Here is a 55,168-nt window from a genome sequence, read left to right as displayed (position 1 = left end):
CTACAAATTTGGTGACTGATCCCACTTCATGTAGACCTTCCTTCTTTGCCATATAGCCCTTATTTGAGCTTGATGTAGTTGGTGGTATAGTAAACCGACTAGAGCTACATGAAAAGGGCAAGGCCATCATGTGCCTCTCAAGTAGATGACCAAGTGAAGCTATTTCATGTGTATCATATAAAGGACTCCCACAGTCCCATATGCTAGCAGCTTCTTCTTCCTCTCTTTTCTTCATTTTTTTGCATTACCCAAATCATCTTTTAAGCTTTATTATATATAGAGAGATTGAGTAATCATTTTGTTTTTTTTCTTTTCTGACGTATATTTGTTGGAGAAAAATGAATTGACATCACCAAAAACTGTCTTACATGACTATATCTACTTCATTGAACTAAAACATATAAGACGTTTGTACAATGTTATTGGGCTTGCAAAGTTGTTGCAGTTGGAGTTGTTGAATTACAATATAACTTGTTTCTTTAAGTTTTAGGAAAAAAATTATTTGCCCACATTAGACGACAAGGAGGCCACCTACCATTGGCCAGAACAGTGTTTCTAATATTAGGAGTTCACACATCAAAATTTTCGTGTCCCACTTATGCGACAAAAGAATAGGATGGAGCCGCATATCTAAACCTTTTTATCTCTAGTTGATTCCCATGATCTCATCATGATAACATTGATTTTCACTAACAAAAAGATTGCATTACTCCATTGGATGGTCGGCTTTTATGTCTTTTTGTGGTGGCCTCTCAAATCTCAGTCATTTGTATTTGATCTCCCTGATTTGTTTTCAGTGTTCGTTTGTATTTGTTCATTGTTTGATGGCCATTAACTATTAAAGATTGGATTAAATGAGAAAATTCACAATAGGTTTAAGTTTTTGGTATATGTATTAATTTATCATGGTAACAAATAATTTGGATATTATCTCCGCTCTGTTAGTTGATCTTGAATTGAACCCACATGTGAGCATAATGCAATTCAAATAATGATTAAATTTACTATATTCTAATAGTTTAAATTTTTTTAGATAAGTAGTTCTTAAAAAAAAAAAAAAAAAAAAAAAAAAAAAAAAGATAAGTATAATATAGACTAAAGTGCACATTTAGATAAGTATAATACAGATTAAAATTGTTTTCAATTTAATCCTTTACCTTTTAGAATTTTCATTTTAACCCTTCATATTTGATCTCATTTTCATATTTGCTCTATCATTCATTTCTATTAATAATTATCAGATAAGTGACATTTATTTAACTATATTACTCATATAATATCATATTACTAAAAATAGATTGTATAATCAATATAAAAACAACTTGAGGTGAAAACTTTACATAATAAAGAGCCAAAACAAAAGTGATTCCAAATTTTAATCAAAATTCAGAAGTATACTTCAATCTAGAATTCATAGGCGTTAGCATGACGATCCCATTCCCAATAAGCTAATATGAACTCGTGGACTAGTTCAAGTGGGGCTCTAAAGATTCTGTAAATAGGCCCAACTAAGCCGAGCATGTGGGTTGGACAAGTTAACAAATTTGGATTGGGCTCGTCAGATATCATGTCATGGCCAACCATTCGAGCCAGAATATTCAAGGCAAAGAAAGTCTTCAACGTGGCATTGATTAGAGAAAACGTTCTGTCCGGAGCTGGCAAAAAAGGGGTTATTTACGCCACCAATCAGGAGCTGCCACGTCATATTTTCAATGAGGCTCAGTACACTCTATCACACAGGATTGTAGCTCAAACTAAAAGCAGAATCACCAAACAGAACGTGTTGAGAAGCCTTTGCCTGGAGAAAACAGCACCAGCACCAGCACCAACGCCTCCTCTCCTCTAACCAGCAGAGCTCCTCTCCGCCTCTTCTTAGCACCGAATCTCTACGCCTCCACCGAACTCTGTGCTGGAATGGAAAATGCGCCGGAGCCGCCGTGATCGTGGTGTCGCAACCTCAAGTTTGTTTTTTCGTGATTTGTTCTTTTACCCAATCTGGATTTCGAAATATTGATGGTTTTGGGTTAGGTTTTTTGGACATTAATCACTTGCTTTGGTATGGGTTTTGCTGTATTTTGGTACCTTGGGGCGTTTTGATTGGATTCCAAAGTGGTTAAGTTCAACCCTAAACAAATCTGATTTGTCTATTATGAGAATCTTGTTAGTATTTCAAGTTCTTACATGAATAAATTATATATTATGAATAAATAAATTGATGAATTTCTGAATCTGGAGATGTATTCCTGGTCTTTAGTTCATTACTTGAAATCAGTTTAATTCACATAATATGATTTTTTGATAAATTATTATTTATCATTTTATAAAGTCTGTTATACACCATTTAGTGATTGTAGTTTCCAACCTATCACTTTTGGAAGCAGAGTAGAGGGACTCCTATGGCTCATGCCTGTGACGATGTTGTTTGAGTTGTGTCAGAAGCAAGGGAAGCAAGTTGACATTAAGTAGGGGTGGCAAATGGGCGGGTTTGGGGTGGGTATAATTGGGTTGGGTATATAAATCATTTACCCATTTAAAACCCATTTAACTAATTCCTTATAACCCAAATCCAACCCAACCCAATTATTATGGGTAAACCCCAACCCACCCAATTACCCAATTATCAAAATTACCAAAATGCCACTAAAGTGAAAATGACCAAAGTACTCTAAAATCTTCAAAAATGACCAAAATGCCCCCAAACCTGAAAATTACCAAAATACCCCAAAACCCAAAAAAATGACCAAAATACCTCCAAAATCCAGAAAATGACCAAAATACCCAAAAACCCAAAAATGACCAAAATAACCCTGAAAGCCAAAAATTACCAAAATACCCCTAGAACCTAAAAAATGACCAAAATATCCAAAAACCTTAAAATTACCAAATACCTCCAAACCTAAAAAATGACCAAAATACCCTGAAACCTAGAAAATGACCAAATACCTCCAAAACCCAAAAAATGACCAAAATACCCCAAAACCCAAAAATGACCAAAATACCCCCAAGAACCTAAAAAATGACCAAAATACCCCTAGAACCCAAAAAATGACAAAATACTCCTGAAACCTAAAATTACCAAAATACCCCTAAAACCCATAAAATTACCAAATATCCCCAAAACCAAAAAATGATGAAAATACCTCCGAAACCTAAAAATTACCAAATATCCCTAGAACCCAAAAAATGACCAAAATACCCCTAAAACCTAAAAATGATCAAAATACCCCCAAAACCATAAAAAGACCAAAATACCCTGAAACCCAAAAAAGACCAAAATACCCATGGCAAAGAAGGAAGGTCTACATGAAGTGGGATCAGTCACCAAATTTGTAGTGAGTAAATTGTGGAAGAGGAAGATATCTGGGGAAAGTAAAGAGAAGGCCAAAAAGCTTAGGATCGGATTTCATGGTATCTGTAGAAGGGTTGGTTTATGCAAGAAAAAATATTAGAAAAACGAAAAATGAAGACTAATGGTGGCTACAAATTGCTCACTGCAAGGGATAACATAGTAGTTGATCAATGGTGGCTACAAATTGTGCAGAGCAGAAGGCAAGTGATACAAACATATTGTGCAGATGAGTGAGAGTGAAGGGCCTACTGATTAAAGGAACTTGTACAGATGGCTGGAGGTTCTACATGCATGTATGTAACATTCATCAAGTAAGATTTCTGTTTTTTTTTTTTTTTTTTAATTACAATTTTTAGTCAGTGCGTGGTATTTGAGCCATTGATTTATAGTCAAGGTTTCAGCTTGCAGTCCATTTTATCGGTTTTTGTTTTTTTTTGGTGGGGTGCCGAACCAATAAAGAAAAGATATTGGATTGATATTATGACAGTATAATTTCTGTTTTTAAGAAATCGTGTACCTGTTGGAAAATTATAAGATACTCTCTCAAGCATGGTGATACGATTTTTCATTTTCTCACATTCATAATGAATTTTACCATGAATTTAAACAGTAAAATCTATCATAAATGTAATTAAAGAGAACATCAAATCACCGTACTCTAGAGTACTTAATCATTTTTAGGTTAAATGGTTTTTTTAGTATTATTATAAATAGTAATCATAATAAAATAAATGTCATAGATTTTGAATCTATCTAGCTACCTATCCATGCCAAAACAAAGAAACAAAAACGAAAGCACAAAGTTCAGAAATTCAATATAGGAAGTTCCAAAGAGTATGATGATTGAAATTGGTATTGCATACATATAAAATAAAAATAGTTAGTTTAAAAATATCTGTGCTCGATTTTCTTGTACAAGTTAAATTTGTAAAAAAGAAGAAAGGGAAATACAGAATATCATGAACTTTTATGGTATTTTGCTAGACATTAAAAGTGTTAATTTATTGGATGAAAGAGTGCAATAAATTAGTTCGGAAAGGTTAGAAACAGTGTTAGGTCTTAGGACAACGGAACATAACACTCAAAGTTTTTTATTTAAATTAGATATTTTTTATACAAATTTTCTAATTTATATTTATTAATACTTACTAGTTAAATATGTATCAATATTAATCATAAAAAATATAATATTTATCAAGTTAAATTATATTTATTATCAAGGATGCTTATTAGGTAAGGTGAGGCGTCTTTAGAGCCTCGATGAGTGTTCAAGTGTCTTAAACAAACTGTAAGGTACTTGAGACGAAAACCTCAATAAAATATAATTGAAAAAAAGATAGTCTCATTATTAGGCAAAAATGGTGGTTATAGTACTTTAGTTTAAGTTAGCGGTTCTCTTTCTCTGACTCTCTTATCTATAATTCTATACCCCTTCTCTTCATTTTTGCAACAAAATATAAATACTTTTTAAGATTAGATTCAATAAGAACCTATTGTAAGAATTACATTTTATACCCCTTAGTAATATTGTGCTACCTCATGCCAAAACAAAGAAACAAAAACGAAAGCACAAAGTTCAGAAATTCAATATAGGAAGTTCCAAAGAGTATGATGATTGAAATTGGTATTGCATACATATAAAATAAAAATAGTTAGTTTAAAAATATCTGTGCTCGATTTTCTTGTACAAGTTAAATTTGTAAAAAAGAAGAAAGGGAAATACAGAATATCATGAACTTTTATGGTATTTTGCTAGACATTAAAAGTGTTAATTTATTGGATGAAAGAGTGCAATAAATTAGTTCGGAAAGGTTAGAAACAGTGTTAGGTCTTAGGACAAAGGAACATAACACTCAAAGTTTTTTATTTAAATTAGATATTTTTTATACAAATTTTCTAATTTAGATTTATTAATACTTACTAGTTAAATATGTATCAATATTAATCATAAAAAATATAATATTTATCAAGTTAAATTATATTTATTATCAAGGATGCTTATTAGGTAAGGTGAGGCGTCTTTAGAGCCTCGATGAGTGTTCAAGTGTCTTAAACAAACTGTAAGGTACTTGAGACGAAAACCTCAATAAAATATAATTGAAAAAAAGATAGTCTCATTATTAGGCAAAAATGGTGGTTATAGTACTTTAGTTTAAGTTAGCGGTTCTCTTTCTCTGACTCTCTTATCTATAATTCTATACCCCTTCTCTTCATTTTTGCAACAAAATATAAATACTTTTTAAGATTAGATTCAATAAGAACCTATTGTAAGAATTACATTTTATACCCCTTAGTAATATTGTGCTACCTCACATTTTTGCAAATAAAAGATTAGGAGCTACTTCACAAAATCACACTCTAAGTAAGACACTATTACCCAATACAATAAAGACAACCCCAAACAAAGCTAGCACATGCCACTAGGCAGGGACGAAGCCAGGACTTGGAGTTAGGGGGGGCAACTCTCTGCTAGCTGTGTGCGGCGGCTCCAGCCTTTGAGTCTATTGCTTTATTACTAAGAATTTTTGTTAAAATTTTTTTAAATGGCCAAGTTGTTTGTTCTTGGTAAAATAGATTGATTGGGCTTAATTTTTGTAATTTTATTATTAGTAATTTTTGTCGTTGGGCTAATTTTTGTGGGCTTGCATATTTTATTTTAGATTTAATCTATTAATTTTTTATGTCCTTTAAAAGATGAAAAATGCTAAAATTACAAATTTTTACAAATTGCTAATGTAGTGAGTGATTATTGATAAGTATAAAGTGATACAAACGTACGAATCAATAAAAATTTGCTACCTCAATAGTTTGTATAAATGTTGTAAAAATATTTGTGGCTATAACATTACTCTCAAAAAAATTGATGGCATTATTAATGAGGACAAAGTGTAATTTTATTGAACAAAATTGCTAAAATTAGTACTATTAATATAATAATATTTAGAAAAAAAAATGTTAGGAGGGGGGAGCATCGCCCACCTAGGCCAATAACAGCTCCGTCCATGCCACTAGGCCAAGAAAAAAAAAATAGTACATGGCAGTAAGCCAAAAAGTCATAAAAAAATGTTGCTAAGCCAAGAAGCCTCCAGCGTGTTGCCGCCGGAGTTTGCAAAAGCCATCATGGATGTGGTGATCTAAGCAAAATTTTCAAGCTTACTTACAAAAATCCTTGACTCTTCAAAAATCCTTCCTCCCTCTTGTATTTTCAATAAAACAAAAAAAATTAGACATAAATTTAAATATTGACCCCTAGATTTTTACTTAAAACATGTAATGCATTTATATAGTTGACTAATGCATTTATTATTCCCTCTAATTACTCTTGTGTCATACATAGCTCATTAAATTAAAGTGTAACTGTTGGGTCATGGGCCCAGATCATACAACTGGATTTTGGGCTTAAGGCCCAAGCCAAGGATAATGGGCCATCCGAATATGGGTAAGTATAGCCAAGGAAACCCATGCTAGTGGGTAAGGAAGACAATATTGAACATAATGGCCTAGGAGTTTTTGCCGAGGATGAATATGTCCTCGGCTAGCCAAGGCCAAGGTCCGTAAAGGATGCTTGCCATCTAGAGGTGCGATCCATGAAATTCTGAAAATATGGATAAGCATTGCAGGAACAAAAGACAAAAGAATCCTAAAATATCTTGGGAAAAACTGCTGTCACTGCATTGAATGCACCCCAGCTAACTCCCTGGCCGCATTAATGAGGAAGTGACCTCTGCGCAGTATTATTGCAACCTTACAACCACCCTAGAAGACTTCTAGAGGAGGCTAATGGGACAAGTATCAGTATAAACCATTAACTGTCCGCGTGTTAGGTAAATGTGAAGGAATAGATGTAGTATAAATAAGGGGAGAGACTTAGAGAAAGGGGGGCCGGCAATTGAGAGAGAAAGCACTGTAGCAATCTCAAGAACTCTTGTAACCATTCTCATCTAATATTTACCAGAACAAAGCCCCTTTGATTATGCCGAGGAAAAACTTTCTTTGATAAACTCAGTTCATCTCTGTTTGATTGTCATGAACACCATATTAACTGTTATCCATGCACTTAAGCCTAGCTCTTTGACCCACTCTTTACAAATTCATTGTACTAAGCTCACTAGGCCAAGATCACATATATTTTAGGGCCTGGTCTGAAAATCGTGTCCCTACAATTGGCGCCGTCTGTGGAAAGAGCTTGTGTGTTAGTGAGTGCAACGGTTAATCATGGTAAGATCAAACTCCCATCAGCAAGAGTCCCTGGAAAAGGCAATTTTGGCAGTGATGCAGGCTACAGGAAAGCTTCCCCATTATTTCCAAGAGCACACACGGTTGTTGTCATAACTCAGCTTTCGCTCAGGTCTACACTTCAAAGTGTTGATTACATGGGAAGGATTGCTATATGGGACATAGTTCTAGGGGCTCTTAACATCAACTATATGCCTCGTACCTCTGTTAAGGGGCTAGTTCTCGCGAATCTAATGGCCGAGTTTGCTGAACCTCCATGAGAGGAAGTGGCAGCAACACAGAGCAAATCCAGGGGGCTCCGCAGCGAGGTTATTTCCATGAAAACTTTCTCAAGTATTTAAAATTAAACTCAATCATGCCTGTAATCCTCGGACCAAATGATATGAGTTGGTTAACACTCAGTGGCAACTTTCTCAAGTGTTTAAACTTAAACTCAATCATACTTGTAGTCCTTGGACTAGATGATATGGGTTGGTTAACACTCAGTGGCAATTTTCTCAAGTGTTTAAACTTAAACTCAATCATGTCTGTAGCCCTCGGACTAGATGACATGGGTTGGTTAACACTCAGTGGCAACTTTCTCAAGTGTTTAAACTTAAACTCAATCATGCCTCTAGTCCTCGGACCAGATGATATGGGTTGGTTAACACTCAGTGGCATCTTTCTCAAGTGTTTAAACTCAAACTCAATCATGCTTGTAGTCCTCGGACCAGATGATATGAGTTGGTTAACACTCAGTGGCATCTTTCTCAAGTGTTTAAACTTAAACTCAGTCATACTTATAGTCATCGGACCAAATGATATGGGTTGGTTAATACTCAGTGGCATCTTTCTCAAGTGTTTAAACTTAAACTCAATCATGCCTGTAGTCATCGAACCAGATGATATGAGTTGGTTAACACTTAGTGGCAACTTTCTCAAGTGTTTAAACTTAAACTCAATCATGCCTGTAGTTCTCGGACCAGATGATATGGGTTGGTTAACACTCAGTGGCATCTTTCTCAAGTGTTTAAACTTAAACTTAACCATACTTGTAGTCCTCGGACCAAATGATATGGGTTGGTTAACACTCAATGGTAACTTTCTCAAGTGTTTAAACTTAAACTCAATCATGTCTGTAGTCCTCGGACCAGATGATATGAGTTGGTTAACACTCAGTGGCAACTTTCTCAAGTGTTTAAACTTAAACTCAATCATGCTTGTAGTCCTCGGACCAGATAATATGAGTTGGTTAACACTCAGTGGCATCTTTCTCAAGTGTTTAAACTTAAACTCAATCATGCCTGTAGTCCTCGGACCAGATGATATGGGTTGGTTAAGACTCAGTGGCATCTTTCTCAAGTGTTTAAACTTAAACTCAATCATGCCTGTAGTCCTCAGACTAGATGATATGAGTTAATTAACACTCAGTGGCATCTTTGCACTCAAGGCCGAGCCTTTTAAGGCACTCGAGAGTAGTGCTTAAACAGAGCCTTAGCTATGTCGGGTCCCTCAGACCTCCTGCTAAGAACCTTAGCCATGCATAGGTCCTCGGACCACATGCTTTGGGAAAATTAACACACATGACATCTTTCTATAAGCGTCAAGACAGACCCAAAATTATAACCAATCCCTCAGATTGGTAGCTCTGAAAGGAGCAATTTATAGTACAAATATGGGGCGCGTGAAACGGCATTCCCCCGGGTGTAAATCAAAAGATCAAAGCAGAATTAACTCTTAAAAATTCAAAACTCCACCTTTTTCCTCAGATGAGAGGAAAAAATCAGAGTTTCGAGGGGCTATTGTAGGGTCATGGGACCAAATTATACAACTGGATTTTGGGCTTAAGGCCCAAGCCGAGGATAAGGGGCCGTCCGAGGATGGGTAAGTATAGCCAATGAAACCCATGCTAGTGGGTAAGGAAGACAATATTGAACATAATGGCCTAGGAGTTTTTGCCAAGGATGAATTTGTCCTCGGCTAGCCAAGGCTGAGGTCCGTAAAGGATGCTTGCCATCTAGAGGTGCGATCCATGAAGTTTTGAAAATATGGATAAGCATTGCAGGAACAAAAGATAGAAGAATCCCAAAATCTCTTGGGAAAAACTGTTATCACCACATTGAATGCACCCCAGCTAACTCCCTAGCCGCATTAACGAGGAAGTGACCTCTGCGCAATATTATTACAGTCTTACAACCACCCCAGAAGACTTCTAGAGGGGGCTGATGGGACAAGTATCAGTATAAACCATCAACTGTCCGCGTGTTGGGTAAAGGTGAAGGAATAGATGTAGTATAAATAAGGGGAGAGACTTAGAAAAAGGGGGGGCCAGCAATTGAGAGAGAAAACACTGTAGCAATCTCAAAAACTCTTGTAACCATTCTCATCCAATATTTACTAGAACAAAGCCCCTTTAATTGTGCCGAGGACAAACTTTCTTTGATAAACTCAGTTCATCTCTGTTTGATTGTCATGAACACCATATTAACTGTTATCCATGCACTAAAACCTAGCTCTTGGACCCACTCTCTACAAATTCATTGTACTAAGCTCACTAGGCCAAGATCCCATACATTTTGGAGCCTGGTCTGAAAATCGTGTCCCTACAGTAACCATACGTAATTTAATTATGTTTTATTTTTATTAATTGACTTGTATATTTTTAACACTTTTGAGTGTTATGTTCCTTTGTGATCCTAAGACTTAGGCTAAAAGCTGAATCACGTAAATCTTTGTGTTTTCAGTATAATTATTTGTTCTGTTTTCTATTTCTATTTTGCATAAACCCGCTATTATTTGGCTACACACAACAAATAGATATTTATGCTTCTGCTATTCTCAACATATTGGTATCAAAGCTTCCGCTCTTACAACAAAAGACTAGACCACCACACCTATGGAGGATTCGACAACTTTTACAGACTGATTATTGAAATTTTTCTCTCACAATAGTTGTCATAATCTCTATTATAGGTTTAAGAATCATATCTCTCAACATAGTTTGCTTCGCTTTCAAGTTCCAAATGTTTAAAATCAAACAAACATTCATTATTTTCCCAACTCAATTATGGATGTTAATAGGGTAGAGTGAGGTCAGATTATGGATACAGTGGCGTCTCCAAGAATATTTTTTAGGATGGTCACTAAGAAACTTAAATTATACAAAATTTAATAAAGAGATAACTTGAATATATTGACGTCACCAAAAAAAAAAAAGTATTACAAGTTTTTTCTACTAACAAAGAGAAAAAGAAAAAATGGACTTACAAAAGATAAAATGGGAATTGAGAATACTGAGATGAGCGTAATAAAGTAAGAGAATTGAAATGATATTAGAGAAGAGAAAGAAAAACTGATGATATTTGCTGTAACTATGAGCTAAGTTATTAAGGAAAACAAAATTATTGCAATTGTAAAGCCAAAAAAAGCATAATTGCCGATACTGCCAAGAAAAATTCGTGAACAACAATACTATTCTTGAGTCCCTTTTTCAAGGAAAAATGAAATTAGAGATTATTTTTATGTAATAAGTTGAAAGAGTTATAAATTTGAATAATTTTTTTCTTTTTCTTTTTGAATAGGTTTTTTGTTGAATAATTTGTTAACTCATTTTTGTTTGGTCTAGTCTTGTTTCCCCCACCCCCCCCCCTCGGGTTATTTTTGTTGTTATTTACTTATTTGTGCTTTTTTTTTTTTTTTGTTATTTAAGGTTTTTTTTTTTTTTTATGGTGTTTAAGGTGTTAAGGATTATGTTTGTGGGACAGAATTATTTTTAGAATAATGCTACATTTATAACATTTTAAAAACAAATCTTATGCAATAATTTGTGATTAGTGGGTTAAAAACTAATATCAATATTGAGCCAAAATTAGAATTAGTAACCGCTTTCCACTTATTACATAAGATTTGTTGTGAAATTATTGTAAAACTGTTGTGAATGTAGAACCACTTTTATTTTTATTGAATCAACATTCTTATAATTTTCAAGTCAGGGTCATGAATATTTTTATTAGGGTGGTCTAAATAGGTTAATTTAGTGTGTGTGTGTGTATACATTTTTTGGTAAGTCATGGTAATCTTGTGACCACCCTGAGTTACAAGTAGTGCTGCCCCTCCATGGATACCCTATTCTTGCTTTTGGACCGGGATAACCTTGTGGAACAAGAGCAAGACAAGGCAAGGTAGAGGTATTTTGATATCCTTGGTCGTGATACACTCAAGGCTGGCTCAACAAATTTGGGGGCCCTAGGTGAAAGCTTTAAACGGGACCTTTTATTATATTTAATTACAAATTCATATTTTTTTTTCAACAAATTAAGCTTTCAACAAATCAATTAATTTTATATCAATAGTTTTCCATTGACCTGGATCAAAAATATTTGTAGGAATATAATTAGGTTGATCATTAATATTTTCACTCTCCTCTAAATTATTTTGAGCTTCATTATCAAGAATGGTGACATAACACGTTTGAACATTATCATGCCCACCTTGGTTATTATCATTTTGTTGTATATTTCATTATTTTCTACTCTTTTTGATGAATTTGTTATTTATTTATGAAACCTTCACTCAAATTTTCTAAAAGATTTTGTTTTTTACTAGTAATAAATTTGTCTATAGCTCCTTTTTGAGATTCAATTAGTTCTTCTCTTTGTCTTTTTTTTTTTTTTTTTTTTTTTATAGTTTTCATATCCAGATGGATGTTTTCTAGTAGACATTTTTAATTAAAAATATTTATTAATAAATGAAACACAATCTATAATAAAAAAAAAATTACAATTTAACTAGAATAATATAAATTTAATGTATAAAACAATAGAACCTGGTTTATCAAAAGCACAATTGCAGCTTTACTTAATATTATCACTTTACACTTTAAACTTGCGCAAAAAAATTAATATTAATATTAATACAAAGTAAACTATTCTAAATTTAAAATTTTATTATCAATACTCTTTTTTTGTATAGCAGTAAACCTTTTTTTTTTTAGCAATATGTGTAGGACTCAACTTGATTGAATCCACTAAGACCAGCCGGTCCAGCCCACTAGCAAAATGTGTAGGACTCAAGTCACTCAACTTGATCCACTAAGACTAAGACCAGCCCACTATCCTTCATGGTTCCATCCCACTAAATCTAATTTCTTTCTTTTTTTAAACAAAAAAACAAAACAAAACGTGTAAGACTAGAAGTCTAGAATCAATACTTTAACTCTTTAAGTGGGTCTATTCGGACCATTCCATAGCCTTCTAGAGAAATCTAAAGAAATCAAAATTTAAGAGTGATGAGTCCTTTGAAATCAGTGGGCTGAAAGGTCTTCGGGTGTTGATGATCTTGAAGGGCGAGTCCTGAAATACCAAAGAAGATCAGAGAAGACCGGTGGAGCCCGGTCTTGAATCCTCCGATGGTAAAGTTAGTGGATTGAAGTAGAAAAGAAAACACTTCAAAGACTTCACCAATTTTTCTCAAGACTAAAAAAGTGTCCCCCTTACCTCTGCGTAGAAGGGTCTTTATATAGTGTTAGCCTAACAGTTATTTTTCCTAGCGTCGTAGAGTTTGGAGGATTCAGAGGTAACTTCCATAACTGTCATGGAAGTTACCTCATTGGGACTTGTGTTCAACAGTTAACAGAAGGCTTGGTTCGCAACAACGTGACTCTTAGCTTTCGGAAGAGTGCCATGACTCTTGGCTTTTGGAAGAGTGCCAAACTGATGATAAACCCCGTCCATCCATCATTAAAGACGGACGATGTTCGCTGCTAGTACGTCCCCCAATAAACGAGTGAATGAAGGACGAGTGGAAAAGGACGGTAAGAGAGGGACGAGCGTAAGAGCCACTCATTCTCTACCTTATACGTTGTCATGGACAGCCATATGGACGAGAAATCAGCTAAGCACTTTCCTTACACCATCAAAGAGAACAAACAAAAAAGAGTAAAGAGTACAACTAATTCAGCCGGCACTGCAACTAAACCAAAATTCAGCCAAAAAGAAGAATAAAAACCCAGCAGCAAACTCCTCTTCAAAAAAAAAAAAAAAACCAAACACCCAACAGCAAACCATGAAGAAGACGAAAGAGGCAAAGGAAGAGAAAACAAAAAACGAACTTGAAATGAAGATTTGTGAGCACACCAAGTCTATTGTCAATACTAATTGATGAGTAAGCTAATTAAAAAAAGTGTTTTTTTAAGAATCAAGATGAAGAGAGTCAGAGAGTGAGTGCTTTTTTTTCTTCTTTCTTTTTTCTGCCTTTTCTTATTTGTCTCTTTTTTCATTTTTCGGCCTTTTGTAATATTTTCTTCTGCAAGCTAAAGATTTGGTGATGTGAGTAGCCTTTTATAATCTTTTCTTCTACAAGCTAAAGATTTGGTGATGAGAGTAGCCTTCATGTTACTTCAGCCTTTTGCCGGCACTCATACACTAATACTAATGACACAGAGACGAGAGAAATGCGAGAAGTGCTAAAAAAGGAGTATTTTGGAATGATAATATAATATATATTACAAATTAAATTTTATATATATATATATACACACACACATACGTCTACCTTGAATATTTGTACGAAATGCTGGCACTAAAACATAAGGAATATCCTCTTGTACCAAACACCTGAAGAATGTAGCTTTTAAACTCTGTGAGAGGGCAAAGATGAAAAAGAAAGAGCAGTCTTGTTGGGCTGGCAATCGCTTTGCTTCCATTTTTATGCCAAACAATAAGCCTAATTTCATGTGGGTATGGGCCCAAAACATGTCCGATGGGTTTGAGCAGAATTAGCCATATTGGAACCCATGACATGTTATAAAGGACAGTGATTTGCTCCCAAAAAAAAAAAAGTTATAAAGGACAGGGATAAAAAAATTAAAAATTAGTCTACTCACCACTCAACAGAGTTCAAAAGCAGATTCGGCAAGGCCCAAATAAACTAAAAATTGATTACCAAAAAAAAAACTAAAAATACAGTCCGTCATGAAGAAAAAAACATTAGAAGCCAGAGTAATAGAAAGTAGGTTTTTTTAAAAACAAAATAAAATAAAAAATATTTTAGAAAGTAATAGCAAGTAGTTTTAAGGGATATTCTGTATATTCTTTTCTTCTTTTAGGAAATTAGTAGGAATCAATGGAATAACCTTAAAAGAATGTTTATTGTATTCCATTCCCTTTCTTGGCATATCTCTAAAAAATGGAGGAACACTCCTTTCTTTAGTTAAATGAAGATGAAATAACAATTTTATCCATGGTGATATTATACATTTCTTAGTTTTAATTCATTTTTTATATAACTCCTAATCACATTATTAGGATTATTTCACTTAATCAGAAGCCTTAACTTAGTTGACACTTTTTTATGTTTCAAAGAGAGATATGGTCAGGTTCAAATCCCCATTTCCCCTAACTATTGAACTATCCCAAAAAAAGAAGAAGAATTAAATCATCTTCACTAAGTTAATTTTTGTAATTTATTCATTATATTTCATTCTTTTTTCATAAACCTCAAACACAGAAACTGACAGTCTCTTGCCCTTTTTTAATATTTTTTTTAGAGAAAATATTTTGCCATATTATAGCATAAAATATTATTACACAAGGAAATATTTTGTACACACACACACAAAAAAAAAAAAAAAAAAAAAAAAAAAATGAAGAAGAATTAAATCATCTTCACTAAGTTAATTTTTGTAATTTATTCATTATATTTCATTCTTTTTTCATAAACCTCAAACACAGAAACTGACAGTCTCTTGCCCTTTTTTAATATTTTTTTTAGAGAAAATATTTTGCCATATTATAGCATAAAATATTATTACACAAGGAAATATTTTGTACACACACACACACAAAAAAAAAAAAAAAAAAGCATCCGTTAATCCGATGATGTCTACCAAAATTAATATGGCACAGGATTATTTCAACCAAACTCTTCCAATTATTGGTATGAATTAATTACTTATATTGGTACTCTGATATTGTTTTAGGGAGATGATATTTTCACATTAAAAATAATTTTATTTCACATCATCTCTTCTTGGTTTTTATAGGGCAAAGTTCATAATGAGGTCCATCCATCTGATTGTGTTTGGATGAAGAATTTTAAAAGTTATATTTATGAGTTATCCGAGGTCGTTGATTTAAACTTTCATTTTCTGGATGAGTATCTTTAAATTTAAGGAATTAAAATATTATAATAGTTACGAAGATAATATATAATAATGATTCATTGCTGTTGGATGATATGGTATCGCGATTGTTGGTGATATTAGTCGTAGTGACCGTGATAATTACCGTAATTGTTGCATTGCTAGTGACAGTAGAGCTTGGCTGCAACAGTGGTGATATTAATGGCAATATTGAAGTGAATAGTGATAGTGGAGAATATAAAAGCCTAATATTTAAGAATGATATTATTTGTAAAGTTGAAAAACAACTCCATACAAATTCGTGTCGGTTTAGAAACATCTTATCTAACTTTTACTTAAAATTTTTTATTAAAAATGTGTTAAAGTATACTTATATCTTGAAAAATATTTGAAAACGTGAGAAAAATCAAGGAAAAATGAGGTTTTAAAAAACTGTACATAAAAACTAAAATCTAAAAGTTAAGCTTATAAGCTGATATCAAACAGACACGAAATTTGAACATGAAATTTAGATACTTAATATTTAGATGTTCAAACTACTGTGTAGTTGTTATAGACTTACAAATATCATTTTTAGAATTTTATGTAAATGTCAATTTAAACTTATAAATATCATTTTAGAATTTGGTATAAATGTTAATTTAGTTATTGAATCTTCAATTTGAACAATTTGTTGGGAAATTTAGACCTCAGTTGATAGAATTAACAAGTTTTAAACCCAAGTTGTTAATTAGATTAATTATAAATAAACCTTGTTAAAACAAACAAACATCAATATCATATCAAAATCATGTAGCGGAAAAAATAAATAAGACAAGATATGATGACCTAGGAAAACCAATGAAACCAACCAGTTTCACAGTAAAAAATTTGAGGGGAAACCTTCCTGAAAAGCAATCCACTATAGTAAAGAGAAGTTTCAGATCTAGTACAAAATTTTTTGTCCCTAGACTCTACAATTCTTGTAGATGAACTCACAGCAAAAACCTTCTACTGCTTCAGAACCTTTGAACTCTTCAATATATGAACGCCACATTTTGATGTTGCACGAATCCCAGTACGTGACTAACCAATTGCATGAATCCCAGTACGCGACTTAATCACCAACTAGAAGAAGATTGTTGGCTGCAAAGTTATTCACTTCATCAACAATGAAGATCAAGAAGCATTTGGTTACAAAATCCTAAGGCGCAAAGACGCAGTAACTTCTTTCAGAGAAAATAAGGCATCGATCACATTTTGCATATGTTCTCATTGTATTCTCTTATGTGACGGCGTCTAAAATAAGCCTTATATAGGTCTAGGGTTGTGAGAAAATAAACCCTATACAAATACAAAAGCCTGGCCCAAAAATCAGATCTGAAAATTATGATTTCTGTAACCTCGATAAATACCTTGATAGATAGTATCTGTCGAGCCTCATTAACCTCGATAGAGAACTAGGTGTCGAGAAGTTATCGAGGAGACAGAAGCTTTCTCGATCGATCTATCAGCTGTCGATAAGGTATCAAGATTGCGATAACAATCAACTGAAGAGCTCGATAGATAGCTAGCTGTCGAGAGGTGTCAAGCAGCTGTCGAGCTATCCATCCGCAGGTGTCGAGCTATCTGTCCAGCTTTATTGAACACATTTTCTTCACTTGTTTCTTGGTCTAATCTTCATGGCTTTAATACTAGACTTGAACAACATGTTTCTTCAAGTATTAAATATATCCTAGATCTACCAAAATACAAGTAAAGTACGTTTTGTCAAAGGATTAGCCAACTACATAAAAGGATGACATATGTTCTTAACATGTGAACCACATATGTCCTAACACAATTAATCCCTAGATATTAAGTTTTTAACAAATCAAACATTCTGTTAAGAATATGTTTTATTTGTAATAAATGTAATATATAGGAATCATTTTTTTATACAATATAGAAATTCTATTTTAATACAATCTAAGTGTATATGTGCGTGAAGTTCTTCCCTAGAAACTTGAACTCCGGCTTTTACCCTCCACACCCCATAAGCACTTATACTTGTGGAGTGACTATTGTACCAAATGTGTGCGGTGGTTAGAAATCAATTGTTAAATTCACAGTGTAATGAGCAAATTGACACTTGCATAAAAGTTTATTATTGTAAAAACTCTCCTAAATATTAAAATAACTATCTTACTATCTCAAGTCCAATTTTTTTTAACTTTGAAATTAGAACTCATAAAATTAACGTATGCTCTTAGGGCATAAATTAGTCATCAATTTTAAGAAACTTTTATGAAAAATGACTAACTTTTTGAACAATTTTTTAAATTTCTAATAAAGTTTTTTTAAAAATAAATAACTAGTATATGCCCTAAGGGTTAGCACATACATTAACTAGACCGAACTCATAATACTAAAAAGAAGTTAACTTGAAACAATCAAGACAGACATTGTAATAAGTTTTGCTTTTTCCTTTTCTTCTGGGTATGTTTTTAGTTTTCACTACTAAGTTCTGGCTGTCAGGTACAAGTAAAGAATATGCACCTTGTTTAAGATTTTTTTTTTTTTTTTTTTTTTAGTTTAAGAAGTATATATAGCATTCGCCATTCATTGCAAGGTCGGCAATTTCATAATTCCGTGCCCCAACTTCGAAATTGGACTAAATATTTGCAGAGTAAAACTGTGCCGCGTGGCGACTTGTCAACACGTGTATTGACTTCTAGCTAACAAGCTGTTTCTGACAGGGATGGAAATGGAATAACAAAGAAAGTCTAACAAGAATATTATTCAGTATTCACAATTTTTTTTAATCGGTTTGTGGTATGTTAGTAATAGATTTTATTTACTCCAATTACATCTTATTAATCACAAGTTGTAACCAAAATTGTAAAAATAATTGTGTTCTTAACATTACCCATCTACTCATGCTAATAATATTTGCATTTATACATGTTCTCAACTTCTCATATTGGCTTAGAGGATTTTTTTTTTTTCTAATTCTAAAAAAGAGTATTTTATTTATTTATGATAATTTAATAGTTTACAACAGCTAGAGAGAATGATATCAATCTTAGACGTTTTCATTGAAAATACCAAAAGGTATAAGTTAAATTACAAATTCTTAGCCACAATATAATAATTATTAGATAATATAATTGACATGATACTATAAACTTAAGGAAAAGTTAACAAATACCTTAAAGATATTGATTTAAAAAATGTTTTTAGAATTTTAAAAAAAAAAATTATTTTAGTAACAATTTTTTATATTTTTCATGAAAGTGAAGTAAAAATTTCTTAAAATAGCTCATTAACAAAAGCCTTAACAGCATCCATTAGCATAATAACACATTATATTTAATAAAATAATGACATAAACTCAAAAAGTCATAGTAAAAAATCTTGTAACTCAATTTTTTTGATACATCTTGGAAACATCCAATGTTTAAATTCTTCTTTCCTCAACTATAGAATTATATATCTCTAAAAAAATATATCAAATTTTATATATAAAATAAAAAATCATATGAAAAAGTAAAATTTTATTATATTTGATGTTTTGTTTTCATTAATGTAAAGTAACACTCACACTCAAAAAAGAAAAAAGAAAAAAAAGTAAAGTAACACGTCAGCTAGACTCAATCAATAAACTCAATAGTCAATACACATTATGCAAAGTACGTACGATCGGGTTAGGCTAACTTGATTGGTTCACATCATCTCCTTGTATATTTATCAATCTTCAAACTCAACAATCAAAATAGAAAACGAATATCCATCTACTAGTACTCGACGATTACTTCTCCAAAGTGTTAAAAATATAAAGAACCAACGTAAGCTACTCTTGTCTGTTGCTAATCAGACTTTAATTATAGAGAAATCAGTATACGCTTTATAATTAAGAATTTCCTTGTTTTAATAATCTTATAAAGTATTTTGTGAACAACCTAACACCGTAAGTGTTCTTTAATGAAGTCCAAAGTTTTGTTGCATCATATTTTGTATAATTGAGAATAATGTTGACGCAGTCAATATATCATACAATTTTATTTAGAGGATATCATGTTAGTATAATAACTAATAGAAATGTAGTTATTTATATACGACTTCCTAGTTTCCAATCCAAAACAAGCACGAAGAAATAAAAAGATATTTCTTTATCTTAGTCTTTTGAGTTGATTTGACAATCACTCTATGTCTTGGTCTTCTCTAAATAAAATAGATAACTTGACGTTAGCTTATCAAGAATGATTCTAGTATAGTTCATAACTTATTATAATCAACTATGAATTTTTCCTTGCCCATAAGAACTTGGACAATATTCTTCATAATTCTTCTTATAATTTGTTGATGTGTTAAATTGTAATTGGTGTGTAATATTACCACCGGGAGTAGTTGGTCTAGTAGTTAGCTCACTCTTAAGAGTTTGGGAGGTAGAGATTCCAAATTTGAATCCTCTAATAGGAAGCACCTAGAAAATAATTTCATACTCTTGGCTCATACTCACTAGCATCTTAGATGGGGCTGAGTGTACAGTTATGCTTCATTTGGATCCCCTGCTCCTGCAGGCCTGATCCCAGCAAATAGAGTGTCACTATACCACATCTAAGACGCCAATTCAGGTCACCCTCCTTTACCCATTTATAAAAAAAAAAATTTAAAAAATTCATAAAAAAATTGGTATGTAGTGTGCGTTTGGATTGAGATTATAAATGAAAATTATTTCATTATTTGGCTTATTTTTGCTATTATTTATGTGTCCTACTGCACTTTTTGGCACTATTCACAGGTCCCACCGTACTATTTCAACTAATTTTTACTTTTATCCATAGTACTTTCCGCAATAAATTTTTAGTTTTAACAAAATAAGCGGTCTTCAAACACACCCGTAATATTAGAAAGCCAGCTTATTTTTGCTACTATTCATAAATCCCACTGTATTTTTTTGTACTATTTATAGACCTTACTGTATTATTTTAACTAATTTTAACTTTATCTATAATACTTTTATTAAAAAAAATTTAATTTTAATAAAATAAGCACATATACCTAATTATAATGAGATTTTATTAATGTGTGTCCTTATGGCACATATTAATTTTTATTTTTAAAAAAATTTTCTTCAAAATTAAAAAAATAATAATAATTTTTTTAATTTTCAAAAAAATATTTTCTAAAATAAAAATTAGGGCACACATAGACCGGATCATTATAATATACCAAACACAGTGTAAGGTTTTATCTGACTTTAAGATGCTGTCTGCAACGAACAGTACCCAGATGATTAAGAAAACTCATATAGCTGATAGCCTAGTACAAAAGTCATATATTGAACAATCCAAACTAGCATTAAGGTCGTGTACAGTCAAGTGATAAAAAGAAAAAGTGTTGAGTCTCTATGACTCAGCTTTGCCCTGAAATGTTACTGTCACTGAAGCTGAAATACTGCAGCAGGTTCAGAAATCAGAAGGTCAAAATGAAATAACGAACTCAGTTTTCGATATATCTACTTGGAATAGTGCGCCCCAAACCCCATATCATTGCGAGAGCCGAGAGAAATGAATACTTGCTTTGTTAACTTTGCTTGAATAATGCTTCCGCGAGTATATTTTACTATATTTTTACTAATTATTTTTTGAAATCTTTTTATTAATTTTTAGTTGAGTTTATCATTAATATTATTTTTTTCATTTATTAAAAATCACTGATCACATTAGTATTTTATAAAAGTTTTTATAAAAAAATTTGTATCTCTATTATTTTCCTTTTGCTTGAGTAATGTTACAATCACAAATTATTTTATAACATTTTTACAAATTGTTATTGTGAACAATTTCTTACTGGTTCTCATCTGGACCCACCAATAATATTATTTTTTTTTATTTATTAATAATTACTCATCACATCAATACTTTGTAAAAAATTTTATAAAAAAATTTGTATCTTTAGTACTTTTCTCTTTGCTTTGTTTAGTAACCATTTAACTATTTAAGTTATCCAAGAAGTCTAGATTTACTGATGGATTTTTTATTTATGCCAAAAACAAACCTTGACAAATCATAATTACTAAATTATAAACCTTTTAATGGACTGTAGACTTTTTAAGGATGCTCATTGTACTATTGTTGTATGTGACCTAGTTAGTAGTTACAATAACAATAATGTCTTTGGTAAGTCACCTGTGGCTTTTGAATCACTAATGGTCCGTTTGGAGAGAGAGAGAGAGAGAGAGAGCCAATTTTTAGTTAACTCTACTTTCCTTCTCTCTACTCCTCCTCTCTCCCCCCCCCCCCCCCCCCAATCCAAATAGGCCCTAAGTAAATCCATTGAGTAAGGTTGCAAATTTGCAATGATAAATGGGTATACACCTTTACTTAATAGCTTGGTCACATAAAAAAAAAGAAGTTTGGTCACAAATTTGTAAATCTTAAGCTGTTTGGTGTTTTTATATGTAAAGAATAGAATACAAATATATTGTCCCACAATTAGTAGAACACAAAAAAAAAAAAAAAAAAAAAAAAAAAAAAANAAAAAAAAAATAAAAAAAAAAAAAAAAAAAAAAAAAAAAAAAAAAAAAAAAAAAAGGGATCAAGGATTTACATTCAGAAGGAATTTATGATATAAATAAGGTTTTGATTGCAAAGCTGAGATGGAACATGGTGACTTTTTGAAGTATGTGAATCAATTAGGTGCATTTTTTTTAGTGGATATATTCACCATCAAGGGCCATGGACTCGAGAAATTATAGAGTCCTTTGGTGGACAAGTGATGTGATCTACCATTCTACTTGTTTAAAATTGCTGAGTCAGTAATTAATTTACGTTTTAAAAAAATTTCTAACTAACAATTTTAAACAAGTGGAAGTTTTTTAGTGGAATGGTAGACCACATTACTTGTCCACCATGTAGATCTTATAATTTCTTCATGGCCTCCTAAAATTTTTTTTACAAGTTTTTATTTTCCCTTATAATTATATTTATAATTAGTTTTTAGGAAAGTTACCTCTTGGCCCCCTTAAATTTTTTTAAACATTTATATTATTATTATTATAAAAAAGAAAAAAAAAAGGATATTTGTAGATAAGACTCATATGAATTATATCATAACCCTCACAAGATAAGATGTGTTAAGTGATGATATACATAATAGGTTATAAATTCAACCTGAGAAATTTTTGTGTAAGATGTAATATAGACACTCAATTTTGTGTTGGTTTGTACTCATGAATCCACTATCCCAACAAGGAGCTTGACAAAATATTAACCAAGGGCAATTGATATATATTCTCGATAGTTCAAAAGTAATTACAACTCAAAAGATTTTCAAAAGTAATACTCAAAAATTAATTTTGCTCGCTCTGTTGCTAATATCTTTTAAATTACAATAAATGTTTGAGTAGACATTTGAGGCTTTAAATGGACAAAAATTTGGCCTAGTTTTGATTTTATAACAAGTGAGAAATGTTTGTTTGTAGTTAGGGAAACAAGATGGTCAATGTGGCGTGCATTTGCATGCGGGTGCGTACTTAACCATGTAAGGTTTTATGCGTGGGCTTTGGGCTTGTTTATGCAGCCTGCTCTAGGACTAGGCTAATGAATAATAATTAGTTATTTTCACAATTTGTATAGCTAACATTGCTATAATTAATTTGATTTGAATGCTGGGGTGGCTTGTTCTTAAAAACCCCTAGGCTTTCTGGAACTTGGGCTCCCAATTTATTTGTATTCTTGATTAGGTATAGCTTACAATGGGAGACCCCTGGAGTGATTCTTGCAATGACGGAATGTACCTTAGTTCTATTTATCGTTGGTCTGCTTTGAATTCAAGCCCAACCAAGAAGGCTCCCTAACGACCGAGCTCCCTGTGAGAGATTCGAGCAAGACTTCAATAACCCCCAAATTATGTTCTCACTTTCTCTCGTATATCTCTCCCCTAAATTTTGTTCCAACCCTTCTCTTTGCCCCTTCGGTCGTCCCAATTTATACTCTTGTTTTAGTGAGGTGGTCATGATGAATGGATATTCGGTCTGACAGTGGCCCCCTCCACCTATGAAGTTTGGGTGGTTTCTTTAGTCTTGCTCATTGTTCCCTTGTGTTATGTCAAGCGTTAGGGAGAGGCCCCACTTCCTGTCGCTAAGGTGATATTCTGGTAACTTGTGTTTGACGCTGAATCCTGTGCTCGGTGAATGGACTTCCCTAAGGCATTATCTTACATCCTCAACACACAGGGAGTTTAAATTGGAAATTTTTGCTGAGGTGGAGTCCCTCACTTCGTTGTCCATTTGGCTAGTCTAGGCTCCTTTTCTGTTGAAGCAATCCCAAAAACGAGCCCAAATTATTTTGGGAATGGGCCTATACTTTTCGGCCCACTCACAAATGCAACTAGGATAAAATATTTCCTTACCAATATTTGCTTGATTGTTGATTTTCCATATTAATAAATTTGAATTTCAAAATGTATCACTTGCTGTTTGAAAACATTTTCTTGTGTGTTTTATGCAAATAAATGCATGCTTAGGATAAAGCTCCTTCAACAATATCCTTATTTAAGATTATTCTAATAACATTGGCAGAGGTCAACTTGCTTAGCCTAGGGGGCTTAGGAGCCTAACACATTCCTAAGCTCATACATAACCCTGAGCTCAAAGTCTGATTCGTTAGACCTCTTCATAGGAGTTAAAGTTGGTTCTTGAACCTAAACCATGTGGCGTACTCCTTGTTGGGGAGATAGACACCTTGGGAAGCTGAGTAGTCTATATATATAATAATAGGTAAAGCTGAGAAAAATCCAATTAGATTTCAAATTGAAATTCAATTAGAGTCTAATTTTGCGCCATGTGTTCCATCTAATCTAAGTTTTTAAATTTTTGTGCCAAGTGAGTTAATTCAATATAAAAATTGGATTTCAATTAGAACTTAATTTTGCGACATGTGTCCCATCTAATCTAAGTTCTTTTAATTTTTGTACCAAATGAGTTAATTTAGTGTAAAAAAATGAGGAGTCCAATATAAGTAAACCATAAAAAACTTAATTTTTGAATGATTTTATATTTATGAGTTTTTTTTTTTTTTTTTGGTAGAACTAAAAACAATTCAAGTTTATAAGTCTTCTATATATATATATATATATTAATAAGTAAAACTGAGAGAAATCCAATTATATTTTAATTTGGAATTCAATTAGAGTCTAATTTTGCGCCATGTGTCCTATCTAATTAAAATTTTGAACCACGTTAGTTAGTTCAGTGTAAAAATTGGATTTCAATTAAAATTTAATTTTACTGCACGTGTTCCATCTAATCGAAGTTTTTTAATTTTTGTGCCAAATGAGTTAATTTGATAGAGTAGAAAATGAGGGGTCTAATATAATAAATCATAAAAAACATAATCATATATCTGACACTATATATAAAATTAGAGGAAAAGAGAGTTTGAATGATTTTATATTAATGAACTTTTTTTTATAACTAAAAACAATTCATTTTGGCACAAATATATATATATATATATTAATAGGTAAAACTTAAAGAAAATCTAATTAGATTCTACAATTGAAGTCCAATTTTGCGCCATGTGTCCTAAATTATTTATTTTTAGAGAGAGTTTTATTTTTTAATTTTGGAATAAAATGTGCGATCATATCATAAATATCCATTCAAGTGAGTTATTGTGTACAAAAACTAAAGAGTCTAGAATTAATGGACATTAAAATATTTTAAAAATAGACAACTTACATTTTCTACCTAATAAAATTCTTACAAGACTTTTTAAAGAGTTAAAGAAAAAAAAAATAAGATTGACTATCAATAATATTTAAATTATATATGTAAGATTATTATACCATGTATCTTAATGTGTATCTTTTATGTATATCCATGTATATGCATAGGATTATAAGCTAGTTAATATAACACATAAAGACACACTTTTACTCAAAAGGCCTAAGTCTAATGAGTATGTACTTAATTATGTTATAATAACTACTAATCATTATTCAATGCGGGACTTCACTCATACGTGTAAACTCAACAATCTTCCCAACAAGTGTAGGGAGTATACATGAAATTCCCAGATCTGTGAGATTTAAAAATAAAGAAAAAATGTTTTAAAGAAAGACAATCACACAAGAAAAATTTTACATGGTTTGACAATTGTTCTACATCCATAGAGTTGCAGTAATTTCACTATTCATAAGAAAAAATACAAGATGCAGTAATACAATTTTCTTTCTTAAAACAACACATGAAACCCAAATTTGAAACAACAATTTTTTTTTTTAATCTTGGGCACAAGATTCACAGTGAGCTAAAAACGGGCTAAATTTTTTTCCCAAGAAGGCATGTCTATGGACTAAACCTTAAAAAAAAATCTCATTAAAAACCATAGCACTTTTAATTATATTGAATTAGGTCATAATCCAAATAAAATACAACTAGGTTTCACATGGTCTAACACTCCTTGGGTAGCCCGTGTTTAGGATGGTAAGCTCACATGTATTAATATCTCTTCGACCTTGATTCATTTGTTATTATGCCATTTAGTTTTTTTATTGTTTTGATCACGTGTCTACAATTTATAATTGATTTAATCACAAGTTTTATAGGAATTTAATTAATCACAAATTTAGTCTTATATATCATTAAAAAATTGTTAAAGAAAATATTTAATATAATATTCACATTACATATAAATTAGGCGTAAATACACTTTTGGTCCCTACATTTTGGGCCGTTTTTCGATTTGGTCCCTAAATTGATTTTGCTCCTAAGTTAGTCATTGATTTTTTAAAATAATTTTAAAAATGGTCCCTGCCGTCAACCCAGTTACGAAAAATGCTGATGTGGCAAACAGATTTCACTGTTTACTGACGTGGCTAATAAAATAATAATAAAAAATACCACATCAGCATCCACGTAGTGTTTTAATGACAAGTAAGCATTTTAATTAATAAAAAAATAAAAATAATTAAAAAAAATTAAACTGAAAAAATTCAAAATCAAAAACAATTCAGTGACTGGGTGTGACGTTTCAGATCTGGCCATTGACAAAGTGGATGACCGAAGCAGAGATTCTGAGTTCTGGGTTTGTTGATGACTGAAATAAGGAGCTGCTTATGGTTTCTGGGTTGTTCATCTTAGTGGGTTTGTTGCTTGATCTCTCTAAATGTTTATTTCTGGGTTGTAAATTTGCATGTTTGATGTAATTTTTCTGGGTTTGTTGTTTGATATTGATTTATGGGTTCGATGTTCACTTCATTTTTTGGATTTCATGTAAATTTCTGGGTTTTTCTTATGGTTTCTGGGTAGTTCATCTCAATGGGTTTGTTGCTTGATCTCTCTAAATGTTTATTTCTGGGTTGTAAATTTGCGGGTTTGATGTAATTTTTTTGGATTTGTTGTTTGATATTGATTTATGGGTTCGATGTTCACTTCATTTTATGGATTTCATATAAATTTCTGGGTTTTTTCTTATGGTTTCTGGGTAGTTCATCTCAATGGGTTTGTTGCTTGATCTCTCTAAATGTTTATTTCTAGGTTGTAAATTTACGGGTTTGATGTAATTTTTCTGGGTTTGTTGTTTGGTATTGATTTATGGGTTCAATGTTCACTTCATTTTTTGGATTTCATGCAAATTTCTGAGTTTGATGTTCATCTCAGTTGATGGGTTTCAGCTTATGAGGTTAACCAAAAACAAAAGCAAGAAGAATTAAAACGATTATGAATTTTTATTTTTTAAGAAATGATTTTAGTTTACATTAGATTTTAGGTTTTTTATTTTATTTTTTAATTTTATTTTTTTAATTTTCTTAGCTGGCTTTTTTTATTAATTTAAATACTGACATAACATTTAACAAATTTTAAATATTTTTTATTATTATTATTTTATTAGCTACGTCAGCAAACAGTGAAATCGGTTTGCCACATCAGCATTTTTCATAACTAGGTTGACGGCAGAGACCATTTTAAAAATGATTTTAAAAAATCAAGGACTAACTTAGGAGCAAAATCAATTTAGGGACCAAATCGAGAAACGGCCCAAAATGTAAGGACCAAAAGTGTATTCACGCCTATAAATTATTGAGCATATGACATGTCATTTAACAATATATATATACATATAAACAATATTTTCTTGCATACAAATTTTAAAAGAAAAACATAAAATATAAAAATTTATTCAAAATATTATTCATATAAACGATAATGACGTGTACTTTTTTTCTTATATTTATAGTTTTATGATATTTATTCTTCTTAATAATCGGATTCAATTAATAATAGATACATACTTTTATATTAAGGGTCTAGTTATGTTTGACGTACATTGATTATTCAGTTTTGAAAATATTTTATGAAGAATTGAAAAGTTAAAAAAAAAAGTTAGTAATTTTTTTTTTCATAAAAAGTTATCTAAAATAATTTAATAAGGTACTCTCTGAGGACACATATTAATAAAATTCTAATATTAATAAAAGATTAAAATTCAGAATAAGTGCAGTCCTCCAAACAAATTTTCTGACTCGATTATTATAATCTTACTTGCACAGATATATCACTTTCATTGGCTCCATCTTCTTAAAAAATATTTTAACAGCATCTAAGAAACTTTCTGGTGATTCTCTTCCATGTCTTGTAGTATCACTATCAATGATTCAATGTGCGGGGCCGGGGCCTTCTTCTATCGTTCAATCAAATTCTAAACTAAACCAAAGCGTAACATATCCGTTAATCTCTTCTTCTATCAAATCAGTCAACCATCTCACTCGTCTCAACACCAACCACAGCTAGTTTTGCCTTTTCCAAAAAGAGAAATGCGAGTAGCATACAAAATATTGTAATTTTTGCCAAAATTTATCATGGGTTAAGTTATGAGCTTTTTTTTTTTTTTTTAAATTTTCTTAGCTGGCTTTTTTGGATTAATTTAAATACTGACATAGCATTTAAAAAATTTTAAATATATTTTTTTAATTATTATTTTATTGGCTATGTCAGCAAACAGTGAAATCCGTTTGCCACATCAGCATTTTTAGTAACTAGGTTGACAGCAGAGATCATTTTAAAAACGATTTTAAAAAATTAAGGACTAACTTAGGAGCAAAATCAATTTAGGGACCAAATCGAGAAACGGTCCAAAATGTAAGGATGAAAAGTGTATTTATTCCTATAAATTATTAAGCATATGACATGTGATTTAAGAATATATATACATATAAACAATATTTTTTTGCATACAAATTTTAAAAGAAAAACATAAAATATAAAAATTTATTCAAAATATTATTCATATAAACGATAATGACGTGTACTTTTTTTCTTATATTTATAGTTTTATGATATTTATTCTTCTTAATAATCGGATTCAATTAATAATAGATACATACTTTTATATTAAGGGTCCGGTTATGTTTGACGTACATTGATTATTCAGTTTTGAAAATATTTTATGAAGAATTGAAAAGTTAAAAAAAAAGTTAGTAATTTTTTTTTTAAATTTTTTCATAAAAAATTATCTAAAATAATTTAATAAGGTACCTCTAAGGACACAGATTAATAAAATTCTAATATTAATAAAAGATTAAAATTCAGAATAAGTGCGGTCCTCCAAACAAATTTTCTGACTCGATTATTATAATCTTACTTGGACAGGTATATCACTTTCATTGGCTCCATCTTCTTAAAAAATATTTTAACAGCATCTAAGAAACTTTCTGGTGATTCTCTTCCATGTCTTGTAGTATCACTATCAATGATTCAATGTGCGGGGCCTTCTTCTATCGTTCAATCAAATTCTAAACTAAACCAAAGCGTAACATATCCGTTAATCTCTTCTTCTATCAAATCAGTCAACCATCTCACTCGTCTCAACACCAACCACAGCTAGTTTTGCCTTTTCCAAAAAGAGAAATGCGAGTAGCATACAAAATATTGTAATTTTTGCCAAAATTTATCATGGGTTAAGTTATGAGCGGTGGAAAAAAATAATGAGTTTATAGGAGGTTTGCTCACACTTTATCATGTGATATTTTTTGTGGTATGCATTTCTCTTTCCAAAAAAGGAAAAAAAAAATTGGTAAGATTATAAAAACTTACAAAACTTTTACTGCAACCACAACCAATTAGACAATAAATTATGATAAAAATTGTGTAAATTTTTGTGATATTAATATTATTTTAAAAAAAAATACACACCAGTGCTAGTGCACTGTACCACTACTTTTACTTTTTCAAACCAGCTAAAGCTTTGAAACAGTTCGGTCCTATAAGCGTATTTCCTAGCCACGTACACGCTTTGTTTTTTCCCTGGTCACAACCTGTGTGCCTTTTATATTCCAGGAAACCTGTACTATATTAACTCCTTCCCTCCAAGCTCTTCCTTTTCTTGGGAACTGTATATTCTCAGTTCAATAACCACTTTTTTTCTTCTTCTTTAATCTTTATCGGAAATTTAAAAAGAAACAAGTTTGTTCTGTTGTGTTTTGTTTTGTTAGTATTTTTGTACTCTTTTAGTTTGTTTCAACAGCAAGAATATTTTAGTTTGTTTCAATAGCAAGAAAAATGTGGGAGTTTGGAAAACCAAACTAGCCACGAAGCCCAAAGTAGTAGTCCTGTGATTCTGTGTAGGATGTCGTTTATGTAATTCCATTTTTGTAACTATTTCTTATGTGGGTATATACGATTTTCTTCTTGTGAAAATGTGTTGAAGTAGAAATTGTTGTTGTTTTATTGAGTTTTTGGGGTGTTTTAGTTTAAAGGGATTTGTGGGTTTCGAGGTTTGTTGGGTTGGTATTTAGCATTTGGATGATTTAGGTTGGTGTTCTGGTTCTGGGTCTTGGATTTTGATGCTTTAATAATGGCTGACCGGTCCAACGTTCGGTTAGTTCGTTGCCCCAAGTGTGAAAAGCTGCTACAAGAGTTCCCTGACTTCTCTGTTTACCAGTGTGGTGGTTGTGGTACTGTTCTTCGAGGTAAGCTTGCTTTTCCTCTCTTTCTTTTCTCTAACTTTAATATATATATATATATATATTTTTTTTTTTTGACTCTTATTAGTTTGACTGCTAAGAATTAATAGAAACAATTTTGACAAAAAATTCTTTTCTCTAACTTTAATATATACTTTAATATATATATTTTTTTTTATTTGACTCTTATTAGTTTGACTGCTAAGAATTAATAGAAACAATTTTGACAAAAAAAAGATGTTTGAAATTAGAAACAATTTTGACAAAAAAAAGATGTTTGAAATTTAAGGTAGAGATGTCAAAGTTTAGTTCTTTAAGGTGTTTCATTTTTATTTTTGAAAATTTCAAAAGCAATATATAAGGCTGTTTTGGTGTTACAGCTAAGAAGAAAGCTCCTGGGAATGATGGGTTTTTGTTTACATCTGATGAGAAGAAGGGTAAAGGGAGTTCGGAGAAATTGGAGAGTTTGTCAGAGAAAGAGGTTGGTAGTTTAGGCATTGCTTCTAATACTGAGAGGGGGAGTGATGGGATTGAAGTGAATAGGAGGAAAGAGAGAATCTTTGGAGAAAGAACTGTTAATTTGATTGGTAATTCTTTGTTAAAAGTAGAGAATAAACAAGTTTTGCTTGATAATGATAGAAATTTTAGGGAAGAGGTTAAGGGCTTAAGGGTTGAACAGGGTGGCACAGAGAAAGAAACTAGATATATTGATAGCTATATGGGACTGTCTGAACGCCCTGTTGACAATTGGGTTCGTGGAGATAAGCATGCTGTGAAAATGAACAGGCCTGAGTTTGTCAATTTGAGTACCAGAGAAAATTTGGCCCAGTTTAGGAGTTCAGCTGGGTCTTCGAGATCAAGGGCAAATATTGAGCAGTGGGGTGTGGAAAGAGATGAGTTTGGGGGATTTTACAGAAGCTCCAGGGTGGTCGTTGATCAAAAGGGATATCCAGCTTTTGCTTATCCTGATGAGGTACCCTCAAACTATAGGCCAGAATCATATTATGGCTATGGAGAGCCTAAAAAGCATGGTGATGAATCGGATGAGTCTAACAGAGTTGTACATCTAGAACAGAATCGAGCTGAACTCCTTAGGAAGTTGGAGGAGTTGAAGGATCAACTTAGCAGATCTTGTGATGTGGAAGATAATCCAAGGGCTCCTGTTGATAGGACTCAGCCTGATCCTTATGGTGGCCAGGATGTTTATAACATTTCAATGCAGCCTTCTGCTCTGGATAAGCATGGCCTACGGCCGGCTTACTTCAATCATACAAATGGAACTGTTCCTTTTAGGAATCACCATAATATGGATTCACTGAATTGCTATCCTCCAAGGCATGTCATGAATGAGATTCCTGCATATGAGGATCCATATCAGCCACAAATGACAAGGAGTCCTCTCCATCAACCTCCCGGTCAATACTTACAACGACCACCTTATGAATACTTTTCAGGGCAGTACATGGGATTCAATCAAGATCCCTTTGCATCATCGTATCGACCTGAAACTTTTTTCCACCGGCCTGCATGCTCTTGTTATCACTGCCTCAACCAGAATTGGCACCTTCCTCCACGAGTTCCACCCACCGTGTATAACACTAGAAGGATTCGGAAGGACCCTATCAATTCCAATTTCCACCGCCATGACAATCTTGGGCCACAAAGTTATAATCCTCAAGTTGCCAATCCTCACTCGTGGAATCCACAGATGCATACAAGATGGGCAAGTGACATTGACTCAGACATGGATGTTCTTGGTCAGAGTGTTCCAAGAAGGGTTGTGGCAGCCCATGGGGATGGATGGCATTGCCATCCTCTAGCAGGTGGTGCCCCATTCATAACTTGCCATAATTGCTTTGAGTTGTTAAAACTTCCTAGAAAACTTAGAAAGATGGAGAAGAATCAGCAGAAAATGCAATGTGGTGCCTGTTCAACCATAATGTTGCTTGAGATTGTAAATAAGAAACTAAGTGTGCGTGTTCCCGAAGAAACCAAGCAAATATCTGCTGAGGCTGATGAAGGTTCTAAAGAGGTATTAAATGAAAGCAATCCAAGTTCTCAAGGTTGTTTGAATGCTGGCAACATAAACTCCTGCTCTGAAGATTTTGATAATTCCAGTTATATTTTCGATTTGACAGATAATAGGCACTATATGCAATCAGAAGACCTGAGGTTGAAGTTAAGAGAATCTGAGAAAAGACACGGCCTTAATTCATCTTCTGAGGAGAGCCCGGGTACATTGATTGTCCAGGGAGATATTTCTCACTCTGCTGAGCAGCCCTTAAGAGATGACTTGTCTCCTAAACTTCCAGGTTCACCGTTCTTGGACCGTTCTTATTTTTCTGATGATCATGCAGTGGGCAAATATGGGCAGGGAAACAATAGCAAACGTGTGGACCAAGACAAGGTGGTCCTTAGTAAAATCACTTCTCGACAAAATTCTGTTAAAGATATGTCAGTGGCAACCGAGATGGAGGTGTCATTCAATGATTTTCTTCATACAAGTTTATCTCAAGACTCTGTGGAGCTAAGTAAGGAAAAAGATCAACATAAGCTGAACAGGAATACTGAATCATTCTTCATTGGTCTCATGAAGAAGAGCTTTAGGTCCACTCAAAGTCTGGAAAATGAAAGACCTAATGTTTTTGTTAATGGGCAACCAATACCAGACCGTTTGGTTAAGAAGGCTGAAAAGTCAGCTGGGTCAATTCAGCCAGGAGATTATTGGTAGGTCTATATAATCACAATCAGGTGTTTGATGCATTATATATCATCCAAAACATGCATATCTTGGATTGAGAACATATATTATGAATAATTCCATCTAGGTGACATAAAAACACTGGCATTGTTAGGCAATTCAAATTAGGAGATTGTATTATTAATGTATATGAAGATGCTTCCATAAATGAAACTCTAGCCTAGTGACCAATTAATTCTAAATTTTATGAAGCTATAAAATAATTGTCTGATTTCTTACATTGTTGATGGTGTATTTACAAATAAAGGCTATAAAAAAAAGAAGTCTTTTACAAGGCTTGACAGTTAGAATTTATGGGTGTTCTCTAGATATAGTTTGGCATTTGGTGTGAAGAGACTCGTATTCACTCTTGTCATGCTAGAGTAGAATGGTTGAGCCTTAGCTCAGTTGTATGATGTACCCCAGGGATGGCTTGGCCTGAAATCCTTAAGTGCTTTATGGAGGCCAAGACTCTCTTTAAGACAGTGGTTAACCTATGCCTCTGAGTATTGGTTCAACTAGGTCTCATATTATTTTGTGTAATTTATGATTTCGCAGGAACTTATATTCAAGATTATGGTTCCAACAAGCATTAATTAGCCAGCAAATTTTTGTGTTCTTGTCATGGTTGCAGGAGAACTTAGGAATATAATTGGTATTGGTCTATAATCATCTAAAAACCTCAAGCTCGTTCTATGTTGAAGCAAGATTTTTTTCGTTAAAATGGACTTATTCATGTCATTGTTTATTTGCATGACATTATGCAGTTTTCATTTAGCTAAAATACTAAAAATATTTCTTTTTTGTCTTTGCTTTCACCAGGTATGATTTTCAAGCTGGATTCTGGGGTGTGATGGGCCAACCTTGCCTTGGCATAATACCTGTGAGATCCATTGGTTCTTGGTTCATAAATTGGTGACAAAATTTAATATCATGAAATTATAGGTAATTTTTGTTGTTGTTTTGCAGCCATTTATTGAAGAATTCAACTATCCCATTCCAACAAATTGTTCTTGTGGAAACACAAGTGTCTATGTTAATGGGAGAGAGCTTCATCAGAAAGATCTGGACTTGCTTGCCAGCAGAGGACTACCAACTGCAAGAGACAAATTTTATATTATTGAGATTTCTGGGAGAGTTGTAGATGAGGACTCTGGCAAAGAAATAGATGGCTTGGGCAAACTTGCTCCAACGTAAGTCCTGCTACTCATTCACAATGCTTAGAAGCACGTTTGAAACCCTGAGACAATGCTAAAACCATCACTTAGATTAAAATTCTTAACTTCTAAAAATTGTGGTTCACAGTTCACACAATTGGTGATACCATAATCAATTTCTTTCTAGTGTATGTACTAAATTTAATAATTGGTGATACCATTACTTGTTTCTAACACCTCAATGCTACCTGATGGACTTTAAAACAAAGGAAGGAAAAGAAAAGGAGGAAACTAGTTAGCATGTTTTCATGTCCCATCATGTAGAAGGTGTTGTGATAGTGAAAGCTTTGATTCTGTTTGTTGTGGGATAGGGCCGCTGGATAGCACTCCCATACAAGATTGGTAGTGAGTCTAGTGACCACTATTATGGCTTGCAAAAGATGTCACAAATAAAAGATAGGAACAAAGAAAACTAGAAAGAAAAATAGACACAACCCCACATTAGAGACGAATACCAAGAATTTATGTGGTTTGGCAATAGCCTATGTCCATGGGTAGCAACAAGGCATGAATTCACCATATCAAAGAGAGATTACAAAGTGTTTACACACTCAAGGAGCGCTCACAAATAATAAAATCTCTCTCTAAAGGTTTCTCAAGCTAATTCAGATTTTCTCCTTGTGTGGGAGGACCCTTGGCTTAAGCCACCAAACCTTTTGTAGTTTGTCTATTTATAAGACTTCAAAACCTTATTTTTGGTGGACAAGGTATGCTTTGTTCATAAGGAATGCTAATATACTTCTTTAACAAGGAATATACTTTCCTTTCACACCAAGAAAAATGTAAACCAAGTAAAATTTGGAATTTGAGAAAATTTCTATCTCAATACAACTTTATGGTATCAGTTCCATGGAGTATGATTTGTTAGGCAAATGTATGCTCAAAACTATTGAGTGTCTTTCTTTTCTGATGGGATAAATTGCATTTTTTATGATGTGTCATTGACCATGGGTAATTTTTTGAACAGTGTCGAGAAGGCAAAACGTGGATTCGGCATGAAAGTTCCAGCAAGATTTATATGATTTGTATTTTTTTGGATTTGATGACCTTGTTGAGTTGTGGGTGCTTCAGTGTTCTTTTAATGAAATTGATATGGCAATTGCAGTGTGTATTTAATATTTATTAGCTTGGGTGCTGTGTTCCAACGTAGATGCAAGGCCAAAGTCCTTTGTAACTTATGTGCTCGATCGTTCATTCATATAGATCTCTTTGTGGGCAAGCTGATTAGACCATGCAAATTGTCAGGTAATGGTATATTGAGCTAATGTAGCTGATCCATTGTTGAACATTCAGCATAAGGTGTCAGATTTTTCATGTCAAGCATTTGAGTTCATCCACTGGAATGCTTTGGTAGCCATATAAGATGTCTCTTGAGATGTTACTGGGTCTGTCATCTGTTGCAGCATATCAAATGAGATACAAGTCCACAGCCCTTCTAGCATTTCACATATCTCGTATGCATTTGGATTGGCTTATTTGTTAAAAGTAAATAAAAGTACAGCTGAACTTAAAAAAAGAAAGAAAGTAAAACTTTATAAAAATCTGTATATAAGCAAATAACCCCAGAAAAATCAATTAAAGATATATCCTATTACTTGGTGATCAGATTTATTTACTTATTTGGTGATAATGGTAATATACTGGAATCCGATTCATTTGCCTACTTGGTGATAATATTAAGATATAGATGGGGTGCACACACATGATAGGGAATGGCTTGTGTCTAGTCTCTTAGCTAGTTCCATTGGACATGTTGGAATACGGACACGTGTTTGCCTCACAACATGACCAATGAAACTGACCACTAGATACAAGCGTCACCCACTTGATATGCTACAAGAGGAAGGTGGCTTGTATGATCCATAGGGTGACAAAGTGTAACCAGACGAAAAAGAAATGTTTACCATATAATTGTCGGTTGACTAGGAAAGACCAACAAATTTAGTATGGTAATTAACATAGTTGTGCTTCTAATATTGTAACTGCAATGCTTCTAATGCAATAATTAGCATTTTTTTGGACCAATTTTTATAGCAAAGGAGAGAGGTCTACCGAAAAATAAATGATTAGGACTTTAGTAAGATGGCTCAACTTATTAAGTAAAGGACCATACCAAAATCTTCTACGCAAACAGCGCAAGCAAAGCAATTGTTGGGAGAAAGAGAGTGGTGCATTAAAATGAAAAGATAAGAAATGATAATGACATTGTGAAGGAGATGCACGAATTTAATTCAATCACTGATTGTAACTAAAATGATTTAAAATCCTTTTATTGATTGGACTGTTAATTAAAGGGAAGCTAATTTTGTTGCTCATAAAATTGTTTAATGGGCCATTTTGTTTAATGTTGAGAGAGATTTGCATCTCCTTGATACTTGATTTTTGCTATGGGAACCATAGGCTAGATGGACTTTTTTTGAATTTTTTTTGGGAACAAAGTTTGGAGAGAAACCCTACAAACTCATCATATATATTTATATTGAGTGTGAATTTTGAAAATCTAACCGTTAGATTACATGTTCTTATTAAATCCTTAATGCTTACAAAATTTCAAGAAAATCAAAGATCAATTGCAATGTCATTAAATAAATGTTATAATTTCAAGTTTTCGTAATTTAAAGTAGTATATAAAAAATAAGTTAATTGATCAAATAGTAAATGATATCTGATTTGAATGAAATTTGATATGTATGTTAAGGACGTAAGGAACATGAAATTGAACGGGTAGATTTTCAAAATTCATATCCAAGAAAGAAATGTATGAGAAGTTTAAGAGTTTCTCCCCAAACTAGTTTGGAGAGAAACTTTGTTCTTTTTTGAGAATGCTCTAACCTAGTTCGGGCAGAAATGGTATCCGGAACAATTTTTTTAATTTAAGGCTAGATGGACTTAGTTGCCCTTCTTTATAAATACTTTTTTTGTCCCTTTGTGGTTTTGCTACCGAACCGTATTATTTAGATTAAAAAAATTTGGCATTGATAACCCAAATGATGTAAGCACAAAGCTTGATTTTAATCTATTAATTTTTATATCAAGTAGCCATCATCAACCAACCATAGATAAAGTTAGGGTGTGTTTGTTTGGAGGTGAAGTATGGTGGATGTAAAACTTTGGAAAGAAAATTGGAATGAAAACTTTTTTGGAGTGTGTTTGGTTAAGTGGGGAGGAAGAAAAATAAATGGTAGGACTCAGATATTTTCACCCCGAGCCCACTAAAAAGTTTTCTCCTTAAAATGAGAAGAAAACTGAGGGGGGAAGCTCATTTCATGAGCTTCCAAAAATACCCTCACATTGGATTTCACCTCTAATGTGTTGTTGTTGTTGTTGTTGTTTTTTTTTTTTTTTTTTTTTTTATGAAGTGTCCATCTATACACATTTTTTTAAAGTATGATGTATTACTTTTTGTTTTATTTAATAGGAATATGATGGTAAATTTATACAAACTTTATTTTCTATTTTCTTACTTTTCTATCATTTCTCTATTTTTTCCTCATACTTTTCTATCTTCTTAACTAATCATACCCTTAGTGCCAACATAGATAACCTAGGATTGACTTTGTCCATGATTTGTTTACCAACTAAAGAACAGGTAAATGAATGGTTTTATTCTCTCCTGTTTGCCGAAATAAAAAGTATTCAAACCATTCAGCCTTAAATGCAAGTCAAAGAGTTGAAAGTTGAAACCTCGGTTATTGAAAAGTTTTTGGCTTTTCACAAATAGAAAATTTATTAGGTATTTTGTTGGAGTCTTTTAGTTAAATATTGCTAAATTTAAAAACATATTTGTGTTATAGGTACTGTTACAAGTTATTTAGAAGAATGAGGAGAGAGATTGAATTTCGGCAACAGTGTTGCCGAAATTCAAGAAAAATAAGAGAGAGAATGAGAAAAAAAGAGGAAAGAGAAAAACTTGAATTTCGGCAACAGTATTGCCATAATTCATCTGCTCAATTTTCCTCACCTGCTCGGATGTGTGAGTGTGAGAAGTGCAATGAGTGAGTGCCAAAAAAAAATGGTAATTGTGGCAATGGTATTGCCGAAAATGGTAGGGGGAAAAAAGTGAATGTCAAAATTTGGGAAAGAATTAAAGAAAAATATAATGTGCTACGTACACAATATTTTCACAATAAATCATAGGTAACTAGTTATTATTAGTTCAAATTTAAATTTAACATTGAGATTACTATTTTAATATAACAATAATAATAAGTTACAACCTGATACTTAGAATTTGTTGTAAAAATATTGTAAAAATTGTATGCACGTAATTGAAAAAAAAAAAAAAACTTTTTTCCCAATTGTGGCAATGGCATTGCCGAAATTGTGGAGAAAATTTTCCACAAAATTTCGACAATGCCATTGCCACAATTAGGATTTAAAAAAAAAAATTGTGGCAATGGTATTGCCGAAATTGTGGGAAAATTTTTTTCCCTCACAATTTCGGCAATACCATTTCCACAATTGGAAAAAAAAGTGTTTTTTTTTCCCATTTTCGGCAAATCCATTACACTTTTTTTTTTTTTTAAAGAAATGATAAGTGCATACAATTTTTACAACATTTTTACAACAAATTCTAGGTATCAAGTTGTTACTTATTGTTATTGTTAGATTAGAATAGTAATCTCAATGTTAAATTTAAATTTGAACTAATAATAACTAGTTACCTGTGATTTATTGTGAAAATATTGTAAAAATATTGTGTACGTAGCACATTATATTTTTCTTTAATTCTTTCCCAAATTTTGGCATTCACTTTTTTTTCCCTACCATTTTCGGCAATACCATTGCCACAATTACTTTTTTTTTTTTTTGGACACTCACTCATTGCACTTCTCACACTCACACATCCAGGTAGGTGAGGAAAATTGGGTAGATGAATTACGGCAACACTGTTGCCGAAATTCAAGTTTTTCTCTTTCTTCCTTTTTCTCATTCTCTCTCCTACTTTTTCTTGAATTTCGGCAACGCTGTTGCCGAAATTCAATCTCTCTTCTCATTCCCCTAAATAACTTGTAACAATATTTATAATGCAAATATGTTTTAAATTTAGCAATATTTAGCCAAAAGACTCTATTTTGTTGCTCCTGGGGTGAGTCTTATGGTAGGACCTATGTGTGAGACTTCTTTCTGGGAGGTGAGAGCATTGCTTATGCTTCTTAGAGAACTCAATAATTTTTCTTCACAAATAATAATGAGTTTTATTAATTAACTTTATGTTGAAGTCTACTGTTCATATAAGTGAAGGAAGTAGTATTCACATAATAATAAATAATTTTTCATATTACAAGGTTGATTAGAAATTACCTACAATAACGGTTAGAGATATTTTTAATTTCTCTCCCAAAACTTTTAGTATTCGTAATTAAACTTCCTTATCATTTAGATTGATACAAAATGGTCTCTTTTTTTTTTTGGTCATAATTATTGGATTTTCTATTCCAAGTTTACAACATGTATATGTCGTATGAAAGATGGAATTTAGCCTCTAAATGGCATGGATAACTATTAGGCCTTAAGGTTGCTTTTTTTTTTTTTTTTTGGGCCATAAAATGTTTGTTAAGGGAGACATTTTTTTCTGTGTTTAGTTGTGTTCCTAAAAGTGTTTTGAAAAATATTTTTTTGGTGTTTAGCTTGTATGAAAATCTAACATGTATAACTGCACATAATCTAACATAATGAAGAGAAAATCCATCAAAATACACCACTCCAACGTATGTTCTCATAACAATCCAACCCACACCAGATCTCCAATCAATCACAATAGCAAACAAAATCTCACAATAATTCCAACGTCACAAATTTTAAGCCAATTTAAAATTTTTTAAAAGCAATATTAATTCTAGACCTTATAAAAATTTATCCAAAAAAACATAAAAGAAACCTTTGTTTCTATTGAAGGGTTTCTAGGAAATTGTTTTATGCCTCTTTAGGGCTGTAAAAAAAATTTATGCCCCACAAACTTTATTTTTCTAGCTAAACCAAAACATTTTGGTTTGACCAACATTTTCAATTGAGCCAAACACCTGAAAATTAATAAAGCAATTTTAGAAAAATGTTTTGCGCTGAAACAAATGCAGCATAAAATCAAGCAATGTATTCTACTACCTCTTCCATGAAACCATAAGTCAAATGTGAAAGCTAAATGTGTTCTAATAAGTATTATTGTTTCCTCAAAAAAAGAAAAAAAGAAAAAAAGAAAAAAAGTGAAGGCTAAATTAGGATTAAAACTTTGTAGCAACTGATATTTGTGTGTACATGAGAAAGTGGTTCATTTAGATGACAATATTTGGGCAATATGGATTTGAATTTGAGGGTCAAAATCTTTTGTTTGAATAATTTAAAAGGATAAAGGTTTGGATATGACCAAAATCTAGCAAAGATTTCAAGACGCTAAATCTTCTTATTTCAAATGACATCACATTAGTTTTTTTTTGTTGTTGTTGTTGTTGTTGTTGAGAATCGACATCACATTAGTTTGTAACACCTATATTAGTAAAGTTATTCTAAAAACTTCGATATACTTGCTTTTCCATCTTGTCTAAAAGCAATAACAGTTATTGTAATTTTGTAAGTCAACAATCATATACTATTTAAAAGTTTTACTAAGAAGCAGCATAATAACACAAATTAAGATGTATTTAATATTCTTCTCAAAAAAAAAAAAAGTGATGTATTTAATATTCTACTGAATAATGTTTTGGCATATTTAAAGAAAACAAATTTAATAAATTCAAAATTTGTACAAATATAAAGAGAACTACACATAATTATAGATCAATAAATTATTTATATGTATATTTATCCTTTTGAGAAGTGTGCATAACAAGTCTTTTTAATGGAGTTTGTGTTATGCTTTTGTGTTAGAGTCTTAGGTTATGTTTGCTCTCACTTTTAAATTATTTTTAAGTATATTTCTCTCTGCATGTGTGTCTTGTTTGTTTCTAAATTAAAAAAAAAAAAAAAAACCCTTAAGTTTTGTATATTTATTATTTTTAACATGTTCCCTTTATTGCTTTTGTGTTAAAGTTTATTCTCTCTCTCACGTGTATGTGTTTGTTTCAAAAAAGAAAAGAAAAGGGAAATGTTAAAGAATGTTCTAAGGGAATTGGTTTAAAAACCATTTTTAGAAATATTTTATGAGAAAATGATAAAACAATTAATTTTGTTGACATCTTTTTATATTTTTCATAAAAATTATGTCAATTTTCCTAATATGATTTATTAATAATTGCATTAGGAGCATTTGTTAACATGACCCATAAAAAAAACCTTAAATTTTGTATATTTATTATTTTTAACATATTCCATTTGTGGAACTGTTTACAATTTTTTAGGTGTTGTTCCTTATATTCTTCAATTAAATTCAACCATATGATTACATTGGCCTATACAACACAGATGATAGAACTTAGGTACACCTTAGATACTGTTCTTTAAGTTTCTTTTTTAAGATTTAGCCATGTGGCTATTTAACTAAAAAAATGCACTTCTATCCCATGTAAAAAAATCCACATGGCATAATTTTAAGAGGAGAATTTAAGGAACAACATCTAAGTACTGTATCTAAGTCTTGCCCTAACACAAAATATGTTTTATTTTCACAAGGACAATTCAATTCATTTATGTGGCTCATTGATCGATACAATCATGTGATTAAATTTAATTGGAAAATCTAAGGTACATCATTAAACAAATTATAACTAAGTTTTGTTGTTTTAAAAAAAAGTCCCGTTATGAATTTTCTAAGAGTACAAGTTAGAGAATGCTAAGAGACCGTTTGGTAAATATAGATTTTTGTTTTGCAATCCATAAAATAGTGGGTCCTATACTTAAATTTATTGTTTGGCTAATATTAAAATATAGATTTTTGTTTTGCAATCCAAAAAACTGTATCCTATTTTCTTGGTTTAGAACATGATTTTGAAAACGGCTAAAAGGGTGTTTTCAAGATACATAAAATGTTTTTAATAACATTTTTTTTAGAAGAATGTTTTTAATAAAATGGTTGTAAATAAATTGAGAACAGTGGACCCCACATGTTTGTCTAAACTTTTTTATCTCTTAAATTAAGGAGTTTATCTTTATCACAAAAGGAATTCTCACACTTCAAATTTGAAATTTTTTCATTAAAAAAAAAAAGTACATGATGAGCTTTATTCCTTTATAATTATCCACCTAAAAAAAAAAAAGTGATCTGCAAATTTTACACGTTACTTTTTTTAAATCTCAAAAATAGAAATGGCTTCCCAAACAATTATTTTTTGATTTTAGTATTTTGAAAATTGTTTTTAAAAGTGAGAGCCAGACTTGTATAATATAAAAATTATTATTTGAAAACTAGTTTCAAGTTCAATTTTTTGAATTTTTTTTTTTATATTGTTTTGAAAACAAAAACAAAAATCCTCCTACCAATCAAGCTCTAAAATTATCAACTATAAACTATAACTCATGATATTCAAAAGAAAAATACACTTGCCAGAATTTTGGGTTGATTTCTCGTATACATACGCAAAGGAAAAAACATCAAGTGTATTATGTTATGCTTCCAATTGGAGAAGTGTTATCCACAACATTTTTTAAACAAATCATAAGTGATAAGTTGTTATTGGTTATAATTTGAACTCATCATTGAATTTACCTTTTTACTCACTGGTAACAACTAAAAACAACTTGTCATTTATGATTTGTTGTGAAAGTGTTGAGAGAATATTGTAAACATAACATTTCTTAACAAATTAAATTCAAACATATGATTGCATTTATCAATAAATCACACACCGTGTTATCTTTTTCAAAGAAAATTAAATTCAATATACTTATGTGTGTGATTAATTAGGGAACCAACCAAGAGCTTTGTAGTTTTTTTATTTTTTATTTTTTTATTTTTTAGAAAGAGAGCTTTGTTTGTAGTTCAAGGGTTCAATTATTACCTTTTGGTGTTTTAGAACGAGACGTCCAAGGTTCAAATCTACTCACCCAACAATCGAGTTATAAAACTAAAAAAAAAATAAAAAAATTAGAAACCTTGTACTGCACATGAAGAAAATATACTTGAGTTTTATCATATTCAAAAAGGTTATATGTGAAGCTCAAAAAAAAAGAAAAAGAAAGGTTATATGTAGTTTATTTATTGGACAAAGTTTAGCTACAAAATCGATTGTAGCCTTAGGCTACAAACTCACTCAATATCTTTTTATTGGAGGTGAATTTTGACAAATCCACCAATGGATAACATCTTCTTTTTATATTCTCCATGTTTGCAAAATTTCAAGTAAATTAAAGATCAATAGTTATGTCATCAATAAATTTTTAAATTACAAGTTTTTGTAATTTAAAATTATGCATAAAATATAAGATTATAGATTATATAGTAAATAATATCCGATTGACACAAAAATTGTCATGTGTATTAAGAGTGTAAAGAATATATAATTCAACGGTTAGATTTTTAAAATATGCAGTAATATTTATTTTATTAAGTGAGTTTGTAGCCTAAGGCTACAACCAATTTTGTAGCTAAATTTTGTCTTTATTTATTTATTTGTGTATAATTTCTTTACTTTTTAACAAGTAAAAGTACATGTTCTTGTGATGATAATTATTTGTATTTTTCCTATCTTTGGTAGTATTAGAAAAAATAGGTTAAAAGAAATTTTTTTTCTTAACTTCCTTTATTTAGTTTGTTATAAGATAGAGTTATTTTTCAAAAAACAATTTTATCTTGTGTGAAATTAAGTAAGGAAAATAACCCTATTTCATACGAAGCTATATAAGGAAAGTTAATAGATTTTTCAACTCATTTTAAGTTTACTGCTAAACATAAGAAAATAAAAATTAAAAAAAAATTATTTTCCAAAAAATATTTAATGTGGAAACAAATATTGCCTCATTTCTCCCATAAAAAAAAAAAAAACTATATATATATATATATAAAAAAAAAAAAAAAACCTCAATTCAACGTATTTCACCGCCTGACCAGTGGCGACTAGTAAGAACTACAAGTGACAAACCCAACCTTTCTCTTTTTAAACTAATAATTTCCTCGTATTTTCCATCTTGAGATTGATACTTGTCTGTTCCCAACAATCACGGCAATTTAAATTTTATTTATTTATTTATTACGGCGTATACATTTATTTTTATGTCGTACTTCTATGTCGGTCACTTGAATCTATTCTCCAATCAATACCATCCTTATTCCTTGCTCATATTCAAGAATTTTAACTCAAAATACCATAGAGTTAAAGGCAAGCTCCAAAGAAAGCAACTTGAACCAGCACAGTCCAAGTCTTTCAGTGGGTAGAAAAATGAAGCTCAATTGGTTTGGAAACAAGCAGAACCATATGCTTCTGAAGTTAGTGGTTGCCATTCTACTGATGGGTTTTGCTTTTCGTCTTGTTTTCTTTCGTTCCACAACAGTTTCTCCCATCTTAGAACAAACCCCTATTGCCCGGAAAAGTGTGGTTCCAAATCCAAATCCAAGTCCAAACCCAAACCCAAACCCAAAAACTGTTTCTCCCATCTTAGAAGAAACGAATATTTCCCAGAAAAGTGTGGTTCCAATTCCAATTCCAATTCCAATTCCAAACCCAAACCCAAACCCAAACCCAAACCCACCCCCACCTGTTCATGTGCAAGTTCAAGGAAATGAAGATCAGGTGCCTCCAAAAGGTAATCGAATCCAGCTAATCTTTGTTGGGTTTTTGTTGTTTTTACATTTTCTTTGGGTCTTAGCATTGAATGCACTTTATAAATCAAAGCTTACTATTCTTCGAAAGTGTGGTGTAGAAAATAATAAATTTTTTTTTATGAAGTAGGAGAACTTCACTCAGATTTAGAAAATAATAATTGAGATTGGTATGAGATCTATGGACCATTAATGTTTTTTGTAGAGTTTTTTAGAAGTGTGTTGTTAATGACTTAATTCTCATTGGTTGATTCTAACTTATGCATAGAACTGTGATGGTGTTACTGAAAAATTTTATTGGGTTTTGTTATTTTTTTTTTTTGTTCTTTTGACATTATTATTATTATTTTTTGGATTTTAGCACTGGATGCACTAGAAAAATCAAAACTTTCTGTTCCTATACAGTGTGGTGTTGAGATGGACACTTGAGATTGGTTTGAGATCTATGGACCATAAATGGTTTTTTGGATTTTGGTGGTTCTTTAAGAAGTGTGTAATTAATTAACGTTGATTTTAAGTTTTTAAATCATGCATAGAAGTGTGATGGTTTTACTGGAAAATTTTAATGGGTTTTGTTCTAATTTGTATGTTGCTTATTATTATAGTACTGCATTATTGTTTGATCTAGTGTAGTCTGTAGTCTACTACTATTTGTTACTTATTAGTTTTCATGAAATTTTCCACATCAAGATTTTGTTGATTCTCTTTATAGTGGTATTGTCCATTTTGTATTGAATGGAAGTCAAATCTTGTTGCAGAAAATTTTGAAGAAAAATGTGATCTTCTTACTGGGGATTGGATACCTAACCCATCAGGTCCTACGTACACTAATCAGAGCTGCTCATTAATTGAAAGTCATCAGAATTGCATTGATAATGGGCGGCCAGATACAGGGTACCTGTACTGGAGGTGGAATCCAAGAGATTGTGCGTTACCTCCTTTTGATCCAGAGAGATTTCTTGAGATGATGAGGAACAAAACATGGGCACTAATTGGCGATTCAATATCTCGCAACCATGTCCAGTCATTGCTCTGCATGCTCTCACAGGTACTTGTTAAGATTGTTGTAGCATATTTGAGTCTTGAATTTGGGTTATTGGACATGAAGTGAGTAGGTCCTGTCCTCCGTACTAATTTTTTTTTGTTGTTGCTTCAATTATGATTTGTGTGATTCTCTACCCTTTCCCGAGCACTTACATCATTTATTATTTGTAAATCATAGGAGGAAGGTAATCCCACCATACAGAAAATTTGATTACTTCTGATACATGTTAAATTTTTATTTAGCATAATTGCGATCCTAATGAAACCTTTTTGCTATAAGATGATGATTACTACTTTTAGTCCTCAAGCCAATTCAAGAATTTGGCTTCTGCACTATGACTGTCTTTGTAGGTTTGTACTAGTTTAGAGGCATTATAAATGTATTTTATATAGCAGTTGTTTGTCACATTGTTGATGCTTTTGTTTCTTTGAAGTACTCACATCAATGAATCTAAGGAATCATCATGAGTTGTTGAAAGTGTACTCTCAAGAGTTGTAATAACACATGCACACAAGACATCCCGGTGGACTGGTGGTAATATGAATATACTATATTTTAGAAAGTAGGGATTCTGATATAGAAATGGTTGTCAATGAATTTTTTATTCTAATTAAGGAGACTCTAAGTAGTGTTAGAACTTAGAAGTCTCCAACCACATTTCCTCTTGTGTGTGTGTTGATAATACATGGAGTTCAATTCCTATAAGCTCATCCTTCATCTGTGGCTTATTAACAACATTTCCATTTTCCCTCTTTTAAATCCAAGAATTTAATACCTGAAGATTTCTGTGATTTATTACTGAATTAGAATGAGAAAAGTCATCCTTCATTGTGCATTCTGTATTTTTGTAGTGCAAAATCATAAAAAAATAGGCGTGAAGGTACCCCTGCTTCAATCCACAACAACACTAATTTGCATTTCTATTCGTTGATATGCAGTATCCAAATGGATTTACCTAATTTTACCGAGTGGCATTAAATGAAGCTGCTAAACATTGCATTCATGCAGGCTCAATTGCTGGTAACTCTTGACCTGTATGAATCCCACTTGGTCCATTAGCAGATGTTATTGATTACGTTTTTTATTTTTATTTTTATATTTTAATTTTTAAATTTCAAGTTCTTTCTTGTGAATTTGATGGTTATTAATTATTAGTTTTGTTTTGCCAGTTTTTCTAGAATTGGTGTAGAGACTTGCATTTATATTTTGATTAAATAAATAAAGTTTCAAGTGTCGTTTATGACTTTTATGTTGATTTTCTGAGTGCCTTCATTATGGGTGACAATTGTTGTTAGGCAGCATGATATGGGAGATTTTATTGTTTTCAAAAAATGGCACTAGAGGATTGTCTGACCTGTGCAATTGAATTATTATGTCCTTCAGGTAGAACAAGCTGTTCAAGTTTACCATGATGAAGATTATAGGTCCAAAAGATGGCAGTTCCCATCTTACAACTTCTCTATCTCAGTTATTTGGTCCCCCTTCCTTGTAAAAGCAGATATTTTTGAGGACTTTAATGGTGTTTCAACTTCTGAAGTTGAGCTGTATCTCGACAAACTTGACAAGAAGTGGACTGATCAATACCAGAATTTGGATTACATGATAATTTCTAGTGGAAAATGGTTTCTAAAAACTGCAATCTATCATGAGAATGACACAGTGTTGGGCTGTCATTACTGTCCTAAAAGAAATTTGACAGAGTTGGGATTTGATTTTGCTTATCGGAAATCCCTCCGGTTTGTGTTGGACTTCATAGTATCGTCCAATCACAAGGGCCTGATATTTTTTAGGACATCCACGCCAGATCACTTTGAGAATGGGGAGTGGTCTAATGGAGGGAATTGCCTCAGAAAATCACCAGTTAAAGAAGGTGAGATGGAACTGAAGGACTTAAATAGGATTCTGCGTAAGGTAGAGCTAGAGGAGTTTGAGAAGGCAGCACTTAAAGCTTCTGAAAATGGGGTGAACCTTAAACTTCTTGACCTAACTATGCTTTCACTTTTGCGGCCTGATGGGCATCCAGGTCCATATAGAGAGTTTTATCCATATGCAAAGGACAAAAACGCAACAGTTCAGAATGACTGTTTGCATTGGTGCTTACCTGGGCCAATAGACTATTGGAATGATGTGATTATGGAGATGGTTGTAAATGGCTAATTATTTAACCATAGTTTTGAAGCGTGAAACATATGTTCTCCATTTCAGGTTTTGAAAAATATTGGATATGAGAATTATTCTTGCAGGAGTTGAGAACAAGTGATACATTCCCAACTTCCCGCCCGGTGTTTGATAAGATTGACCTTTCAGGTATACCTGTAATGTCATCTACTCATCTTTCCCTCAGGTTATCTGTTTAGTGTCAACCAGCCCTGTTAGCGGAATTTATCTTCTATGTGAAATGTATCGGAGGATACAAAAAGAATACGGGGTTAAGTGTAACTTGTATTGTTATTTATAATTGACATTGTTTTATAATCACAAATTCAATAGTAAAATCTAATTGCATCTGAAGTTAAGAGCTCCATAGCAGTGCAAAGAACATACAAAGAATGTGTATTTTTAGTATAAATCGGTGGCTGCTAAGTCCTGATCCCTATGGGAGAAGGAACCATTATGGTCATTAAGCATATTGAATGTTTAAATCATGTTATGTACAGATTGGACGTTTGGAGCAATTGGACATGTAATTGTTGATACTTCAATTCTGAATCCCCCTCTTTTTGAGAAATTATCCTAAATATCGTGTATTACACTTTTTTTTTTTGATGTACATATCGTGTATTACACATTCTCCCACATAAGGATTAATTATATGTATGAAATCCACAAATGGGGTTCACTGTTCACTTTTATGTGAGAAAATGGTGTACTACAATAAGTGTACTAGTGGGTTTCAGTTAGCTTAATTGGTAAAGTCTCTGATTATTGTATAAGAGATCTGAGATTTAATTTCTGTCTATACCAAAAACTGATTGGTGTTTTGGTTTGATAATAAAGAGTTATCATTAAGAGCAGACGCCAAAAGTTGAAAAATCTCTAAACAAAAAAAAAAGGAGTGCACTAAAAATTTCAAAAAGAGAGGGAAGAATAAATTATTCACAATGACCACAATAATAATATTTACTTAGTAGTTTTCCTACTCTTGAAGGGTCATGTGTGAGAATTTATTAAGTCAAATTCTAGTCAGCAATCTAGTCATAAAAAATAAAAAACCTTCATGTTCACCCTCGTCGGTGGTGCCTTGGTGGCTTCAGCACCACCATCCCCAACTCCAATTAGACAACAGCATAGGCATTTCTCTCTTTATTTGTTCAGTGCATCTAGGTGTGTGTCAGTGGAGCTGGAAATTGTGATTGATTTGTGTAGGTAAAGGTGAAGGCTTTTTTTTTTTTTAATAAAAAGAAAAAAATTATGTCTATGTTGGTGACTAGGATTTAATTCAGTAAACTGTCACATGTTGAACAATATTATTTAGGAGAGGACCGCATTGTACCATCTTATTGAGTGGAAAGACAGTTAAGTATTGCTAATGTGATTCTTGGGGTGAATAATTTCTTAGAGAAATCCAACTTGCATTGTGAATGAATGTAATTTCAACCCTTTGGGATAAAGGAAATGATGTACTGTGATACAATTTCAACACTAGCAAATAATTTCTTCATTTATGACCGTTATTGTTATTATTATTATTTTTCACAATATTTCCAAAAAATTGCTACATTCTTAAAATATTAAATATTTATGCAAATTATTAATTAAGCCATAATTTTTTTTTTGAGTATAATTAAGCCATAATTTGGTTCTCCCAATCCAAATCCTTTTCGCTATGCAACGAGCCATAATATTTCAAAGTCATAAATCCTCCTCATCTATGATCTATGTGCAATAACCACGGTTTTTTGTTTACAGTCTAGGCTAATGCAATAATCACGGTAAGTTTTTTTTCCTTCTTTCTTTAATCCTACCAATTCTATCTGGATCTGAAGTTAGTAACTCCTTATCATAGACAAATGTTTAAAATTTCAAATTCCCATCTTTCTTTGGTAAGAATTACTGCCCTAGTTTCCCAACGGTCAAATTAAGAACATCTCACTTCAATGTTAATTTCTCTCTCAAAACTTTTAGTAATCATAATTAATACTCCTTTTTATTTATTAATTTATTTTATTTTATTTTTGAGAAGGGCCTCCTTATTATTTAGATTGATACGAAATGGCCTTTTTTATTTATTTATTTATTTTTATTTTATTTTATTTGTCACGATCAATGGATTTTTTTATTACAACATGTATTTAGAAAGACGGAATTTAGCCTCTAAATGGGCAGGAATAAATAACTATTAGGCCTTAAGGTTGCATTTTTTCTTATGCAAACATTTTTTAGAGAAACCTTTTTTTAAAATTATTTTTTCTTTTTGGGTTGTTAGTTGCATTCCTAAAAATGTTTTGGATGATATTTTCTGGTGTTTAGCTTGTAAGAAAATTTTAACATAGCTTTTTTTTTTTTTAATAGATAATTACAATATATTACTAACCTCGTAACTCGAAAATCTAACATAGCTAATTGCAAGAGATCTAACATAATGAAGAGAAAATCCATAATATACTAGCTCCTAATAACACAAAATACACTACATTAGCATGGAAAATTCTTAGGTATTCTCGGAGTATAGTGAAATGGTGCTCTCTCACCTCACTTGCATGGTAAAGCCTACTATAAATTTAATGAATGGACTCTGCCATGAATGTGAGAGGAGGAGCAACATTCTCCATACTCTAGAAATATCTAAGAATTACTCAATTAACATCTGTTCTCCTGACAATCCAACCCACACCAGATCTCTAATCATTCACTATAGCAAACAAAATTTCACACAAATTTCAATGCCACAATTTCTAAGCCAGCTTGAAAAATTTTTAAAGCAATATTAATTCTAAACCTAAAAAAAACTTACAAAAAAGAGGGAAAAATTAGAGTAAAGCCACCTGTGATTACACAAAAAAAGAAAAAAATGTTTGTTATTGAGGAGCTTCTAGGAAATTGCTTTCTGCCTCTACCTCTTCCATGAAACTATAAGTCCCATTTGAAAGCTAATTGAACGTTAAAATTTTGTAGCAAGTGACATTTATGTGTACATGGGAGAGTGGTTCATTTGGATGGCAAGATTTGGGCCATATGGAATTAGATTTGAAGGTCCAAATCCAAATCATTTGTTTGGATAATTTAAAAGGATAAAGTTCTTATTTGACCAAATCTAGCAAAAATTTCAAGAGCCCAAATTTACTTATTTCAAACGACGCCACATTAGTTTGTAACACCTATATTAGTAATATTATTCTAAAAACTTTGATTTACTTGCTTTTGTAGCCAAATTCTTTTAACTTAATTAATAATTTTTTTTTTGGGGGGGGGGGGGTTTGAGCTCTAACTATCTAAAAAAAAAAACTTGCTTTTCCATCTTGTCAGTGGTAATAACTATTATTGTGATTTTGTTAGTCAACAATCATATACTATTTAAAATTTTTACTAAGAAGTAATAACATAAATTAAGATGTATTTAATATTCTATTAAATAATGTTTTGGCATACTTTTTAAAAAATTAATGAAGTCAAATCTTGTATATTTATTATTTTTAACATGTTCGCTTTAATGCAGTCTTTTACAATTTTTTAAGTGTTGTACTTTATGTAGTTATGTTCTTCAATTAAATCTAACCACATGGCTACATTGGCTAATGCAACATGAAAGATTTTTTATTTTTTCAAGGAGAATTAAATTTATTTATGTGGCTCACTAGTTGATACAATCATGTGGTTAAATTTAATTGAGGAATCTATGGTACAACACTGAAGACTTTATAGCTAAGTTTTGATATTTTAAAGAAGAGTCATGTGACAAGTGTTCTAAGAGCACAAGTTAAAGAATACTAAATTTTCAACTATAAATTGTAATGCATGATTTTCAAAAGAAAAATACACTTGCCAAATATTTGGGTTGGTTTCTCATATACATATTCAAAGGGAAAAACTTTAAGTGTAGTCCTGTACATTGGGCTTCCAATTAAATTCAAACATATAATAGCATTGATCAATACATCACAAACCGTGTTATCTTTTTCAAGGAAAAAAATTCAATGTAATTATGTGTTTTGATTAATTAGGAAAACTGCCAAGAAATTTGTAGTTCAAGCATCACCTTTTGGATTTTCTAAGAGAGACGTCTAAGGTTCAAATTTCCTTACCTAAGTCCCAACTGTCGAATTAAAATCCATATTCTGATATTCAAAACGATTTATGTAGTTTATTTTTTATTTGTGTATAATTTCTTTACTTTTTAACCATTAAAATTACATATTCAATTCAACCTATGTTCACCTCAGTTTGTTTTAATGGAAATTTTATATTAATATGATTTTTCATATTTTTCTGTATTTGGTGGTATAAAAAAATGGTAAAAAGAAAATACTATTTCTTAACTTTCCTTATTTAGTTTGACATTATGGAAAACAACTCCATCTCACGCGAAACTAAAAAAGAAGTCAACAAATAGTTTTCTAATTTATTTTAAGGTTGCTAGGCATGAAAATGAGATAGTTTTTTAGAAAAAATATATTTTTTAAAATATTTTATTTTCTAAAAAATGTTAGTGTTGAAACCCTTGTTAGCGTTCCCACAGGGCATGCCATGCATAGGCGCATGAGCACTGCCACCCAAACCCGTTCCTTTTTTTTTTTTTTTTTTTAAACTAATTTCCTCGTATTTTACTTCTTGAGTGTCTATTCTCAACAATCACGGCAATTTTTATTTTTTATTTTTTATCAAGGCATATACATTTTTTATATCGTACTTCAATGTCGGTCACCTGAATCTATTCTCCAATTTATACCATCCTTATTCCCTCCTATGCATATTCAAGAATTTTAGCTCAAAAGACTATATTTAAAAGCAAGCTCCAAAAATAGCGAGCAGCAAGTTCAAGTATTTCAGTGGGTAGAAAATGAAGCTCAATTGGTTTCGAAACAAACAGAACCATATGCTTCTGAAGTTAGTGGTTCCCATTCTATTAATGGATTTTGCTTTTCGTCTCGTTTTCTTTCGTTCCACAACAGTTTCTCCCATCTTAGAACAAACCCCTATTGCCCAGAAAAGTGTGGTTCCAATTCCAATTCCAATTCCAATTCCAATCCAACCAAACCCAAACCCAAACCCCAAAACTGTTTCTCCCGTCTTAGAAGAAACACCTATTGCCCAGAAAAGTGTGGTTCAAGTCCAAATCCAAACTCAAACCCAAACCAAACCCAACTCTAAACCCACCTGTCTTTGTGCAAGTTCAAGAAAATAAAGATCAGGTGCCTCCAAAAGGTAATTTGAATCCAGCTAATCTTTGTTGGGTTTTGTTGTTTTTACATTTTCTTTGGGTTTTAGGGGCGGTTCCATGTATAAGTCAGGTGGTGACGGGACCCTTCACTTACAAAAAATGTGCGTGTTTTTGGTTTTATTTAAGTGTTGGGTTTTGTTGTTTTTACATTTTCTTTGGGCTTTGGGGGCGGTTCCATGTATACGTCAGGTGGTGTCGGGACCCTTCACTTACAAAAAAATGTGCTTGTTTTTGGTTTTATTAAAGTGTGCTCTTTAGGGCATGTATTGGTAATTATTTTAGAAAAATTTTTATGAAAAAAATGAAAAAGTTACAAACTTTTTTGATAGTTTTTTCAATTCTCCATAAAATGTTTCCAAAAATAGATAATTAATGTGTGCTCTTAATTATACTTTGCATGTTAAACTTTTGAATGCACATTTTGCACTAGAAATTATGACTCTGGTTACATTTTGTACCCTAACGTCAAATTTGTTTTTAACTTGAATGGAAAAGCATAACACCACTTGAAAAGACTCAATTGCCTACTTCTTAACCCCTTCAAAACAAAGAAAAAATTTACACTTTATCACTTTAAATTATATCTCAAATTACACTTTACATCCTAAACTTTGGATTTCCATCTAAGCAAACTTGATGTTGTGGTGCAAAGTGTAACATTGGTCATAGTTTAGGGTACAAAATGTGCATTCGAAATGTTGAGGGTGCAAAGTATAATATGAAGTATAGTTTAGGATGGTAAAATGCAATTTTCCTTAAAAAAAATTTATATACTAAACTAACCTATTTTGACCGCCTAATAAAAATGTTGAACATCATGACTTGAGAATTATAAAGATTTAAATTTAACAAAAAAGAAGAGTAATGCTACATTCACAATATTTTCACAAAGAGTCATATATGGTAAGTTGTTACTAATTCAAATTTGGGTTCAATACTGACATCACTTTTTAACCCACCAATAAATGCTTGTCATATAAGATCTGTTGCGAAAATATTGTAAATATAGCATTACTCCAAAAATAATTTTGCTCTCTCAAACATAACTCTCAACCCCTTAAACAAAAAAATGGGCTTAAATAACAACAATAAAATTAGCAAAAATGACAATAAAAATAATCCAAACAAAAACAAGACTAGACCAAACAACATCAAGTGAAAAAATTATTCAACAAAAAGCTTATTAAAAAAAAAAAACCCTAATCATTTAATTTTATTTTGTAACTTGTTCAACCTATTACATAAAAATAATCCTTAATTTAATTTTTCTTAATAAATGTACAAAGAGAAATATTGTGGTCTCTCCTTGGTGGTGTCAACAGTTAGGTTCTCTTTGACTTTGCAGTCATAATAATTTTGCTCTCCCTAGAGTATGGATTCGCATTTGTAGCAAATATCATCTCTCTCTCTATTTTCTCTTCTCTATTTTCATTTTCGATTCTCTCTCACTTTATTACTTTTATCTA

The 55,168-nt window shown here is 31.8% G+C and overlaps 2 protein-coding genes across 2 annotated transcripts; both read left to right on the top strand.

Moving 5' to 3' along the window:
* Positions 1-29,971: 29,971 nt before the first annotated feature.
* LOC112039079 (uncharacterized) lies at positions 29,972-35,973 on the top strand. The gene is made up of 5 exons (XM_024071920.2): positions 29,972-30,641; positions 31,016-33,362; positions 34,198-34,258; positions 34,345-34,568; positions 35,560-35,973. Exons 1-5 carry the CDS (start codon positions 30,527-30,529, stop codon positions 35,612-35,614), a joined length of 2,802 nt encoding a protein of 933 aa, XP_023927688.2. The 5' UTR covers positions 29,972-30,526; the 3' UTR covers positions 35,615-35,973.
* Positions 35,974-44,655: 8,682 nt separating this feature from the next.
* On the top strand, positions 44,656-48,846 carry LOC112039049 (protein trichome birefringence-like 23). The gene is made up of 3 exons (XM_024071885.2): positions 44,656-45,263; positions 46,038-46,327; positions 47,708-48,846. The coding sequence occupies exons 1-3, from the start codon at positions 44,900-44,902 to the stop codon at positions 48,479-48,481; spliced, it is 1,428 nt and encodes a 475-aa protein (XP_023927653.2). The 5' UTR covers positions 44,656-44,899; the 3' UTR covers positions 48,482-48,846.
* The last annotated feature ends 6,322 nt before the right edge of the window (positions 48,847-55,168 follow it).

This window comes from Quercus suber, unplaced genomic scaffold (genome assembly GCF_002906115.3).
Source record: "Quercus suber isolate HL8 unplaced genomic scaffold, Cork oak 2.0 scaffold_592, whole genome shotgun sequence".
NCBI classification, from domain to species: Eukaryota; Viridiplantae; Streptophyta; class Magnoliopsida; order Fagales; family Fagaceae; genus Quercus; species Quercus suber.
This window is presented reverse-complemented; position numbering and strand designations above follow the sequence as displayed.

Bases quoted from the DNA above. Each gene is read 5' to 3' on its own strand.
- LOC112039079 (XM_024071920.2), top strand. From the start codon at position 30,527: ATGGCTGACCGGTCCAACGTTCGGTTAGTTCGTTGCCCCAAGTGTGAA. The intron at 33,363-34,197 runs GTAGGTCTATAT...TGCTTTCACCAG, and splicing joins ATTCAGCCAGGAGATTATTG to GTATGATTTTCAAGCTGGAT. The intron at 34,569-35,559 runs GTAAGTCCTGCT...TTTTTTGAACAG, and splicing joins TTGGGCAAACTTGCTCCAAC to TGTCGAGAAGGCAAAACGTG.
- LOC112039049 (XM_024071885.2), top strand. From the start codon at position 44,900: ATGAAGCTCAATTGGTTTGGAAACAAGCAGAACCATATGCTTCTGAAG. The intron at 45,264-46,037 runs GTAATCGAATCC...ATCTTGTTGCAG, and splicing joins AGATCAGGTGCCTCCAAAAG to AAAATTTTGAAGAAAAATGT. The intron at 46,328-47,707 runs GTACTTGTTAAG...TATGTCCTTCAG, and splicing joins TGCTCTGCATGCTCTCACAG to GTAGAACAAGCTGTTCAAGT.